This window comes from Ursus maritimus, unplaced genomic scaffold (assembly GCF_017311325.1).
Source record: "Ursus maritimus isolate PB19 unplaced genomic scaffold, ASM1731132v1 scaffold_5, whole genome shotgun sequence".
NCBI classification, from domain to species: domain Eukaryota; kingdom Metazoa; phylum Chordata; class Mammalia; order Carnivora; family Ursidae; genus Ursus; species Ursus maritimus.
The window spans coordinates 1884879-1945953 of NW_024426663.1; the positions used below are offsets into that span (position 1 = coordinate 1884879).

The 61075-nt window shown below is 36.5% G+C and overlaps 1 protein-coding gene across 1 annotated transcript; it reads right to left on the bottom strand.

Annotated features, from left to right (window-relative positions):
* Nucleotides 1-16726: 16726 nt before the first annotated feature.
* WDR36 (WD repeat domain 36) lies at nucleotides 16727-55306 on the bottom strand. Its single transcript, XM_008704942.2, has 23 exons — nucleotides 54962-55306; nucleotides 52984-53011; nucleotides 51284-51384; nucleotides 49728-49845; nucleotides 47910-48042; nucleotides 47067-47121; nucleotides 45346-45478; nucleotides 44887-45062; nucleotides 44441-44561; nucleotides 43679-43744; nucleotides 42178-42264; nucleotides 40969-41114; nucleotides 36915-37029; nucleotides 36256-36421; nucleotides 35917-36025; nucleotides 33758-33837; nucleotides 27665-27772; nucleotides 26008-26105; nucleotides 25494-25639; nucleotides 23001-23120; nucleotides 22737-22818; nucleotides 21144-21331; nucleotides 16727-20000 (listed from the first exon to the last, which is right to left on the bottom strand). Exons 1-23 carry the CDS (start codon nucleotides 55121-55123, stop codon nucleotides 19851-19853), a joined length of 2688 nt encoding a protein of 895 aa, XP_008703164.2. The 5' UTR covers nucleotides 55124-55306; the 3' UTR covers nucleotides 16727-19850.
* Between the last annotated feature and the right edge of the window lie 5769 nt (nucleotides 55307-61075).

Consider the following 61075-nt stretch of genomic DNA (forward strand, 5'->3'; position numbering starts at 1 on the left):
TCAGGCTTTAACATTATAACTCATAAAATCTTTGGCAGTTGTTGTTCACAAATAGAATTAAATGGAAGAGACTGAAAGTCTTTCTCAATTTTAGAGGGAACTGTATTTCTAAAGAAACATCACACAATGCATGACTGATGAACCTGGGAAGGGGCTGGGAAGGTATTCAATCCATAGGAGGAAGGGTGTACATGAATGTTACAAAGCCAAGGGGGTAGCATGTGGTAGAAACCTCTAGTTTTCTACTCAGTGACCTTTTATTTCTTACTAACAGCATCCAATTTTGTTCAAACCAGCATCGTGCCCCAGAGTTGGAATGCCATGACTGATTAATTTCTCCTTTTCACATCAAATTCAGAAGGTTTAGAACCAAGTCTGTGGCTCATCTCAGACAAGGAAGGCTCTGTGGTATGGTTTCATGATGTATCTCCAACCAAGATTTTCATGTTTCTTTTTCACCTTTTTCATAAGTATTACTTTGCTGCACTTATTTATCCCATTAAACAACAATCCCTAAAATAAACCATGTAGAAGCAGCAGCAAGGAGTGTCAAAAGAAACAGAGAGGAAGAAGACTGAAAGATAGGAAAAAGAAGAGGCAGGGGAGAGAAAAAGAGAGAAGGGAAGAAAGAAGGGAAGAAGGGAGGAAGGAAGAAAGGAAGAAAGAAGGTGCAGAAAGGAGAAGGGATGGAGGGAGGGCGAAGAAAGGACATAAAACATACAGTTAGGTGATAGGGAACCTTGAAGATCCAAACCTATGAAGGGGATGATAAATGCCATTACCATCAATGACTCACTATAAGAATTAGCAATGTGGTTTATAGGGAAAGACTGATAAAAGATGGGAAAAACTATAAAGGGATACAAACATAAAACTCATTGCCTGAGGTGTATGAATACAGTTCCAACATTTTGAAATACTCTTTCTCTCAATTCCTGATGTCACATAGGGAATGACCTTGATGCAATGGTTGCCTGTAAGTAGACGATCAGGCAAACTGTTCTAGGGGCAAATGCCTGGGCCACAGTGTAGCTCGCCAATCAGTCTGCGAAGCAGCTATGGTTTGTAACCTGGCACAGAGTAGGTAGGGCCAGAATGGGTGTTAGTAATGGGTGGCTGATTTAAGACGTCTCAAATATTGAGTGTCTCATCTATAGGTAGTGTATTTTAAATACTTAGTGTCTACTTGTTCCCTCCATCGCTTTCTATCTGTGTCCACACAGATATTCTCTACTTCCTTGATTTGTGTCACATACCTCACAGGTTACCAACTTACTTATCTTTTAACAAAGCTAAGTGTTTTCCATCCATCTGTTGTTTATCTCACTCTCTCTGGCAAAATTTAATATCCTTAAAGAGGAAAATTCACATTACACCTGGCATCTTTCACTTTGAAAATGCTCCTTTCTACTGTCTTATATAAATGGGAAATGTCAAGCTTTGAATTTAGCTTAATGCATCTCAGTAAAATATGTAAAATAATTTTAACCCAAGCCAAGCACATAGGCTATGTATTAATATCTATCTATACCTAAAGTTGGCTTCTCAGACATATTTCACTATGCAATCATTCTCCTATTTTCAAAAGGGCATCACTGAATTTCTTTAGGTATTTCATTGTAAATCTATACCAATTTTATACACAATATACTAGTCCAGCTTTCACAACTGACTATTCTATGAAAGGTACAAAAAGATCTCGGACAAAATATCATATTATTGAAGTATTACAATTTAGTAAATTGCAAAGAGTTATTTAGGGCTTTCTTCACTGTTTTGAATCATAATACAATTTCTGATTATATTCCTGCTATCAATTCCTGATACTATAAAAAGAAACAATCAAAGAACCAAGTTATTTCATCTTTAAATAGATACCAGGCTATTACTGCTCCCTCAGAATCTTTTTCCTAAAAATAATTGTGATTCTCTGAGTTACTAGGAATAGGCAGTTGACAGAACAAGTTCCATTACAAAATGGCATAATGGTCTTGTGTCCCAGTTCTACTTATCTTTAGTCAAAATGACTAGATACATTTTTAGACGAACAGCTCCATGGCCTCCAGCCATGGCTAAGAGGTAGACAAACGCTCTGTTCTATGTTTATGGCACGGAAACACAGTGTAGTTTCAAAAAGAACCAGAAACTTTCTGGTCAATTTTTGTTAGAAGATCTAATTATTAATGATTGGCAATAAAGCCATAATTTATATTGGATACTTCTTAGTATTCATATGGACCATAAAAGCAGAACCTAACACCTACATAAAGACATGCTATGGTCCAGGCAGTAAATAACTCCATAAAACAGGTCAATTAATTTAACAATCTGAAGGCACATTTTGCAACTTATTTACCTAAAAGGTAAAAATTTCTGTCCAAAATCAATCACAATACAGATGCTGTCTTAGTCAATTCAGGCTGCAATAACAGAATACCATAGACTGGGTGGCTTAAACAACAGACAGTTATTTCTCATAGTTCTGGAAGTGGGTGGAGTCCAAGATCAAGGTAACAGTAGATCTGGTATCTGGTGAAGGACCTCTTTCTATTTTGTAAATGGCTGTTTTCTTTCATCCTCACATGGCTGACAGCAGAGAAAGGGGAAGCAAGCTCTTATGTCTTTCTAATAAAGGCATTAATCTCATCACAAGGGTTCTACTCTCCAGACCTAATTATCTCCCAAAGACCCCACTTCCTAATACATCACACTGGGGGGGTCCGGATTTTAACATATGAATTCAGGGGAACACAAACACTCAGTCCATAACAGATGCTGTAAAATACGGATTAGTTTTAGTAGTGTTTGTGGTAGTTAAGGTGCCCAGTTAGTGACAACTGCCTTCAGTTGGCTACATTCCAGGCCAGGGTGTTTTCTTCTATTTTTTTTTTTTTTTTTAATTGAAAGAGTACTTGTATTTTAGGATTTGTGGTATCCTGATAAAGAATAGCTGTTAAGGGAGAAAAAGTATCCAGACTTGGAAATAAGGCAATAAGATTACTTCATCCCTTTTGAAAGCCATTAGATCACAGTCTAAGAAGCTACACAGTCAAGAAGGATCATATGATGATATAAGAGAAACAAAGTACTTTGACTTATTGTTTACTTTTGACTAAGGCCCCAATTCTGTAAAGTTGTTTTACTTGGAGAAGATTGATAAGTTGCAACTTTTTTTTTGTCCAGTAGAGATGAAAGTAATTTCTTTTCAGAAGTAAAGATATCCCAAAGTTTGAAGTTTATTGCTCTATAAAACATCAACTACTTTTATATCTAAATTAGGAATTGATTTCAGCAGTCTCTTTTACTTTCTTTCAATTTCTCATATTCTCTTTGAACCAGCTTTACTTTCCTGATAGTCCCATCATTAATGAGTGAATAATATATCTTTCACATGTGCTCATCACGTATTTGTATGAGAGCTATACTTTCAATTTTTAAAATTATATTTTATCATACCCCACTTTCTTATTAAGGAAATAATTAAGCTAGGGAAAAGGTACAAGTTTAGGAAGGAGAGTATACTTAAAGATAATATATTCACTGGAAAATTTGACTGGAAAATCAGATAAGTCACCCATCCTTCCCTGGACAGGAGTTAAAGAGTAGGAGGAGAAAGGCCAGGAATAAAGATTAAATGTTAGGTCACTGCAGCCACAGTTCAGCAGATCTGATTATCCTATCCCCTAGGTGTACATGGAGTGACCTTCCAGTCTGAAGAAAAGCACAAGCTAGATTTTTGCCATAATAAATGTAATGACTGCTATCTATAGTATCTTAAGGGTATATCAACCAATAACATGGAATACTTTTATACTGGGCCCTCACAAGAGGCCTCAATCGATTTCTATCATATCAAAAGAAGTACGTTTTATTCAACCTTAACCTCTATCAAAACTCAGAGGCGGTACACAAACATGTATTAAATGAACAAATGACTGAACACAAGAATTAAGTACAGGATGCGATTTCAGCATATTAGGGTAAGGAAGCTGAAGTTTTTGTACAAGCAAAGTAAAGAGTTTAATCAGAGAGCCTAGCACATCTCTGTACCAGGGCAGCTAATGAAGTAGTTTCTTGAAAGAATGGTGTCTCTATCAGCTTAGGACTAAAAACAACATCTGGCGTTTAACGATTTGATCCTTTCTTTTGCCTCTGAATTTCATCCAAATTATCCCAAACCAATCAGAACAAATATCATTAATGTCCTTCAATAAAGGAGATGCCACATGTTACCTTGGAAAAGAATCCCATGTCCCTCAAACCTTACAGCTGAAAATTTGGGGAAGTCTGTTTGAAATCCTCTTTGCTCTGGAAACAAACCCAGTCCTATTTTCTGTTCAGAAAAGACACGAATCTTTGTTAAGGAACCCTCCTCTTTGCAAAATACATACTCACCTTTCACAATTTTACATGAAGTCTACTCCAGTTAAAGAATCCGAATCTTTTTTTTTTTTTAAAGATTTTGTTTATTCAAGAGAGAGACAGAGAAAGAGAGAGAGCATGAGAGGCGGAGGGGCAGAGGGAGAAGCAGACTCCCCACTGAGCAGAAAGCCTGAGCGGGGCTCCATCCCAGGACCCTGAGATCATGACCTGAGCCAAAGGCAGACACTTAACCAACTGAGCCGCTCAGGAGCCCCAAGAATCTGAATCTTTTTAAAAAGGAAAATTATACAATCCAAAACTGGAAACAACCAAAATGTCTATAAACAGAAATAAACTGTAGATTCATACAAAGGAATAATAAATAGCAATAAAGAATTGTGTGATACACACAAAAATGTGGATGAATCTTAAGACATATGTTGAGTTAAAGAAGCCAAACACAAAGTAAACACTATAATTCTAAAGATATGAAATCCAAGAACAGGCAACACTACTCTATGGTTACAGAATCAAAACAGCAGTGGTTTCTGAGGTCTGTGTGTGAAAGAAAGCGGAACAGACTGCAAAGGGACAAGAAGTAGCATTCTGGGTGACAGAAATGTTCTATATCTTGTTTTAATGATTTCATGAATATGTATAATTGCCAAAACTGAACTGAGCACTTAATATTTGTATACTTCATATATGTAAATTAAATTCCAAGAAGAAAACTTAGAAAAGTAAGGGCTATCAGACATTGCCAACAGCCCTGCTAGCACTTCCCATAAATAAAGGACCCTGACGTTCCAATTGCCTTCTTGAAAGCTGAGAAGATTGTAGCTGAACAATCAGTTTCTGGCTGACTACAATTTTTCTCCTCTGGAAGTACTGAGGTTCACCAGAAGAGTAAGTGAGTTAGGAAGTCAGTTTCCAAATAATTACATATGCCTAAGTGTGCTGGGCTCTGAAGGAAATCAAAACCAGTGATCAATGAGATGTGCCTTCTATTAATTAGCCAGGTTGTTTTTCTGATGTACTTCCCAAACAGGTCTAGAGGGCAATTGGATGTGAACTTTTCACAGCTATTCCTATCAAGGTACCAGATCAGTGAGAAGATTCTCCAGTTGATAGGAAAATTAATAGGTCACCTTTTTTTTTTATTTGTACAAATACAGATCAATCGCCAAGGTGGAGAAAAGGAGCTTTCCAGTCACTAATTAATAACAGCCAGGACACCCCAGAATTTACGGGATGTACAAAAATACTTCTGTTCGATATTAATGACACTGTACCAACTTCCTTAAGTAGAACAGGCTTTGGAGACAGAAAGACTGTCTACCATCAACTAAAGAGTGATCTTGGCCAAACTTCCTCAAATGACTTCACTTCTCAGAGGTAAAGGGAAAATTAAGTAAGACAATTTATCTGGGATAGTCAAGGGATGTCAACAGGTATAAATCCTGAGAGGAGATTCTCTCTCAAGTTTTCTCTCAGAAATCTGCATGCTCAACACATATGCAGAAGAACTTTGATTTCCTTTTGAAGAAAACGCTTTTCTCCGACATGGAACTGAGTCTTCAGTAAGCTATTCTACCATTCTATCAGGCTACTTGCTTCTCTGGTATCATAATCACTACAGAAAATACCAAAATCTTTGTGAGCATTAGGGAAGAGAGCCGATCATCTGGATGATTCTTAATTACTTAGATTTTATTTCCTTTCCCTTTAACTTCAGAACTTTATGACTCTTGATTGAATGGTAGCATTGATATATGGCCCTTCTGAAGCACAGAAGGGGAGAACTGTAGGGCTGGAGTGGAGAGGGGTAGGGTTGCTCACCTGGTGTGTCTTTGGTGCTACAGCAAGGTCAGAGAAATACATTAGGTGACTGTCAGAGGAGAAAATGGGGCATGTTAGCAGACTTGAGACACTGTTAAAATGATAAGATTCCTAGACTAAACCATCTACCAGCTCCTGTCGTGGCTTTTATACATGCAAGAGCTTGAGGTGTCTGAATATGACGATCCTCCGCTCTGATATCAAAGCCGTGCATATTATGTATGCACCACTCTGGATGAATTAAATAGCTAAAGAAATGCTCATGGGCTACTGCATCTACATCCAGACAGAAAATCCCCAGGTCTTAATTTATTTTGGCTAATTAGTATGTTGGGCATTTTATCCAGACAACATATGTCAATTTTGATTAGTTTCACAACTCAAGAGCAATGATTCTCAAAACGGATAAAGATGGAAGAATTTGTGTCTCATGTGACATGTGAGTATCACTAAAAAGCATACACAGCAGAGGAAGCTTTCAATAACCAAATGGACAAGACCCATTCTGTGGATGTCAGTCAGCCTCCTTCTGCGGTCACACTGGCGCTTCTTTAAAGTGCCGCATGTACGAAACGGTCATGGTAGCAGGGACAGAGGCAACACATAAGTTTGAGAAAGCTGATCTGCCTACTGTTACTGCTGAGCACTTCGCTTGTGCACAGCAGAGACTACCGCTGAGCCTCCATATGCCAGCTAGACACCTGGTGACAGACTGATTACGCTGGACCTCTTCTATCCTGGGGGGACAGCATTTTGTCCTCCGTAGCATAGACTCATATTCTGGAGATACATCTATAGAAAATCTATAGAAAAAAAAGGACCCTGAAATTACAGACTTGATTTCAGGGTCCTTTTTTTTCTATAGATTTTTTTGTTTTTACTTTCCTAATTTCTTCTGGGCTTATATTCATTTAAATAAATATTGATGTCAAAGTTTAGTATGAAGGCCCATCTGGAGAAAGGAAGAAAATGAAGTGAAGGAGAAGGCATTGCTTCTGGAGTGAGCCTAACACCCTGGCAGGCCTAATGAAAGCTCCAGGATCCTTGCAGGTTTGCAATGAGGGGTCTGATTTGGTCTGCTGTGGTGAATCACTTTCCTCTCTCTTTCATTCAACTCAATTACCTGGAGCAGATATTCACTGAAGAGGTACTCAAGCCATCTTGCCCATCAATACTGGGGATTCACAGATGAGTAACAGCCCAGCTCTGTCTGTCCCCAAGTGACCTGGCAGGGATGCTTCTCACATGCAAGACTGCAGGAGATAGGACGTGTGCAAGGAACCAACTATGCAGTGTTTTTCAATGTTTGTCACACGTAGGCAAACAGAAAGTGCTGATACATGTGCAGCACACTCACGTATAGTGACAGGTCCACTTAAAGCTGGAGGTGACCTGCCTAGGAGCATTCCAGATCTCAACACATACCTGGAGACCATGTGCTGAATCACCAATGCGTCCTGGCACATATCAACTGAAAAGCTTTGCATTATTTTACATGATAACAAACACATATATTATGAAGTGTAAAAAATGCAATTTCCAAAAAGGCAGGCCAAATTATTTCAAACCTATGACCCGCAGGACAGAGATTCATTCTTAACCACGAGGGTACTTCAGCAGAACACCATCTAAGAATGGGAGTGAAACAAACCCCCTCAGACATACAGCACAGGGAGGTGACCAAGAGACATGCAACCCCACATGGATGATGAAAAAAGGCTGTGGATGTGGCATTTTCCAAGGGCCCTGGTTGAACAGTTCATCTTCAAACCCTCACTTCAAAGCTGAAAGGACTCCAGAGCTTCCATCAGGCCTGCTGTCAGGTGAGGCTTAATCTAGAAGAAATGTTTTCTCCTTTTATACTTGGAGATGGCAGACAGGGCATCGAGAACATTAGCAAAACCTAGGAATAGGAAAGCCATGGACAGAGTTGGGAAATTTCAAATAAGCAGTGTAAGTGCCTAAAGATTAGTATGTGTTCAGGAAAGGAATAGGCTGAATATGGCTGTGTTGAGAATGCAAAGGAATAGGCCCAGTATTGTGTTGTATCCTGGACTTGCATGGCAGAATGGGGCAGTACTCAATCCACTGGCAACAAAGGGGCTGGAATGTGGACCAGACAGAGCCAGGAATTAGATACACTCAGACCCGAGTGGTGAGGGTGTGCAGCCAGAGCAGTGAGGAGGAAGACTTCTCAAACTGCTATCTTTTTCTCCACAGTCTCTTCTTCTTCCTGCTTTCCTGATTCCCCTTCACTTCATCACTTTAGATACACCTTGTAAACGGTCAAAGAGGTTATAGTCAAGGAGATTAGGTATGAAATGGTTTAAGCCACTACCATTCTTTCCTGTATAGTGCAAACCCTCAGCTTGGGAGCAGATTAAAGCCTCAAACTTGAGAAAAGTCTGGAGTACAGACATTTTATAGGACTCTTACTGGCAATTCAGTTTCCCACGGCCAATAACTTTCTGGTCATTGAAAAGGTGCCATACGATACAGGTTTTTAAGGAGGCAGTTTGGTGGTTATTATTTTTGAAGGAGCGAGGAGAAGGAAGAGATAAATTTTTAAGTTGTTGTAATAAGTTTAATGAGAAAAAACATAAGGTACTCTACATTCGATGTTATTTACATTTGATTTCTTCAGGATTCACTTAAAAATGCAGCATTAATTGTTCCCAGAAAGTGATGTGACATGTTTTCTCTCCTTATAATATGGCATTTCCTTTTCTGTCACTTCTTTAATGGAAAGTAAAATTTATAAATATGCCTTTATTTTTAAAAATAAACATTCTTTTTTCTGAAGGTAGATATTTTCATGTAGATGATATCCTGAGATAGCTTTTAATTCAACACAAAACCCCTGAAAATATTCTAAGCCTTCCCTAACACATTTTTTCTAATATTAGGTCACTTAACATTTTTAGATGAGAGAGAGAGAGATGTAACTAGCTGTGCTTGCCATCAGTTGACTGAAACATCCTCTGAATCCTTAACTTTCACAGGGTGTTGCAAATGACAGAGGAGGTGTTGAAAGAGGGACTCATCCGCACTTTGCTCACACATCCTGGACTTGATCTGAGTGACTTTACTTCCTCATGCTGAATGAGTATGGGACTCCAGGAATCAGCAGAGGGCACTCCGAACCAGCCATGGTTGTGGCGATGCTATCGTGGGTATTACGGCATGTGTCCAAACTCATCAAGATATATATACTACATATGTGCAATTATACCTTAATAAAGCTTTAAAAAACTTAAAAAAAGGCAGACACTTAACGACTGAGCCACCCAGGCGACCCTCATTTCATAATTTTTATAAAATTTCATAAAAATGAAAGAGAAAGCAGTGAAAAACCCTATGTCCTTCACAATATTACTGAATAATTCCTGGTGTATAAAAAAATATAAGGCCCCCCATCTGCTAAAATCATGGTTAATTAGGATTTTCTGTTACTTAATCCTGAAATCATTTTTAACTGATAGAGAATTGTTTCTCCTTTCAGGGGAGAGGGTAAGTGTGCTTTTATGTGTATAAAGGTTAATACTGTATTATTGTTGCTACTGTTATTGTTGCCGGGAATTTAATGTATGGAATAAGGGTATGTGTTGGATAGCAAAGCAGAAGACTATGGGAAGACCTACTTTTGACAACAAATACCTTGTCCCTGAATCCCCAACACAGAACCCAGAACCTCGCTCTCTTGGCTTCCTTTGTGACTTGGGAACAAGCGTGAGCTTTAGGCTGTTCCCAACTGGATGTATGCTCGTGACAATATGAACTATAAGTCGTTGCTATGGAGGAGGTACTGTGTGTAATTTGTTCCAGAGGTGGTGGCCAAGACCCCCAGTCTTCAGAGACACCAGGGACCCCCAGCATCCAGGGCCAGTGTTGGACATACAAGTGGTTTGGGATGATCTGGACATTGTTTCCAGCCAAAAGGGCCACAAAAAATTTGGAAAGATTCCTAATGTTCTTTAATAAATTTATCTTCTGCTGAAAATAGCTGAAACTGATTCTAAATACCCAGAGTGATACATTTCATTATATTCACAATTTAAACATTCTTGATTTATCATTTCATTGTCTTAGCCCAAAGTCAGCCATCTATCTAGTACTAACTGAACTCAACAGACCACTGATCCCAACTAACCTGCAGTTGAATAGATCCCAAAACCTGAGAGCTGCCCTGGTCCCACTGGCCCTCTCACAGGATGTGAAAATAATACTGATTCATATTCCATATCTTGGAACATCAGGTTTTAAGGCATTCTCGGAGATGGGCATTGGGTACTGCATACCTTATACTATATATATTAGCACCTCTTGGTGAAGTTATGTGTTTTGTTTACCAATAAATTAGGGCAGTAATTCTCAATATTTTTGGTCTCAGCACTCCTTCACTCTCAAAAATTACTAAGGACTTCACCAAGGTTTGGTTATACAGTTTATATCTACTGGATTTTCCTGTATTTGAAATACTGAGATCAAAAAAAGTCAAATAATTTCTTAGTCTTCTTACGAAATGGTTTTTCATAATACTTCGCTAATCCTCTGAAAAGATTTCTGGAACCCCCAGGGAACACTGGCTCACTCTATGAAAACCATGGAATTAGGTATTTATTCAACACCTGTTGTTTGCCCAACATTGAAATGGACTCTGCAGCAAATTTGGAATTTCATCCGAGGGCACAAGCAAAGTCAGAGCCATGAGAATGTAACTGCCATATTGGCAGAAGAGGAGGAAACCAGCCACTCTGAAGATGAGAAAAAAATAGTGAGAGATACTTTCCTGTATGACCTAAATTTATCCTAAGTGCCTCCAGGCAGTGCTATTTGTCTAGGGGTTTTGTTACATAAGAACTATTTAAAAAAAAGAAAAAGGACTTTTGTTAAAAAAAAAAAAGAATAATTTTTCTTACAAACTAGTATTTTTTTAAAGATGAAATTGGTTTCAATTGATACAAGGTGTGGTATATTTGTTGAGTGATTGTCATTTCCCAGCAGGAAGGAGAATGGTAATTTCCTTCTTTGAGCTCTGGTAAAGGGTAAAGAGATAAGCTAATTGGGAATGTCTCTCTTTAACATTTAATTCATCTGGAATCAAGTGAATTATTTCTGTTCATTGCTGAAGGAGACTGAAACTCTCCACCCCAATATTCCTCATGCTTTCTGGGAAATCCCGTGCCATTTAGGTGAGGATCTCTTCTGCCAAGAGCTGCCCTTCCCACCACTTCCTGGAGGAGCTCCAGGCTCAGCCAAGCACCAGATGAGTCAGTGCCACTTCCATGGGTCTCCTAACTCCAGCTCACGTCAGCCACGTGAGGAGAGAAGAAGACAGGACCTGGAGACCATCTGCTACCCTCTAAAAGCCAATGCCAGGGACTCACATCCATGTAAATTTGATCAGGTCAAGTGGTACCTGGAGGTTTGTGGGAAGGTCAAACTTTGTTCAGGCAGCAAACACAATTGTAGCTTCCAGGGGTCACTTTCCAGAAGAAAGTTAAATTGTGGCCAGCCACATAGTATATATGTACATAATAGTATGTATGCATGTATGGATGGAAGGATAGTAAAATATATGTAAATTTTAGTTGAAAAATTAAATGAAGAGTAAAAACAAAAACTACTAAAAAGTACTGAAATGTATATATAACAAAACCGAGAATCAACAGTTGTTAACATTTCATCTTGTTTTGTCTAATTTTTTTTTTTAAGATTTTATTTATTTATCTAACAGAGAGAGACAGCGAGAGAGGAAACACAAGCAGGAGTGTGGGAGAGGGAGAAGCAGGCTTCCCGCTGAGCGGGGAACGTGATGCGGGGCTCGATCCCAGAACACTGGGGTCATGACCTGAGCCGAAGGCAGACGCTTAACGACTGAGCCACCCAGGCGCCCCTTGTTTTGTCTAATTTTAAATAAAACACACGATATAATGCAGAAAAGTTCAAGGGCCAATGGTCTCCACACATCTCCAAAGGTAATAAATAACTAGCATTCATTTAGCCACCCCTGATTTTCCACTTTTTCATTTCCCCTTGGTTTCTGAATTTTGTCTCTCTCTGCACCATCACCCGCCTGCCACTCACCTTTCTTTCAAGATCCATGGTAGGGGTCCTCTTCTCCATGAAACCTTCCCTGGCTCCAGAAAGGCAGATGGCTGTGCAGCCTTTCCTCCTCTATCGCTCATCTCCTGGAGTTGGGGGTCAGGCACCTTGTCTCATTTGCATTGGTATCTCCAACATCTTGTTAACTCCACACAGAATTACTTAACGAGCCAGTGAGGAGAGGGAACGAGATGGTTTGAGAGGGAGATACACACGTCTATTTCCTCACCCCTCACAGCGGCGCTTGTGCAGTGCCCTTTTCCTTACCCATCTCCTTGTCATTGTAGCAGTGGGCATGAACAACTCATTCCGTCCCCTTCCGCCACATTCCCATCGGGTCAGACTGCGTCCAGTGGGCCAAGAGAGAACACGGGCATTCAGCCCCTCGGGGAACTGCCCTCGGATCCACGAGCGGTGGCTAACAAGCAGCGCAAACCTGATGTCTCGTCTTCGTTTCCCTGAATCTGGCCAACTAGTACCAACCAGTTTCCTCCACGATAGAGGTGATGTCTTCCAAGAAAAAAGGTAGGGTTTTTTCCTCCCTAATCATTTTCTCTTCATATGCATTGTTTTTCGAAGTTATAAATCCCTTAAAACGAGAACGACAGCAAAAAGCATGCAGGCGTTCGGTCACACCGTACCCACCCCCCGCCGCCATGCGAGCGTACGTGACTGTCAGAAGCTACTTGAGCGCTTCTGTTCGCAGGCGCCCTCACGCACGTGCGCACGCGCACGCACACGCACGCGCACGGACGCACGTTCCTTACTTAGAAACAAATTCCTGGCAATCCCCGTTTTGCTGTGTGATGCCTTAGAAACAACTTCTCTTTCATGCTTGCTGTGAAAGAGAGCGAAGGCACAAGGGCGTGCAAAATAATGTAAACAAATGATGAGCTAAAATAAGACCAGAGACCTTGTATGTTTTGTTTTAAGCATTTCAAGAGCATAATACAGCACCTGGGTCAGAGTTTGCGCTAAGTATTTGATGAGACAGAATGAATAAATTAATGAAGGAAGGAGCGCAACACCATGTTGGATGGGGAAGTCCTCACCTTTTGGTATAATATACTTCTTAAAGTGAATCCAGGCTGGACAACCACTCACCTGCCACTCATTCGCCCAATGGGCTTGCACAATATTTACGCCGGAGAGTAGGGTGTGACCAGGAACGAGGAAACATGGGCCAAAGTTCTAAGACAAAATGTCAGACTTGCAAAGTTCAGATGGGGACAAAGAGCCAAAATAAATGAGCTGTAAAGACTGGAACTGAGTCAGAGAGAGTGGGAAAACTTAAATGATAGCAAACAAAACAAAACAAAAGCTAACCAAAAACAACCCTGATTTGAAATACCCATTCCTGGCTGCAACAGCAAATAAATTATATTCCTAAAAATTACTTGTCTAGTATTTATACTTATTTTCCCCCCAGTGGACATTAAATCATTGTTATCTACATATCTTGCGGTCCAAATAAATCACTTTTTTAAAAATGGAGGTGAAAACTAAATATTGCATATTGTATGTACCACTTCACAGGCATTTAGAATTCGGTTGGATAATTGGAATCGGGAAATTCAGCATACAGTACAGACACTGAAAAAATCCCCATAGAATTCTTTACATTAACATTAAATATCATTCATAAATCCTCGTACCACTGGACTTGAGGTGGGGGGAGGGGTACAAAATTACCAAACAAAAAGTGTCCGTCTCTTTCATGTTAGCTTAGGCTTTTCTGAATAGTGAAATTTTATGTTCAAATTTTGTTTCCTCTCAGTGCCTCAACCCACTTCCTTCTCTTTTCCAAGGTGGCATGTGGGTAGAGGGAAAGCCATCTGTGTTGCCAGATCCTTCCCTCCTCCCTCCATCTTCACCCTACTTAGCCTGTGCCCTCTATCTCAGCCAGCCTTGCAACTAGGCCCTTAACTAGGATGGTGCTGCTATACTCTGCTGTGGGGTCACAGCTCACTCTGCCACAGTGGCTCTATAGCCAGCCTGTTAGCACCAGACTCTCAACTCTGTGCCTCATTTCCCCTCAGGAAGCAGATAGAAACTTGCAGACTCTCCACGTCACCCAGTCATGGAAACCTGTGTGAGCTTTCACAGGCCACTCCCTTTGCCTGTCACTATACAGTCACCCCTTGACTATGGTTCAAAGCTAAAGTAGGCTTATATTTCAGAATTCATACAAAGATAATCACTTTCTAATTAGTGTAAGGGGAAAACATATAAATTCAGAGCTGTATTACCTCAAGTTTTGATCACTAAATATTCCTAGCACAGATAAAATTCTAGTACATGGTAGATCCTCAACCAGCATCTGATGAGTCCGGGGGATTAGCAGGATCTTGACTATACAGTTAGCCAATAGTGACAGCAAAATAGAGATCTAGAGAAAATGACTGATTCTTGAGAAATCTGTGGATATAGGAATAGGTAAAGCCAATACAATCCCTGGACTTTGTAGATATTCATGTAGGAGTTGGATTTCTGTCATTTGCAATCAAACAATTAATAAAAAAGCATAACCCTAACATAACTTACACTAATAAATTTCAAAATCTAGATTAAAGTCATGATTTGTAAAGAAAATAAATTTACAATATTGGCTTGAGACAGAAAATCAAATTAGTTCAGTAACCATAGAAAAAAACTAAATAGGCAAAAATCTCAATAAAGACTTTGTGCAAGACTTTTTTTTCCCTTTGATTAAGCAAGTTTTAAAAGAATATCAATATTACTCAGCCATCTGAAAGGATGAATACCCGCCATTTACATCGACACGAATGGAACGGGAGGGGATTATGCTAAGTGAAATAAATCAAGCAGAGAATGAAAATTATCTGGTTTCACTCATATGTAGAACATAAGGGATAGCATGGAGGACATTAGGGGAAAGAAGGGAAAACTGAAGGGGGGGAGTCAGAGGGGAAGATGTACCATGAGAGACTATGGACTCTGGGAAACAGTCTGAGGGTTTGGGGGTGGGGGTGGGGGGATGGGTTAGCTCGGTGATGGGTATTAAGGAGGGCAAGTGTTGTAACGTGCACTGGGTGTTACACGCAAATAATGAATCATGGAACACTACATCAAAAACTAATGATGTACTGTATAGTGACTAACAGAACATAAAAAATATATTGCTTTCTTCAGACTAGAATGTGATACCTTAGTCAGAACATGCTTTTTTCCCTTTCCTCAGCTTCAAATGCAAATTCATCATTGGGCTCACTTCTAATAATTGCATTGTTTCCTGCCTTGGGCTTTGCAACAGAAGCCTGACAAAATAGTGTTTGCTTAGGCAATAATTTAGACTTTACCTTATTTGTGATTACTATAGCGATTACTATAGCTACAAGGTATAATTTTACTGTCTTATTTAAATTTTATGAATTTGAATGTTTTTTACACTAACTTTTTCCAATAAAGTCCACTATGAAACCAAACAAAAGAAAAAGAAAAAGAAAAATCAAAGATAGGGGTACCTGGCTGGCTCAGCAAGTAGATCATGTGACTCGATTTTGGGGTCATGAGTTTGAGCCCCACGATGGGTGTAAAGATTTAAAAAAAAAAAAAAATCAAGGGTAGATAACTCTGTGAAACAAAAAATGCACCAGTTTCATCTTACTTATAAACAGTTCTATCCCAAGAATAAAAATGACTTAATATAGAAATCTTTGAACAAAATTCACTAAATTACACCAATTAAAGCAGATATTGATCCTCCATTATATGCTGAAAAATCACCAGATAAAATTTTATACTTACCATCTAGTTTAATTTTTTTAAGTAGAGAATTAATAAAATAGAATTTAACAAAGGATATCTACCAGAAATTTAGAGCATATATTATCCTTAATGATGGCACATTAAAAGCATTTTCACTAAAGTCTGTAGCAAAGCAATATTTGTTACACATTGCCAGTATTCAACATTCTGTGCCAGACCACAGCTAAAGCAATCCTAAGACAACTAAATAAAACATTAATATTGTAAAGGAAATAAAGTCTCACCAATTGCCAAAGATGGGTTTCTTTTGGATTTTTTAGGTAAGACTATGTTAACAAACTTTTAAGAGTTCTACACCATAACAGATTAGCATATAAAAACCAAATTACCTTTACCATGACAGCAATGACCAATTATAAAATACATTAGAAAAAAGGTGTATTTCACTATAGCAACAAAAATTAAATGCCCAGATAAATGTCAAAAAATGTATGATGATATAGAGAAATCTTCTGAAACCAAGCCCACAAAAGCTCTGGTTTAATGAAGACATATATTGTTCCAAATCCTATGAATTTAGCACAACTAAAAACATAACTTCAAGATATGTTCACCAATAGTCAAGGAATTTTGGGGGAAAACATTAGGAAGGCGTTACCTCCATCAAATCTAACACACCAGAAAACTAGAATCAAAGCAATATATTATTTATTTGTGATATCAAATACCTCAATTAAAGAATTTAGCATATAATAAAAGAGCATTTCAAATCGGTGAGAAAAGAAAGAGTGGACTTCAATAAATGGTTTTTGAACTTTTGAATAAAAGTAGCTCTATACCTTACACTTCACAAAAATCAATTCTCGAAGATCTGGCTGGATGGTAAATGTCTTACAATACAGAATATACTTCATATTTTGAAATGTCATAAAAATTTACCAATTTGAATATATAGAAATATAAAACATTTATTTTAAAAAAAGACACTGTATGTCAAATTAAATACAAGTGACTGAGTAAACATTGGTAACAGACACAAAAGACTAATACTTATACTATTTGAAAAACTTCTAACAAAAATGAAATAGACAAATCATTCAACAGAAAATGAACCATGTTGGGAAACGGCAATTCATACAAATATAAAAATGGTCTAAAATAAACATATGAAAAGATGCCCATCGTTACTAGAGCCAGAGTTTTTAATTAAAACAATAAAATCACATTTTTTCATTAAAAAATCTAGTATCAAATGTCCTTAATGATATGGGGAACATTCATTTCAGAGAAACTGTAAGTTGATAATAGCCATTTTGGAAGCCAGCTGAAGTATCTTTTTAACACTGCCTAACTCTGGTCCAACAATTCAAAACCTAAGTATATACTACAGAGGAATCCTTATACGCACATAGTCACACAGGATGATGTTCTTTCAGCATTGTTTGCAATTAGGGCGGGAAAAGGGAAAGTCCCTTAAGTGTCCATTTTAGGCTAAATAGATTATGTAATTATTTATTTATTTATTTATTTTTACAAAAGTAAAGAGATTAGGTCTGATTAAACTGAAATAAACCAAGTAGAAAAGTTGTGGAATGATATGCATATATTTATATCAAGTTAAAACTATACATTTTATTTCCTGTATTATTCCTATATAGTATGTATATACATTCATGGACAAAGGTCTAGGTAGAAAGTTAACAATTCGTACTTATAGGGAGGGTATTAGGATTGAAGGTAATTGCCAAAAATAGACTTATCTCTGATGTTTTTATAAGTAAAATGTAGTCATATACTAAATTTGTAATTTCAAATGTAAAGAAAAAGCAGTATGCAGAAAATGATACATTTTAAGAAAAAATATACACACAAAATTATTCTTTGTATTTCTTTTTCTTTCTTTCTTCCTTCCTTGATGTAAACATACAGGAGAGGTTCTGGAAGATTATCTGCCAAAATGATGCTAATACTATACAGCTATCTCCATTAGATATCTCCATTAGAAACAGTATATTCAACTCCTATATTCTCATTTGAAAGAGGAAAACTCAGTTCAAGATTTGTAAAAGCAATACAGTATCAGTTTAGAGCTCTTATTATTTTGTTCAGTTATTTTTAACATTCACATGGTACATGATTATATACTGAAATTTTGCCATATCTTTAGAATGTAGTATTTGGGGCAGAGTATTTTTAAAGTTAGACTTAAGTCATTAACATTTCAGTCAATAGTTAAGTTTATACACATTTTTAAAAGAAAAACAGAAGACAAAACCAGATTGGCATATTTCTTTAGTAGTTTACTAATTCTGCCTTACACCATTAATCAAAAATGCTTTGATACTTAAAGTTACCACTGATCAACTCCTTGTGAGGACTGTTCTTTCTGAAGATTATTCTGTAAAACCTTAATTCTAATGAGAATGATATTGGCATTCATATACAACCAGCTACATTTTAGGAATAACACACTTTTGAACATATAAACTAAAAATTGTTTTTAGAGGACTGTGCTCTTAGAATTACTTTTTTTAACGTAGATTAAACTTTATAGATATTACCACATCCATTATCAATACGCTTCCAATTATTAAATAAATCACCTGTAGCAATACAGTTTTTCATACTTCTACAGGGACAGAGTAAAGAGAACACCAAAGCAGTCATATCACGTTGTACCTTAAAGACCTACCATGTAAGTGGCAATTGTCCCCTGCTTTTTTCTGCTCCTATTTAGGAACGTGTTTGCATTTGTGATAGCATAATCCCACATCAAGTCCTCTATCAACCTCTCATATTGAGCGGGCTTTGGTTAACAGATACAAAGACTAGAAGTTCATTCACTCATTTGTTACCTTAGCTACACCCTTGAAAGACTTTTTTTAGTAGTAGAGAAAGGAGACACAAACAGGAGGCAAAGCGCTTCCAGGATGACCTCTCAGCACTTTGCCAGGTAGAGGAATTGCTTATTTAATTCATGTATTGCTGAAGTCTCAAATCATGAAAACAATAAGAAAAACTGCCAGAGCTATCTGGTTTCACAATGGTTAGGAGAGAAAAGTATATAGGCAGTAGTTTCTTCCAAATAAGAAGATCATCAGTAAGGAAGAAACACTTCGAAGGATATCTTCAATGGAATTCGGAATTTCCCTCCCCTATCCTAGGTACCTATTCAACTGTCTCCTATAGCAATTTGGCTTGTGAAAGTGCCTCTCACCTTCCCTATAAAAGAACAAGTTCCTTTAGAAAGGCTCCAATGGAGAACACTAGGGAGGTGTTACAAATTTCATCTGTCACACTGAGATCTCAAAATGACCTTAGCAACTTCCTCTCCTGCATTACAAGAGGGCTGCACTAATGTCTGAGTCAACGATCTAAGAGTCAATGATCCATGTTTTCATCAGAGGCCACCAAGGAAGGAAACACACCCTTTTACTTCAGATCATGAATGCACTTTTATAATTACATCACATCAGTTTTGTCTTCAATCCAGCAATACTTTACATGAAACACCTAATATCTCTTACGTTACAGGTATTCAAAAAATAGGAACTGATGACAACAGTTCAGTCATACACAAGTAACTGATGTTAAGAGACTCAGAAAATAAGTCATTTGAATAGATTCTATAAATCTTTAAAACAAAAGGAAGGTATAATTTTATTTCAAGAAAATATTTCGCATTTAAAATGAAGAGTGACTACTAGTTAGTAGTGCTAGCATTTCTTTTCTTTTCATAGTGAAACTTGGAAAACAAGGTATGAGTTAAACTGAACCCATTTAATATAAAAGTCTTTAGTCACTTAAATTTATTTTTATAACAAAGCACTTTTTATATAATTTAAAATACACATGCTTTGATTGAAGAGTGACTGTAAATGGATCCAGTTTTCTTCCACCTGTGATGACAACTTTGTCATTTCTTCTAGAAGTACTGGCTCTGAAGGAAGCATTTTAAGGTGTAACTGAAAAGAAAAATATAATATTTAAGAAAATTAAAATTTTGTTTATTCTAGATTCAACCTTCTTACCAAGAAACTTCGTAAGATACTATTCTGAATAGTTTTTCCTTAGATGCTGGTTTATTACCAGTTCCCATTTCCTTCTCCTCTATCAAACTTTCTTATGAGTTCCTTTATGGTACTGTCTGTCCCTCAGCAGAAGTGAAGTTGTCATCACTCTCCTCCACCTAAGGAAACCCCTGATACAAACGTGGAAACAAGGTCCTAGTACTATAACACTAACTCCATATTTCTGTGCTTCCTTAGGTTTCTTCTTTCACTGGAACCCACTGGTAATGAATGACTGATGGCTCTCTGCTTTAACTCCTAAGGGTTAAAGTAAATTTATGTTCAGGAACTACAGCTGGTAATTTTCTATTTTTTTCATCCTACATGCTACCATCTAAATAACTACTTTTAAAATAATTTTAAATAATGAGATCAAGTGAAAACTCATTTTATATACTAATGGGATAGAGGAAGTATATCTGTTAACTCTAAAAGTCAGCATCATCTACTTCCTTCAATATAAAATACTACTGAAATAAACATGAGTTCTCCATTATGTTAGTCATAAAAACAACTGTTCTTGCCAAATCACTTAAAACCCCTTCGGCCAGGACAGAAGTATTCTGATTCTAGCAGCAGAAAAAAACAAAAACAAAAAATAACATGAAACTTAACTTTCTCTTCATGAGCACAGAAAAACTGCCAGAATATAATGACTTTAAGAAGTTAATAGTTAAGTATACTGAATCAAATGGATGACACAGAAAAGTCAGGGGATGAGTCAAAATTGTGCTGAGTGAAGAAAAAGACTACAAAGCTGTGTTGTTCAGCTGTCTAATACAATGATCACTAGGTAAAGATGGCTATTTAAATTTAAATTAATTAAATTTCTGTAAAAGAAGAAATCCTTCTACAGGGACAGAAGAAATTCTGAACCACATTAGCCACATTTCTCAGTGCTGAGTAACCAAATGCGTCAAGCGGCTGCCACACTGGACAGTGCAGATAGAGAACACTGCCATCTTTGCAGAAAATTCTATCACACGACACTATCCCAGGGGAAGGCAAGCTGAGCATATCGTCTCACATTAGACTTACCTTTAGAAACAATGCAAGATATGCCTGGGCTAACTCAAAATCACGCTTCCTGTCCAACATCATCCCGATCATCTTTAAGAAGCTCTGCATAACTTCCACAGACCCACCACAGTCAGGACACAGGCTTCGCAGCTCTGTTTCAATTCCTGATGGGCCTAATTCTTTCAGAAGGTTAAGAGCAGCTTCATCTGCATTAAGTTTTAAGAAGAATCCAGTTATTACCTACAATCACTTCACTTAGGAAACTATAGTTTCACTGCATACCCAAGCAACGTTTATTTAAATGACACAGGAAATCCTTCCTGTGGCTTTATTTTTTCCTGTTAAGTAGTAAAATGAACCCCAAATGAAGTAACAATCAGTACAAATGATGAGAGCAATACAATAAAAAGTACTTAAAGCACTAAAATTTTTGCATGGATATTTTTTTTCCCCTGCTGCTCAAGCTGTTAAAGAAAATCTAATTAACACCTAGCAGTGGACACTTCAAGAAAGTCTTACATCTACTGGATGGTCACACATCAATCAGAACAAATCCAAATGTAAGAAGGCTGTAAAGTACGTATCAAATTATTAAGAGTAGTTGCATGGAGAATAGGATGAGGTGGGGCAATTTATTTTTCTTTCCTTTTATCATTATAAAATTTTTAAAAGTACCATATGATTATTAAGAAACATTAACAATACAGAAATATATAAGAGGGGGAAAGATTCCACCTTAGTCTTACCGACCCCAAATTTACTCCTTTTCTCTAGAAATAAGCATTTTTGTTTTATACTTATCCTACGAATACATACTCTTACACTTACAACTATTCATTAACAGTACAGTGGCAATGACTATGCGTTTAGCTTTTAGAAAAGAAGTAACACCAATGACAAAACTCTAATAAAATCTATTCTCTGTCCTTCAGTCTATACTAAATAATAGTGCTTTTCTTCTTTGTCCCTCCAGAAATATAATAAGTTACTCCTTTCTGATCTTTATGATCATCTATAAGGGCCATCAGTACCATTATTTGACTTTTGTCAAGGTGGACTCAAGTGATGCCAGTATGAAAACAAAAGCATTTGGATCCAAAAAACAAGAGGATAAATCAAACAGGAGAGTGACTGTGATTTTATTAATTGCTTATAGCTCTTATTGTTTATCATTATTAGCTATAGACTATAGCTTTCAAAATTTAAATCTATTAACAATAAATACATTTTAAAATTGCCTTAAAGGGATAACTTGGGAATACCTAAAAATCATCTAAGACACAAGTCTCTGCTGGATTATAAACTGTATTTGTAAATAAAAACAAAAGAAACAGACAAGGGAAAAAAACACTAATTTTTTATATAGAAAGTGTGAAATGTTCTCAAAAGGTTATTATAATAGTGATACTCATCCAAGGTTAGTGTCACTCATTTAACGTAACAATAGAAAAGCTACAATTATTTTAGGTTAAAATCAAAATTTCAATCCTTTTAAGTTTTTACTATCTTCTTTCAGCCACTGAAAAATCTGCTAGTATTTCATTCAACTTCTCTTCATATAAAGTACAATATATTGATGATACTTGGTAAAAATTGTATAATTTAACTTACATTTATTATTTACCAGTCCTTCTTCAAGTTTCAAGCAGAAATCTGATTTTTGAGCCAAAATTCCAAGATTTACCACTTTAGACTTAAACAAAAACAAATATACATTATTCCAAGAATGGAAGTGTAACCAAAAAATTAAAGCTTATAATTAAAAGTTGTCATTAATTTCCTCTGTATCTAGAAAACGAGGTCTTGATAAAGAACTACAAACGCAGAACACAAAACATACCCTATATACTTAGAACGCTCCAAGGTGGTTCTTACCTGGTGGGGGTCATTATTTTGCTCAGGTGCAGCATATCTGGGTACAAGGCCAGGAACCGTTGGAATAAAAAACGGTGCTGATTTGGGTACTTTGGGTGGTTCCTTTGGTTTATTCTTTTTCTGATTAAGAGAAAATGAGAAAGGAAAAAGACTAATAAGTCATTACCTTGCCAACAGTTTCTAATATTTAATTCCAAATCAATTTTAAAACAAAGTGCAAAAAGTAAAAAAAGGAACGAAACTTTCTTAAATTTGAATGCCAAAATAAAATGCCAACTGACAAATATTACAGATATCTTTAAACTGGGTTTCTCAAGGCAGACCTCTAGTACCCTTGCTGATAAGGCAGAAGAAAAATGACAGCATTCAGGAGAAGCTCTAAGAGCTCCATTTTCCTCAAACATGATTTACATGAATATTTAGGTAAAGAAATAACAAGTAATTTTGAACTTCTACAATCTTTTTTGTAAAATGGGCTAGAAAACAAAACTTACATAAATGTTCAACAGTTTCTTACATTTTTTTTCTCCAAAAGAAATCTGGAGCCAGAGGTAGAAATAATTTGCCATTAGAAATAATTTGGTGAAATTTTCTTGTGAAAAACAGCCCTGATTCTTCTATTTTGCTGGAATTTCTATTGATTTTTCCTTAGTACTTTTTGTCTTTAAAAAGCAAGGGAACACTATTGCTCACTTATAAAACATTTCAAGTATCAGTAAAATTCCACTGGAATTCCTACTGACAGAATCTGGTTTTGGTGACCACATGCTGCCACACGTCACTACCTCAGGAGCATCTGATGGAAGAGCCTTTCTATGGTAAACTGCCTAATAAAGGAGTCTCACAATTTTACCTTACACTATTCCTCTTCCATTCTTTAGGAGCTATCATACAAGCGAGATCAGTATTTTGAAAGAAAACCAAGGATACTCGTGGCCCTGTGGAGGCACAGCATAAAAGAAAAGTACCACATGAAAGCAGGACAAGACACTGCCAACTACAGCATAAGCACAACCCTTCTCGGCGGAGTTGGAGACTGCAGTAAGAGTCACAGTTACCCTTCCAGTGAGTCAGAAGGGAGAGAGTCACTGAATTGTAGATAAGAACAAAAGACTTTTTCGCAGGTGCTCCACAGGGCTCTGGAAATGGTCTAATCTCGCAAGGAAAACCAAAAGGAAGAAAGTTACCCACAGGACAAATATAGAAATTCTAACTTCTTTCATTCAGTAAGAAATAAAAACATTGGAGACGTTAGCATATTTCTTCTATAAATATCATTCACTCAGGTTTCTAAATAAATTTTTATGCAGAACAAAACTGTTATCTAAGCAAGAAACAGAGCAGTCAACCTTAGCTCAATTAATTGGGCATTATTCTGATTGCTCCCTTCACACTGATCTACTTGGACTTTTTAATGCGTTGCTTTTAAAGCTACCCCATAAAGTACTGCTTTATAGCTGACACACTGGACAACATGATGGAGAGATTTCACAACCATGTTCCTACACAACATACATTAAAGCTAATGTACAATCTCTCAAAAAGTGAGCCAAGTAAAAAGAAGCATATTTAACTTCTGAGAAGAAAATTAACACGTGAAAACTCTTTCCTTACCCAAGACACACGTATCTTTTCTGGTGCTAAGTAATCAGTTACAAAGAACATCTTGTGAGAGTTATCTCTGTCCATTCTGACACATTTTATGCCCGGCCTAGCACATGACTGAGCACACATATAAGCTCTGGTGAATGTGAACGTGTATATATCTAACCAGTCAAGTTTCACACAACAACTTTTCTTACTATCAGAGGGTAATCTTGGAAGTTTTCTACTCTAGTCTATTCCTTCCAATTACTTTTGCTACTCACAAATGGGGGTCATAAAATATGCTTTGAAAAATACTAATTTATTCCATAATTATCCATTTTTCATGTAAATTGTAAATTTCTCAAGGACAAAGGAGCTAGGTTTTTTTTCACTGCTATTGTCCTTGGGACAATACTCGGTACTTAGTTCCTATTAATTTATGTGTCTGGACTCAACATAGCAAGCTATAAAAATCTTTTTAGAGTTGACAGAGTAAGGTATGGAACGGTAAAGGGTATGAAGCTTAATTAAAAGACCAGGGAAAAGTCTTCTAGTCCCCATTTGGGCCTAGCAATAGAAATACCACACATCATGGCACCAATTTTTTTTCTCGTTTTGTAAGTTAAAAATGTTTATTAGGGTTAGATTTAAAACATCCAATTTTTAATGGTTCTGTAGTTGCAGGCTGTACTTTTGCTCAGTGCTCTCCAAATCAATTTCTATAGAGAAAGAATCTGTGATAATCACACTGGATCAAACTGCCTTCAACTAAATGGTATCTTCTACTCCCTTAGGCATTTAACTGTTTCTTCTGAAACCCACCAAGTAGAGGAAGCTATCTCTACTAAAGAAAATGCTTCTGGAATGTGTCTTTAGGGACCAATAATAAGTGTACTACAGCATTACCTTAATAACATCAAGATTAAGAAGGTTTTTCCACCGTGATTCAGGAAGGAGCGATAGAGTCACCAATTGCTCATTCAACTGTTCTGGGGAATCATACTCTATCATTTCATCACTTGGTTCTATGGTTTCTTCCGATAATTCCACATCTTGAAACAAAAAATTTTCAGGTAAAACAAATTAATGCAGAATGAAATTACTTTATTCCAAATCCATTAGTATTTCATAACATTTTCAATGAGTACAGCCTTATAAACTCTATTGACTTTATTTCCTCCTCTTCTCATATTGTCTACAACCCCCACCACCAGACCCAAAACATCTGTCCACTGGTATACTATTTAATTTCTTCTCAATACCATATCAATTACATTTTTGCATTAATTCATGAAGTCATTCAAAGTATTTCCTATCAGTTAGAAAAATACTTTGAATGCATTAAACTTTGCCTTCAGTAGTAATATCCCTCATGTTAGGTTTAAGATATTACACTTCAAAACTACTATTTTGTGATTACCTTGGGTTTGACAAGTACCAGGAAGCATCACTACTGAAGGAACATAATCTGTGGGAAGTGGCCGTAATGAAACAACTGAATACAGGGAAATATTGGACCTGAGAAATAAACATATGAACAATATTTTAAAATTTATAAAAATAGATTTTTTTCGAGAAACTTCAATTACTGGTAATAACCACTACTATCTTGCACTCGGCTTCAGATTCTGAGTTATAAAAGTTAAAAAAAAAAAATCTCAAAGACAGTATTAATTTGAAAATGCCTTGATTCATGTCATAGCTGTCATCACAAGAAAGTTGTGCATAAACACTATTAATGGAGTCTTTATTTTTAATGTAATACAAAAAAGCATTTGAGAGATCAGTAGTGGATAATACTTTTATAAGATAACACAACCTCCATATATTTATATCATTTAGGGAAATCATAACTGAAGGAAAGATGGACTCAGAGAGTTAAGTCAGAGAGAGAATATGCTGATTAGTCCTTTGGGTTGCTGAAGTTATGGACCTTCCCTTCTCTAGAATAGTCCTCTAAAGTGGTTGTGTTTCTGCCACTTGACCCTGTACCATGGCCTTGGATAACTCATCAAGCTGTAGATACCTCTCCCAAAGTGGGCTAATCAGATTCTCTTTCACATATATTATAAATCTGGAATATAAAATAATAATTGGGAATATCTGGTTCTGAGTAATATTAATAGTGGCACTGTATACTCCTGCTGAGGTCCCACAGGTACTCTACTATTCTTCTCTTGTCTTGATTGTTCAAGCTTCTTAAATTCCAGGAGATACTCTATTTTGCATATTAAGGTGGCCAGAGTCTATTTCTATTATATATTTAATTTATTTTCCTATCCTGAAAATCAAATTATGAAATTTTAAAGGAATCAATTTTTTTCTCTTCCTTAATAATAATAAAGGAATTAAACATGTGAACTCAGAAAACAGATAAAATTTTTCTAGACCAAGATGATGGACCATTTATTTGAAACTATTACATGTTCGTCATCACCACCATTAATATCGTTACAGGGTTATGAAGAGTTATGTAACTAGACTGAATCTTAGAAAGCAAAATTTTGCCCATACTTATGGCTTAGTTGAAAAGTTGGCCAAAGTCATAAAGCGGTCCTGGAGCTGTGGCAGGAAGACCAGGGCCTAGTGGGGACTCCTCCTCCCTAACATTTCAAAATTCACTTAACCTTTCTGCAAATCAAAGCCAAATATGATAGGGCTGCTGGGGTGGCTCAGTTGGTTAAGCAGCCAGCTCTTGACTTTGCTCAGGTCATGATCTTGTGGTCCTGGGATTAAGCTCTGCATCCAGATCTACACTCATCGGAGAGTCGGCTTGAGAATTCTCTATCTACCCCTCCCCTGGCTTGCATTCTCTCTCTAAAATAAATAAATAAATCTGAAAAAAAACAGAGCCAAATATGATAAATAAAAATCAGTCATGTGGTTTAGAATTTCACACTTGAGCAAAGATCTAAATTATCGAGCAGATGTTCAATGGTGAAATAATTCTATGTGAAATTTCTATTTTATAAATTAAAAAAAAAAAAAAGCTAAATGGCAATGTTAGCAACTATGACTTTCTGACAATATCATCGTCCTCCTCCTTACCCACAACAGAAATGTATGAAATAACTTACCAAAGATAAATTCCAAGGTGGTCCACATGCGAAGTGGCCAGAAAGTCTCCAGTAGGGGACATAGCAACATTAAGAGGCGCGGAGTCCAACAAAAAGCTGTCTATAAGGCTATAAAATGAATTACAATGTTAAAGTATTTAAACTCTACCAAAAAAGGACATAACTCACAAAATACATTTTTGCTAAAAGAACAAGGGATGAGAGATGAAGAAAATACTCATTTTTGATTCTCACAAATCAATACCAGAAATCCATCACTAACGAAGAGCTTTGTCAAATTAATATGTAAAAATAATCTCTCTTACTGAGAAAACCGAGAACACTTAAGTACGCCAATTAAATGAAGAAAGAGTTTCAACGATAGGGAAAATACTAGAGGAAATGCTCTATTTTTCTGGAATGCCATTTTGGTAGACTGACTTGGGGACAAATTCTGAAGACGTAACACATTTAAAATAAACCTGATTACCAGTACTCTCCTGTATTTTTGTTATTCCAGTGAAATTTTAAATAAGGCTTAGTAAGTGACAAAATGGCTGTAAATAAGAGTAAGAAAATAATGGAAAAAAATTTTGAGCACTTCTACCTATTTGTGAAACATGAAAATTTAGTCTGTAGAGCATAACCACAAAACAGCTAATGGAAACCCAGTCTCACAATTTTAAAATGCTGGAGGAGCTGAAAAGTTGGAAAGGAAAGGGGAGGGATCACACCCAGGCAGGAGACACAAAAGAGGATTCTCAGAGAACAAAGTGATTGAAATAAGCCTTACAAATGAACAGGATCTCAGGGGATGTTGTTGGAAGAGAAAGTACTTTCTGGCTGAGGAAAAGTGGAGGGTAAAGTGAGGGTAAATGCAATTGGGTACAAGTGAGAAGTGGTTTGGTACATAAACAGGTGCATAAGCATAAGGCTGCATACAGCACCTTGAATACCAAACATCTGAGTTTGTTTTTATCTTTTAATCAGTGGAAAAGTCACTAAAGGCTTTTGAGCAGATAGTGGTGTAATCTTTACTTTCGTAAGAAAACTTGCTATCAAAATATAGAATATATGTGAACAGGAAGCACACTGAGATGAGGGCAGTAGTCATCTAACCCAGCAACAAAGATCTCAACTAGAGTGGTGGCAGCAGGAAGTGAAAAAAGGTAGATTTAAAGGGCAAAAAGAAAGGTCTAACCCACTGGCATCTTGCAGAGGAGGCTCTGACTACTGGCTGAGTGTGAATATTTTGTATACTTTAAGAAAATAATACCAGTTTTAATCACAGCAAACCACGTTATTCACTGAAGCCAATACATTATCCATGGGAAAGCACAGGAAAATGATTGAAGTTTAAAATCCACAAGAAGGGGCACCTGGCTGGCCCAGCTGGTTAAGCATCCGACTCTTAATTTTGGCTCAGGTCATAGGGTCATGAGATGGAGTTGCTTAAGATGCTCTCTCTCTCTCCCTCTCCCGCTGACCCTCCCCCTGCTCTCTTTCTCTCAAGCTCTAAAATTTAAAAAAAAAAATCCACATCAAATAAAACAAATTATTTCAAGTAAAAAAAAAAATAATAGCAGTTAACACTCTCTAGTGCTCCATGCTAGGAAGTACCCTGAGCACTTGAGGCTTCTTAATTTAATCCTCACAACCCTCTGAGGCAGACCTGTCCTTACTACACAGAGCAGAAAAATGAGGTACAGAAGATTTAAAAACCTGCTCAAGGTAGAAAGCAACTGAGTGAAGGATCGTCACCCAAGGAGTCTGAACTCTTAATCACTATAAATTAAGCAAAACCACTACTGAAACTAAAGATACAATAAATAGCTCAATAGCATATACAGACCCAGACACTGATGATTCATGGAACACACTCTAAGCAGCTCAAGTGTAAAGGAAGACTGTCCAGTGGCAACATTAAGTGACTTGCTCATGATAAAATCTCTTTCTCAATTTGTACAGAGTGATTAAAAATGTAACCTTTAAATAATGAATGCAACATAAGAAAACAAGACTAAAATTAGGAGCACTGAAGACACAGCAGAGTGTGCTCAGGACAATGACTGCTGTTTAATTCTTAGTTATAGGGAAACAAAGATGACTAATAACCTGTCTGACTTCTGCTCAAACCTACTTTGGAAGCTCACAAGAATGGTTTCTCTTAGGGATCAAGGAGATTTGGGCGGAAAGGAAACATTTGCCAAACATTTATTATATACCAGAGACAGTTAAATTATGTTATTCACTTAATTCCAACAACCCAGAGCAGAAACATTATCTCAGTGCATATAGATGAAGATTAAACTTAAACACAACAATTTCAGATTTTACCATTTCTTGTGTCTTCATCAACATTTGTTCATTGAAAGTTACGTGAGGGTTGAAACTTCCTAACACATTTAGAATCTGTTAAAAAGAGAATCTAATGCTTGACCAAATTTATTATTTTGTCACATTCACCGTGCAACTTGATTTCCACAGCTGTTGTGTGTGGGCGGATTGGCTGTCCATGGTGTAAAAGCATCAGACAGAAAAAGGTGGTTTCCACATACAGTGTATTTACACTGCCACATTAGCTCATAAAGTGTAAGTGTACGTACGGGCTTAATCCCAGACCTAACTACCACATAGTCTTCTGCTAATCCCACAAAATGAACAGTCCTAGGTAAATTATATATTTTTTGAGAGAACATTAATAAAATTCTCATTCTAAGGGATCAGATTTTTAAGCACAGAGAAGTGCATATACAGGTAACATTAATTTCTTTTTCTTTTTAAAGATTTAGAGAGAGAAAGAGAGAGAGCAAGAGAGCACGCACCCACAAGTGCAGGGGGGAGAGGCAAAAGGTGAGGAAGTCTTAAGCAGACTCTGCACTGAGCACAGAGCCCACTTCAGAGCTCAATCCCATGACCCTGAGATTACGACCTGAGCCAAAATCAAGAGTCAGACGCTTAACTGACTGCACCACCCAGGTACCCCTAAGTACTTTCTGACTATATTCTAAACAAATGCAGACAGTGTCTAGATGTTCAATTTTGAAAGTGACAGAATTACCTTACACAGGTATCTTTAATGAACAGAACAAAAGAGATGGTTCTGCCTCAGTGAGAAAATCCAAAACAATGTTCTAGTCCAACCATTTTCATGTGATGCTCCACAGAAAGCAGGTGTCAGACGGTGAGAAAGAACAAAATGCAAAATTCTATTCAACTATTTACTTTTCTATTTTTCTCACCCCCAAAGGGGTTCAAGCTGAACTTCTAATAGATTAAAAACAACCAGAAAAAAGAGGTGGTAGTGGTAGGGGTGCCAGATAATTTCAGAGTAAAAAATTTCAACTCTGCTTCTCAGAGAATCCTACAGACACAGGAATATTTTCAGCACTTCAAAACACTTTACAGGAAACCACTGAGAAGCTATGCGATTTGTTTTAGACAGGCGGTACAACAGATGGATACACCTGTATGTTGCCACACTCAAAGGTTTGCTTGGAGATAGTTTCACTTTTCAGACTATATAGTAAGTAAATTCACTCCTTAAATACTTAACATGTTATGTAAATGATGAAACTACTTACTGAAGAAAGAACTATGAATATCCAAAGATTGCCCTAGTAATTATGTTTTTAAAAAGAGGAGGAATCAAAAAACCCAACAGTTACCTATGGTCATATGATGAAATACTGATCCTCACCTCCTTACTATCTTCTACATCAACAAAATCAATTCATCCTTAGAACATGACACAACCAAGCAAAGTCGATTATTCCAACTACTGGGAAATCTGCTTTTCTCCTCTGCTTATTACAGCAAAATGTCATTTACCACTATGCCACCTTGGGTAAATCTCTTCTCTCTGAGCCTCCATTTTCTCATTTGTAAAATGGGACTAATAACAGTAGTAGTAGTACCTACAGCTATTAGGATATGAGGGAAGATGAAAATAAAAGCGTATCAAGTGCCTAGCACTCACGGTAAATGTCAGCTTAGTTGCAATTAGGCAGCAGCAGTTGTGCTGATACTGCTTTTCAAGCTTTCTCATTTGCTCTGCCTCATAGCTGAACAAATAAGCACTTATGTTTTTCTTTATTAAAACATATTTTGGTTCGGGGTGCCTGGGCGGCACAGTGGTTAAGCGTCTGCCTGCGGCTCAGGGCGTGATCCCGGCGTTCTGGGATCGAGCCCCACATCAGGCTCCTCTGCTGGGAGCCTGCTTCTTCCTCTCCCACTCCCCCTGCTTGTGTTCCCTCTCTCGCTGGCTGTCTCTGTCAAATAAATAAATAAAATCTTTAAAAAAAAAAAAAAAGAAAAAATATATTTTGGTTCAATCAATTGGTGCAGAAATTATTTTCTTTTATTGTAACAATGACTGATTTCTTGCTCATGTGTGTCTCCCAGCATTCCCCTGTATTCACTTAATATTGTCTCAGTGCTCTTCTAAAAATAAGATATCAGAGTAGAAATCATGGAAAATCACTCTGATTTAAATCTGTCAGATTTAAATCTGTTCAATTTTTTACTGAAGTAAGAAATTCAGAGAAAACGCTAAGGTTGAGTCAAAGACTGGTGGCTTTGAATGCTACTTTCAGATCCTAATTCTTCCATTCCAAAGATAAGCTTACCATTTTTAAAAAATATTTTGCCAATTTAGTACTACTGAACATTAACCCATCTCTCCTATCTAATGTGAACTGAAATAAAAAGGTAAGTGAAAAAGGCAAAAATTATGCCAACTTGTTACTTGTACAACTTTCCTACTGTAAAGAAATTTAATCATAATATTCATTTTTAGAAAATAATTAGATTTTACTATATTTTAAGTGAAAAAAAGACACATCTGTGGACAAAGGTCCCTAGTTATTAGGGCTGGACCCATTAGACACTGTTGCTGTGCATATTCCAAATCTTGTATGTATGTTGGAAAGATAGCTATGCCTCATTCCTGTATGAAACTTAAAGGGAAATGAGTACATCAGGGTTTTTCCTTTCTAAAGGTCAAATTGCTTTCAGGTATGAACTTATCAATTCCTGAGAAAAGAGGAAGTACAATTGGACAGCGCTTAATTTAGGAATATTTCAGAGGCTTAAAAAGTGCCATGTTCCTTCTCATTTTCCCCATCTTTCTTTACAGTATGTTCCTGTTAAAATGGACACTTCACTGTTCCCATCACTACTTTCATACTCATCTAAGAAATTCCGTTAAGTGATATGATTTTAAACTGTGTCTATTCCTACATAATTTTTAACAACAAAGCTAGCTCCCTTGCTCTCTCTGTAGGTCTCCACTGTTCAAATTATTTAACAGAAGTAGATAATTTTTCTCTTTAAGTGCTGTTTTGTAACAAGTTTCACTATGAAACAGATTTCTGAACACTGCTGGTGTTTTACCTAAATCTTAAGAAACACACTTTCATTACTTTATGGTGTCTAAAACATCTTCAAGAATTATGTTAGAGACAGAGGGGCGCCTGGGTAGCGCAGTCGTTAAAGCGTCTGCCTTCGGCTCAGGGCGTGATCCTGGCGTACCGGGATCGAGTCCCACATCAGGCTCCTCCGCTATGAGCCTGCTTCTTCCTCTCCCACTCCCCCTGCTGTGTTCCCTCTCTCGCTGGCTGTCTCTCTGTCACATAAATAAATAAAATCTTTAAAAAAAAAAAAAAAAAAAAAGAATTATGTTAGAGACAGAAAATACACAATATACACAAATGAAAGTTAGGCTTTTCAGCCTTTTAACTAAATTCATATGAACAACAAAAAGACACTCAACAGAAGTTTGCAGTTCTAAAGTCTGAACTCTATTTTGGAGTACTGAAAAGGTCAAATGAGCTTTCTTTCAGTCTATGCAACTCACTTCTATATCTCAATTTTGCAGGAACAGAATACCTAACAGAGACTGCATTTTCCTTACTACTATCTTTTATAGCACTACTCCCTGCTATTTAAAAAATCAAAAACACTCCAAGGAAAAAATATAGTAAGGTCAGAAAAATCCCCAAATGTATTCATATTCACAGGGCACACAAGCATTAACCGTAGGTAAAAGTTACAAGTAAAGACAATGATTGAGAAATCTTTTGACAGAGGTTAGGGATCTAAAAATAAACTCACCACCCAGATGGAAGGTCCCAAGTTCTAACGGAACAATCCATTGAAGCACTTATTAACCAACGACCATCAGGACTAAAAGCCTTCAAATTAAAAAGGAAAAAAAAAAAAAAAGCATATATAATGAGCATGTGCTTATTTACCTATGTATGCTTGTGTCTGTACGTTTAACAGCTTATAGAACGTAAGAAATGAAAATAAGATGCAGGCTTCATGAAAAATAAGTCTGAGTAAAATTTAGACTACCTTATTTTATAAAAAAGAAGGTATCATTTCTTACATACCACTGTTTGGATATAGATAAGAATTAAGTTTTTATATGAATTATAAAAAGCTTTAAAAGTTAACAGTATCATCCAATTTTCCACAGGAAAAGATTACTCTATAATCTTCTATACTTGAGAGAGAGTTAACAAACTGTTTGACTACAAAACATTTTTAGCATAAAACTGCTATTCTGAGAACATTCAATTAGAAATATTTTGTTAATTTCATTTATAAAGTTCGGTGAAAGAAACAAAAGTCATGTTTCACTGAAGAGTCTATACATTAGACTGACTTTCTAAGAATCCACAATGATTTTGAAGAATGTAAATTCTCTTAAAATATTAAAGTTATTAAAAAATAACTTTTACTTGCAGCTTCAGTTAAAACTTTTATAATGATGTTTTATTTCCAAAATATAACTTAAAACTACAATAATCAGAATTTCAAAATAAATTTAAATAATAAACTACTTATGCCACCTTAAAGAAGCTGTATTTGTTCTCTTGATATAAATGGATAAATAGCTCTCATTTTCCTGTAGCACATAAGAATTATGAGGCTTAGATAAGATCATATGTGAAAGAAGACCCAAAACAAAAAACTTTAATTTTTATAATGGTAGATTATTTAGCCAGGAGTCTAAACACACCACAGGGATTATGACCATCCATATTAACAGATGATAATGGGATAAACAGATTCCAATCTGTTCACCGGGTTGCAGTGAAACACTGGAAACTCAAATCTTAAAGTACAGTGAATTCGATTTACAGAATACTGCACATTAACAAAGGATGGGGAGAAATGACTCTGATAGGTACAGTCATGTTATAAATGCTCATAGATTTAATTGAACAGGATTAACTTCACTAAGTAGGAGATATTCCAGACACACAAGGTCAAAATAAGGTTGGAAAAGGAAAGAAATACAAAGAGAAGCTGACATTGACTGCTTTCAAAAATGCATCAAAAAAATTTCATCAAAATTACTCCACTCCTGCCCTCATTTCTACAGATGCTGTCACAGCAAATCCTGTTAGTGGGTAGTTCTGCCAATCTCCTATCTGCAGAATACAATTTCCTGACTTTTTCCCCCTATTTTTAAGGAAATGGGTAACCATTGCAAATTCTGTTTTTTGGGTGCAAGAACAGATAAATAAATGTAGCTGCTGGAATTGCCAGTGAATAACCCAGATTTTAATTTTTTCCTGTTTTCAAGTAAATCAAGGTTCTGTAATTGATGAAAAATAACAATATGTAGTTAATATAGTCCTCAATATACACTTTTCAAATTATCATATCCCACTATATTGTATCATATCACATATCCCACTATAAGAACATAATATCATATTACGTATCATATCACATATCCCACCATGAGAATGTAATAGTAAGTTAAAATACATTTTTATTGACTAAACTCTTTTAGAGTTAAGAAATACAAACTAGAAATAACGCTAAACTAGAATAAACCAGATACCAGATACTCCAGGTTCCTACTATTAGTTATGCATGTAGAGAATCAGAAATGAGTTCTCTCAGTCTAGTTTAATATTAAGTTAAAAATGATATACTTATGTTTCAATAGGTCATTCATTCTCCAAAGTATACTTTAGCCTTATTTAGAGTTTATGAAAAAAAGATGAAGTCTGGGATTTATACTTTAATCTGATGGCATTAACTCCCTGAGAAATATTAAACTTCTTTAACTTCTATATTTTCTTTAAAAATCTATTCTTTGAGAATTAGTTGTCAAACTATTTGTTTTGAATATCTCATATGATAAATTTAATGCTACTAAAAGATAACAGTTCCAATTATTTGAAAATTTTTAACCTAAATAGAAACAGAAATTAGTCAAGTTTTATTTAAACATCAAAAGTTCATTTTACCAGGTCATTTATTTGGCCTTGGTGTCCAGAAAACTCTCTGACAATCTTCCTAGTTTCAATGTCCAGAACACTAATGGAGAAGTCATCCAAGGCAAGTCCCAGAATGCCACTAGTAAGATAAATATACCAGTTTTAATAAACAAACCAACAAAACTTTAACTAAAATCTTATAGTCATTTTAATTTTGCTAATAATCAAATATATCTGTGAGGAAATTAAACAAAACTCTGTTCTTTTACATTAAGTGTCAGATTTTCTCACTTGGCAAATTATTCATATTAATACTTAAACAAAAATCATCAAGAAAAAAATCCATAATCATTAAAGGAAAAACTTTACCTGTCTCTATGTAGCAGCATCATATTTGGAGATGAATCAAGGCTCATAGAATGTATTAAAATTTTGCTTTTAAAGTTCCAGAACTTGAGTAACCCTTCACTACCAGTTGTAATCATCAACTGGTTTAACCCATCCACCGCAACACCTCTAACGCATCCTTTATGAGCTTTAAAGCATATGTTAAAAGAAAAAAGAAATAAGAATTAGCACTGCCTATTTGAACACTACACAGAGTGATTTCTTCATTTAAATATCTAAGTTCCCACTATTTAGTTCCCTTAAAATCTTAAAATAAAGCTGGATTTCAGACAATAGGGAGATTATTATATTGCTCTAATTAAAAGAAACCCATCAGGTTGATGCCACAAAGGTTAAGATTTTCTGTTTAATGCAAAGGGGAAGAAAACAAAAATTTTATTTTGTATAATATCCACTTTTCCCTAATCTATCAATAATTTCATTGCCTTTAAGTATTTCAACATGGTGTTTATAGTAGGTGTAATGGCAGTAACTGCCAAACAGGGTTGGCAATAACCCACCTACAACCTTAGCAAAAGGCCTAGCACTCAAGAATTTAATAAATGCCAGAGACAGTTATTAGCCTTGCATCTTTCTATATTATTATTTTTTAAGTAAGAAAAAGGAAAAAAATTCAATACCTTGATCCTCACCAAAGCTTCCTCGATGTATACCAGACTGCATGTTATATACATCTACAGTTCCTGATGAGAGACCAATTACAGCAAAGTTTCCACAAGAAGTTATATCTACTGCCTTAGGGGAAAAAAAAATTTAAACACAAATGATACAGAAAGTAATTAAGATTTTTATTATACTTTATGGTTTCCAAATATCTTTTTATCTACTAATTATCTCATTAAAAAAAGAAGCATGCTAAATGAGTTGCCTCATTAATTTTCTTAAACACAGTGTAATTATACTTGGGCGTATAAGAAATATCTGCTTGATTCTATTTCCATTCTCTAAGAAGTATAAAGAAATATTATCCAAGAAAATAAAACATAACTAAAGTTAACTCAATTGAAATGTACAAAGTTAGAAGAATTATATTTCATTTGGCTTCAATTTTTAATTTATTCACAACAGTGCTAAAGTCAAAGTATTCCACTGCCTAGTTTCTTTACCTTACTTATATAACTGCTTCTACAGGTGATATAAAACTGGAAACATAACATTAATTAGCATGTCCAAAGAAAAAGCCCAAAATATCTTGATTATACATACTAGGAAGGGGATACATAAGATATTGCACAGAAAACATTTAGTTTGTAAGCAGTTTCTGTAAAATAAACTCATATTTTAATATTAAAGTGTCAGTATTGTATTAAGAAGATGTCCTTTTTCCTATGTTAAAAAAATGAGACTGGCTATGTACTGAGTAATGGCCAGAGAAATCCCTGATTGCCACTGTGTGCCAATCAGATGTCATTCCCCCAAGAGATAATTGAAAAGCCTGGTGAATTTATGCCTAAAGAAACAGATGACTTCTAACACCTCTAAGAAAATATTTAGGGCGCCTGGGTGGTTCAGTTGGTTAAGCGACTGCCTTCGGCTCAGGTCATGATCCTGGAGTCCTGGATCAAGTCCTGGATTGAGTCCTGCAGCAGGCTCCCTGCTCAATGGGGAGTCTGCTTCTTCCTCTGCCCTCCCCCGCCCGTGCTCTCTCTCTCTATCAAATAAATAAAAACATCTTTAAAAAAAGAAAATATTTAATAGAGGCTATTCAACTATGCAAAGCAGCACACAACTGATACACCAAATCAAGATAATATTAACACCGCATTCTCAGAAGTATGTTCCATTACATATGTATTTTCCTAAAAGCATATTCCTTAGAAGATAAAATATTTTAGGTAGAAATTATGGACTAATCTTAAAAAGCATCCTATCTTCCTATATGTGTTCCTAGAACACATATATAACCTTACTTATTTTGAATAACTTATAAATATTTATGCGACGTTATGTAGTTATGCTTTCAGGAATTAATGGAACTATTTGGCTATACCCTTCAAGTAATAAAGGTCCCTAGAATTTGCATTTATTTTAATATGATTAATTATTGTTAATGGGCCCGCTTCTGGCTCCTTTTCTAATTTACTCATTATTATCAAAGATAGCTATTATCAAAAATGAGTAAGCTGAGAGAATTACAACTACAAAATATTGCTGACGGAAATGAAAGCTCTAAATAAATGGAAAAACATCATATGTTCATTTATCAGAATATTAAGATGGTAATAGTCCTCAAATTGATCTACAGAATCAGTAAAACCTGTATCAAAATCCTAGCTGCTTTCATTGCAGAAATTGACAAGCAAATCCTAAAATTCGCATGGAAATGCAAGAGACCAGAATAGCCAAAACGATCTTGAAAAAAGAAGAACTTGGAGGATTCGATCTTTGATTTCAAAATTTTATACAAAGGTACTATAGTAAAGACAATGTGCTACTGGCATAACAACAGACATACAAAACAATAGAAGAGAATTGAGAAATCTAGAAATAAATCCTTACAGTCTTGTCAAATTTATTTCTGGGAAGCATACCAAGACTATGCAACAGGATAAAGAATAGTCTTTTGAACATGATGCTCAGACAACTATACTTCCAAATGCAAAAGAATGAACTTGGACCCCTACATTACACCATACACAAAAATTAACTCAGAAAGGATCACAGACTTAAATTAAGAGCTAAAATTATGAAACTCTTAGGAAAAATCACAGGGGTAAATGTTCATGGCCTTCAGGCACGGATTTCTCACATACCACAGGCAATTAAAAAAAAAAGATAGGTTGGACTTAATCAAAATTAAAAACTCTTACACTGAAAATGATACCAATAAGAAAACGAAATGGCAGCCCACAGAATGGGGGAAAAACATTGCAAATCACGTATCTGATAAGGCACTTGCATCCAGAATATATAAAGAACCATCATAACTCAATGTAAAAAAAAATAACCCCTTTAATGGGTAGAGACTTGAACAGACATTTCTCCAAAGACATATAAACAGCCAATAAGCACATGAAAAGATGTTCAACATTGTTAAGTCACGAGGGAAACTCAAATTAAAATCACAACAATATGCTACTTCACACCAACCAGCATGGCAATAATCAAAAGAGCAATCACAAGTGTTAGCTAGGAAGGACAGAAATTAGAAGCCTTATACATTGCTAGTGGGAATGCCAATTGGAAAACAGGTTAGCAGTTCCTCACAAATGTTGAACACAGAGTTGCATTATGACCTAACAATTCCAGCCCTAGGTATAAATGCAGAGAAACAAAAACATATGTTCACATAAAAACTTGTGCAGTAATGTTAGCATTATTTATAACAGCCACGAAGTAGAAACAACATAAATGCCATCAAGGGACCAATAACTAAATAAAATGTGGTTTATACACAAAATGGATTATTATTCAGCAATAAAAGGAGCAAAGTATTGATACATGCTACAACATGAATAAATTTTGAAAACATTGTGCTAAGTGAAGAAGAAGTCAATCAGAAAGATCATATATTATATGATTCCATTTACATTAAATGCCCAGAATAGGAAAATCCATAGAAATAAAAAGCACACTGTAGTCACCTAGGTTAAGGAGATGGGTGAGTGGAAGTGAGAGAATAGGTTTTTTTATTGAGGTGATAATGTTCTAAAATTAGACTGACTGGATTTTAGTGATGATTGCACAATCCTATGAATATACTAAAAATCACTGAATTGTACACTTAAATGAGAGCATTCTATAGTATGTGAATTTTATCAATAAAACTGTTTTTAAAACAGTAGGAGCAACAACTCTGCAAACGAACTTTGACACTGCTACTTTATATCTCAAATTTGAACCCAATAGAAGTAGACTTACATATTAACAAAAGCAAGCAAAAACAAAATTTCTTAACAGAAATAAATTTTTAAGTAAATACTGGCATTTAAAAGCTGTATTTAAGAAAGGCTTAGAATTCAATCAGAATTTCTCTACAAGGCACTTCTCAAGAGACAAACATAAGAAAAGAAATAAAGGCTTTAAATAACTTCTACATCTGTAACTCATTAAAGAGTTAGCTTAATCTTACCCCTGTAACAAATCAAGAAAGAAAGAAAAAAAAGAAACCTTAAGATTCACATTCATTGCGTATAGTACTATATACTCGACGTAATTAAGGTAAGAAAGTTCATCGATAGGGGCGCCTGGGTGGCATAGCGGTTAAGCGTCTGCCTTTGGCTCAGGGCGTGATCCCAGCGTTATGGGATCAAGCCCCACATCAGGCTCCTCCGCTATGAGCCTGCTCTTCCTCTCACACTCCCTCTGCTTGTGTTCCCTCTCTCGCTGGCTGTCTCTATCTCTGTCGAATAAATAAATAAAATCTTTAAAAAAAAAAAAAAAAAAGAAAGTTCATCGATAAATGCTGAATTCATCTTCAAAGGGTATTCTGAGCAATCCTATATTAATTATAAAACTAAAACAATATATTACATCTGATTAAGCAAAGCTTAACTTAAGCCTAAAATTATTTTCTACAGTTGCACAACTTTACACTATTAGGGAATAATTTCAAAATGTTAAGTTATTTTCTTTCAACCAATATTATCATTAATAAACCTGAGTATAACAAGATTACCATAGGACAGTTTTACAGGAGAAAATGCTCTTACCAACAAACTCAAGCTCACTTACTGTTGCAGTTATGTCATCCTTCTTCAGTTCTTTTGGCTTAAGAAAGTAGGCACCTATTGTAGATCTCTGATAATTCCAGGTCGAACAAGATAATTTACCTTGATGGCAAGCAATGATACTATCCCAGTCACTTTCACGAGCTTCCTCTAAAACATAATAAAAATCATACATCAAATTATTTTTCATTCCCTCATTCATTCATTCACCTATTATTTATTAAGCACATAATATTCATGTTTTCATTAAGCACTAGAGACATGACGGTTTACAGGAATTCTGGAGAGCACTGAGCTTCCACTCTAACAAGAGATTCTGATTAAAAGAAACTATAATAAAGAATACAGTGTCTTATAAAAGCACTCAGGGTTTACTAAGAGATTTGAGGACAGAAATAACTGGCTCCTTGAAAGAAGCAGTAAAACAAATAGCAATTAATGGAGTAGTGGAGAACAGGGGCACAAACAGGTCCAAGCAAACAGGTCCAAGAGTAACCTGAACAAAATGAAGCAGAGCAAGTATTTTCCTGAGAAGGATGGCAACTGGGGCCACACATCACAAAGGATCTTGAAAGCCATGTTAAGGAGAGGAGATTGCATCCTATAAGTAATAAGGGGCCTCGGAAAGATTTTTAAGCAGGTGAGTGACATGATTCAGATGTTTTAGGAAGATTACTCGGCTCTAAGATAAAAAATAGGAGGGTAGTCAAAATTAAAGTTATTTAAAAAAAAAAGGAAAAAAATCCATCATCTGGTGGACATAATAACCTTGAAATGGAAATGGTGCCTTATTTCCATGATAGCTTTCACTCAACAATCCCATCGCCTATCTATATTTTTCTTAAAATCACTTCTTTGAATCAAACACCGCTCAAATGATGTAGCATACTAAGAACTCAGGGCATTCTGGTTGTGATTAAATCGGAGCTGTAAGTTCTCCATTCTCACCTTTTTAACGTTAGTGACTCTCATTATACCAGACATAACAGAATAAGAAGGGTTACAAAATGAAGTACCAAATACTGTTTATTAATAGGTCTTAGAAAGAACAAAACCTGAAATTAAAAGGTAAATCACATTAGATTTGCATGCACTTGGAGTTACTTCCAAATGCTTATTAATATTTGCAAAAACATTTTTTAAAATGTAGAAAATTTAAAAACAGATAGTAGGAAAAATAAAACTTCTCAAAATACAGTATTAAGTTACTTACCAGCTGCAAACTTTGTGATGGGTGGAAGTCTTACTGACATGGCACTCTGAAGTCCTTTACGTTTGACTCTTTTTTTATTTATTAATCCTGGGGTTGAGGGAGAAGGGAATACAGCTATGAATCTTTCTTAATGAAAAATGTACATAACAGAAAAGCTATTCCTTGTCATGTAACTATAAAGTTCAAAATATTATTTAAATCAGGAGCCAAATAAAGATATTACCACTATTATTTAATCATTTATGAAATTTAATCTATATAATTATATAAGAAAACAACTGAAAAATGAAGGTAAAAATAATCATTTTTTACAGATGACATGATGGTCATATAGTCATGTAATCAAGAAAAGCAATCAAATGATTATTCAAATAATCATTTCATTGGACCAAATACAGAAACAATAAAAAAAGAACCCAGTAAGTTCCTATGATGCAGTAATATCTAATATCATTATCATCATTTTGTAATTACAATATATTATGTATTCTTACATACTAATTATTAAATATTAAATATTGCACAGTGGAAATATAATGAACAAAGATCACATCCATACTACTAGCAAAAAAATAAATATTAGCAAATTATATTAAAATACATAAAATGCCACTGAATAATCATAAATATGTAGGACCAATAGGAGGAAAACTAAAAAAAAAGCTTCACTAAGGAATATAAAACACAACTTGAATAAGGATATAGCATATCCCTTGATGTGAAGATTCTTAAAGATATTAAATCTCTCCAATGAATTTCAAGTATCACTTTGGATGCTGATTAAAAAATGATCCAAAAAGGGGCATCCGCTGGCTCAGTTGGTTAAGTACCTTCCTTTGGCTGGGGTCATGATCCCAGAGACCTGGGATCAAGCCCCACATCGGGCTCCCTGCTCAGTGGGGAGCCTGCTTCTCCCTCTCCCTTGTGTTCTCTCTCGCTATCTCTCTCTCAAAAAATAAGTAAAATTAAAAAAAAAAAAAAAACCCTAAAACTCATCTGGAAGTATATATATGCATGAATAGCCAGGATAGTAGCTAAAAAGAGTAATTATAAATAAAACTAAAAACATTTTTTTGTTTAATATACAAAATCTTTCAAATGCTGGGAATGATGGGAAGGGATAGAGAATAAAGCAAGCCCTTTTTCCAGAAAGATGGGACACAGCTTACTTTGATGCTTTCTCTAAGGTCCCTTTCATGTTGAAAATCCTACACTCTACACATGGCTCAAGTGAAATCATCAGTGTCTCCTGGGTGGCAGCAGTATGTTTTTACCAGCCAAGATGTCAAATTCTTTTTAATAACCTTACAGCAACACCTCAATCACTTCCATAGCAACACTGATCTTAAGAATCTTTCTACACTCTTCCGTACAAGGGTTTTTTAATTTCATCCAAGCAAAGAGGAAATTTATCAACAAAACTTCCTCTGGTTGTCTCACACTATCTTGAAATGTTTCTTTTGTGACCAGCAGCTTTATTTTCACCTTGCAAGTAACCTACCATGTCCCAAACTCTTGTTAAATTTTTCATGTATTGTGGAAAATGATTGAAGAGTTCCATCTTGACCTGTTGATATAGACAGAAAATACTTAGTCAAACTTCATCACAACAGTGGATTATCTAAATGACTCTTAGAAAATTAGATTCTTAAAACCTGAAGTTACAATTTGGGACACTTTAAAAGCTGGAGGGGCACCTGGGTGGCTCAGTCAGTTAAGCGGCTGCCTTCTGCTCCGGTCGTGATCAAGCCCCACATTGGGCTCCTTGCTCAGTGGGAGCCTGCTTCTCCCTCTGCCTGCCACTTCCCCTGCTTGTGCTTGCTCTCTCCCCCCACCCTGTGTCAAATAAATAAAATCTTTAAAAAAAAAAAAAGAAAGAAAATAAAAAATAAATAAAAGGAGAGCTGGATTGCAATTACTTCATTACCATACTTACCTATGCAAAGAATGTCATTTAGTAAGAACAAAGGATAAAATGAGGTACTAATAATTTTCAGATTATTAGACTAGGCAAGGCCACAGTTTCAGAATCCGACCATCTGTCTCTAAGAATTAGTAAATAAAATAATAGTCTAACTGAAGATAATATCATCTACAATGCTTCCTTAAGTATTCAAAAAGAATCCCCTCATTTCCCCAGATTTCCAAATCACTCTAGGGGTATCTGAATTGGAAAATTTGTAAATACCAAACCTAATAAATATTAAGCACTCTGCTCTCAATACTTGCTTGAATAAACTAAAAGCACAAAGCAGAAACTCACTTGCACTAAGAATTTGCTGTCCGTTTTGTCCATAGTATCTGATTTTGGTAAGAGGAGCGCTATGTCCCATTCTGAATCTCAAAAGCCGACCTTCACCCGTGGGACCATCAAATATCCATATCTGCCAAGAAAAAAAAGATAAGGTTCTTTTGCAATGTGTTAAGTGATCTGCAAGCAGTCAGATCATCTTCGACATATATTAGCTGACACCAGGTAGTGCTTGCCAGGCTGCTGACCCTGGAGAGGGGGCAGGGGGAAAGATAAACTATACTGTAACTTTCTCACTTCACTGCAATCATGTAACCTGCTGTGCTCTTTACTTCATCTATACCATTATCTTATTCCATTTTCCTTTCATCTTCTAGGTTCCAGGCTCATACATTAAAACAGGCTTATAATAACCCCAAGGACAGAAACCAGGAAAATGGTAACGATAATCGTAATACCCTCAGAGCATTGTCAGCACCATTTGTGACAAGAAGTGGCTCTCTATGAAGAAATGTCAGCCCAGCAATTGCTGTAGAATGTGCATTTCTCATTTGATTGATTAATTTTTTGTCTTCTAGGTCCCAGAGTCCAATATGGCCACACGGGCTTCCAGCTGCCATTATTGGATGACCATCTGTTATCAAAAATAAAATATATTAAGAAAAACACGCACCATAAAACAACCAAACTTAACAATTTTTCTCTCTACCCTTTTTATCCATAAACATAAAGTTAGAAAAGACCATGCACCAATAACCTATTCATAATCCTTTGGCTATTTGCAGTGTAGTATTTCACTCACTTCTATTAAATACATTAAATTGCAAGAAAATATCCATTAGGAAAATTTTGATGAGCTTCAAAGTAATGCATTTTAAATGTTCTTTACAGTTATCAATAAGTAAGTTAAAAGTTACCTGTGCGAAATGAAATCGAAGTAATAGGTCCCCAGTCTTGACGAAATTTCATTAATGTTTCATCGAATTTAATGTTGTGAATAATAACCTGACCTGACATAAGACCAATAGCAACAACATCCACAGCTGGTGCCTGAAAATTAAATTATTCAGCTTTTTATTTTCTTAATCAAAATAGCTTTAATAATTCTGATGTTATGCATCATTACTTATGTGTTATCAAAAAAAGGGATATCTTCCTGAGGATGGCAAAAAAACAGTAAGTATCACCATTCTAGCATACTTTAATTGCTATTTCACGTGTAAGTATTTAGGAATAATGCTTTCAAGTAACCTCCCAGTTTCAAATATGGTAGCCACCAACAACCTCCTCACCCCGAAAACATAGCTGACACAGTAAGTAAACAGCCATAAAAGAAAAGGAATCTGATATATGAAGTCACTACAGATCACTGACTGGACGGAAACAGAAAAGAGAGACAACTCTCAGAAAACATAACATAGGGACACCTGGGTGGCTCAAATGGTTAAGCGTCTGCCTTCAGTTCAGGTCATGATCTTGGGGTCTTGGAACTGAGTCCCAGTCAGGCTCCCTGCTCGTGGGGAGTCTGCTTCTCCCTCTGCCTCTGCCCTTCCTGACCCTCACTTGTGCTCTCCCTCTCTCTCAAATAAATAAATAAAATCTTTAAAAAAGAGAGCATAACATAGAAAGGCTTGCCATATGCATGGCAACATAAAAGGCCAACTACAAAGCAAGTGAAGAATTACTTATCCAAGGAAAACGAAAAGTCTACAAAACACGTTAAAAGGCAAAAAAGTTTTACAATTAGTCTGTTCCAGCTCTAATAATCTATGAATATAATCTTCATTTTATACAATGGCCTTACATACAGGCTGAATAAGCTTCTCTATTTTAGCACAGAAGATCAATGTCCCATACCATTACAGAATGGAATCAGGCTAAATATTTTAGTAATTTATCATCAAGTGACTATTATGCATAAGACCCTAGGGAAACTAAAATGAGTATGATTCCTTGTCCTCAAGGGACCTAATCATCAGATACCTTTGGGGTCTTATGGGTAGGCAAAAGCATAGCAAAGTTGATGGCAGTGAGAGAGAATGAAAGAATGAATATAAATTGCGCAGGTATAAGCAATAGGTAGAAGGACAAGGGTACACTGGAAGTATATGTGTCCAATATACGCAGAAGATTCTCTGCAGACATTCATTCATTCATTCATACCTGTTGTGCAGATTGTGCAGACTCATAAAAACAAAAGCAGATATTTACAGAAGAGTCTAGTTAATGAAATAGTAGAATTTGGGTCCCAATTATTCCAAGCTACAGCTCTCAACATCCTGACAAATTTCTCTGTATGACCTACAATCTCCCTTACTGCACAACTAACTCATCCCTATCATCTCCACTCTGTATAAGACACATGCTTGCAAAATGATTGGTAAACATAACCCCATACTAACTATACATTTAGAGCCTAATTCCAGACAAAAAGATTTCTAAAAATGTTTATAGTCAAAGGCATTATTATTTGTTTTCAATTACATTTCCAAAACACTATTTATTAGGGTAATATTTATAAAAATAAATTGGTTCTATATATTATTGTCTTCAGGACTAAAAATATGGTTGACCCCTGAAACTGAAAGATCACACTATTTACTTCATCTTTCCTTTGACTAAACAGAAAAATACTAACCTGCTGAAGAGCTGTTACTCCAATTTTCCATCCCTGAAATGTATATAGTAGTTTACTACAAGAAGAAAAATAGAAAGGTTTTATTTAGGAAAACAAAATCAACTACATATTAAAAAGGGAAATAGTAACAGAAGACATTTAATTTGTTACTCTGCCCCACACTACCCTAAGTACATATATTAATTTATTTAATACTAAAAACAATCCCATGAGGTAGATATCATCACCATTTTTCAGATACAGAAACTAAGAAACTTAATTATGCGAAACAATTAAGCTAAGGTTATATGGCTAATAATTCAGAGCCCAGACAGACCAATTCTAGATCCTATGCCTGATGCTGCTGGTAATTACTATACTATGTCAACTCTTTAAGAAATAGAAAAAAGAATACATGACTAAAAACCATTTCATATTACAGACTGTAACAAAAAACCATCATAGAATGTAGGTAGATCTCTAGAAAAATATTACAGAAGGGAATATAACTATGACACCAACGTTTCTAGAACCACTGCATGACAACAGTGGCGCTGCTCTAAATTTCAGAGTCAAGCCACAAATGATAAGTAATAAGTCCTTGAAGAAACAGAGATTCTGAAATCATTATAACATAGTCAACAAAATATCAGATCACATAGTAAATTCAGTAAGTGGGCGCAGATTAATTTACTCAATGATTATCCAAGGGATACTTAATGTACAATAGTGTAAACATCACATAAAGAGCCTCAACAGACAACCTTAGGGGCAGAGAAAATACCTCTCGGTCATCATCACTGAACCAAGCACAGAATGGATAGTCAATGATATTTATATTTATACTCCAAATGAAGTGCTTACTTGGATTTTACATTCCACAACTGTAGGCTTCCTTGTTCACTGCCGAGAAGTATTTTATTCAAGTAGGTACTTGGGTGCAAAATTGCAGAAATTTTAAATACTGATTTATCAAAAGTCAATTGCAGGTATTCCTCTATAAAAGTCAAAGTTATAAATAACATGTAATTATTTTTTCATATACCCATATATTTACCCCTTTTTAAAGTAAGGCTACCATACCAAAAATTAATGTCCTAATATAAACCAAAGAATTACATACTAACCTATACACATTCCTTGAAAAATTAAATAAATGTGATGAGGGGCAACTTGTAAATATAATTTAGACTGCCAAAAATTTTCTAAAAGTTCTGATATCAATACTATTAAAAATTTCACTCATTGCTGAGCTGGTTTATAGGAATAAAAAATAAGGATTAAAAAAAAGTGACTCTAGGGATCAGCCTTACTATTTTTATAATTTGACCAAGAGGCAGAGTGAATATTCCAAGTGAAGTGCTTATACTGAGCTCTCAAATATCTAGAGAGATTGATAGACCACTCAAAGATGTAAAACATAAGAGGCAAACCTTGGTGAAACTAAGAATAGTGCTTCTCACACATTTCCATGGAACCTCTAATAGAGGAGAGAAAAAGAACGTACAGCCTTGTGGAGTAGAGAATAACAAATCCAGCCGTTTTTTTGAAATCTTACCTATATTTAAAATTCTTATGTGTAAATTTTGTTTTCTACTTCACAGTTCATGCATGATGAAAACAACTTTTCACTAAATTTTCCCCAAAATTTGAGTATCAAAGATGGTAAATCTCACTTAACTTTCAGTCTCACATACTATGTGGCATACTGTTACACATTCCCAGAGGTATGTGTACCCATTTTAAAAAGCATAGAAGGTGAAAATCATATAAACCTTAAATCCTACTTTAAAAGATCCTTGCCTCTATTTGCATCTAGCAATTTTAATTATAAGCAACATAAACAGCTCCCTGAAGACACTGGTTCAATGTGCTGCTGTAACAATAATAAAAAGCTGGCACCAGCAACAACAGAAAGCCTGCTGGACTATAAGAATCAGATCCTCTAACTTTATTAAAGCCTTTTAACACCCATCTGCACAAAGACTACTTCAGAAATTCTGCTCCCTTTACTTGGGCAAAGACAGAACAAAGAAGGTCTAATTTGATATAGATCAGCTCCCAGGAGGGCAATTTTTACTAAAAATAAACATATCTCATAGAACAATGTAAACAGATTAAAAAAGACATAGAAGTTCGAATTCATGGTAGATCCACAGTCTTTTACTGAGGAAAGCTAGGGATATTCTGGGGATAAATTCCCAACCCTTGAGGATAACACCGTCCTGAAGACATAGTTCAGCGCCACTGTATAGAGTATCACAGTTAAAGGACGTCGACCGTTATTCTTAGAAACAGGATGGACACTTTCCTTCAGATTATAAGATCTTAGTTTACTATTATGATCTCCTCTACTGAAAGTTTAAAATACAAACCAAAAACATATACCAAAATTCACTCCACAGAGAAAATAATTAACATGTCACTAAACTTAGAGAACTGCAATGGAAAATATTATTAGCTGAGAGAATCATATTAAACAGGTTATAAATAGTTCAGCTGGCTGACTAAAATTGCTTATCCATATTTTACTTAAAACCTTTTTCCTCATACATGTTGAAGAGTCTAAAAATTTTTTCTGATGTGAAACCTCTGATATGGAAGTTGTGTTTATATAGGTTTTTAATTTTAGCTACACATATACTACCCCCAAGATAATGCAATAAATTGGTTGATTCTTACCTTCTGAATATATGTGCCAAATAATAAGAATGCTGTCAGTATCAACAGAAATAATGTGATCCCCAAAGGGCTGCAAAAGATGGATTTCTGCCTTATGACCCTTGAAAGTGTGTACTACCTACAATGTCAAAGTGCAAAAGAATTTCATATTAGCCCTCATTCACCATGTAATATTATTCATATTAACCAAAAACATGCTAGTCATAAAGATGCTCATGTTGAGAAATGAGGTCCAACTTTTGATTATCCAGGTTAGATTAACAAATAGCAAGGAACCAGGCATTTTCACCTGCTCCCTCAACCAGGCCAATAATAAGGAAGCATGGATTAGAAACACAGAAATGAGACCTCTGGGACTCAGCCTCACAACTGAACTCAGGGAGGCTGCATACACACAGCCACGTCCTTCACCCAATCCAACCAGCAGAACTCCATGCAGCCTAAAACAGTGCTTATGTTCTAGAAGGCTGACCTCCACAAACTCCCTCAACAGCTGGCTTCCAGATGACAGGGGAGATAGAGCACTTCTTCCTCATAGCTTTCTGTTTTGACAGAGACCCTTATCTTTACAGTAGCTACATCCCTCAAGACTATATATAGCCCCTTCCCCATGGTTTCAGTTCTCACCAGGCTCCAAAACCACTATTGTCTTTTGACCCTAGATTCCTACAGTTAAGTCTCTGATGCCTTGCCATCCTTACTTTCTCCCTCTCTATATGTATCTTCCAGGGAAAACTACAAACAAGTATTTTGCCAAAAAAAAAAAAAAAAAGACATTTCTCCTGACTCTAAAAATCCTATCAGGTCCCATTAAAGAACTCCACAGTTAAACTGCCTTCCTATGCCACAGACAGTGATGATAGAGGACTCTGGGAACAAATGTCAGTCCAAGTCAGGCCTTCACAAGTACAGTGATTCAATTACCTGGCTATCTAGGCAGGTAAATCCCCTGCCACTTTCCCTTTCATTCTGGACCACCAGAGCCAGGTCATCTCCCAAATCGAATGTTCCACAACAAATTTAGAAACCAATTGATAGATTAAGGTAAGAAAAGACCCTTCCTTAGCAGTGTAGAAAAGAGAGAATCTAGTTTTCTCTATATAGAAAACAAGCACTTGGTTGGTTCCAAGAAAAGGAGTCATGGTCTGAGTTGTTCATAGTGAAAAAGTCAATCCACATAAAGCAGTGGTATAAATATGAATCTCCCGGGAAAGCATTTTCAAAGGCATTTTCTAAATCCTACCCCAACTCAATATACAAAGTAGAGTGCTCAGGAGATGGGGCCCAACTGAGCAAGAAAATTTTGAAGAGCTGGCCAAATAATTCTGATGTTCATCCATGACAAAGAAAACTGGACTAAAGTACCAGTTTTAACTAATTTTGAGAATTTGATGAAATCAATTTTTCCTCCTCCAGAAAACTACATAAATGTTTACAATAAAAAAAAGTACATATCCAGAGCATCCCAGATGAAGAATGGCAACAAAAAAGTTCCCTTCACTGTCATGACAATCAACTATTGACTGCAAAAAACAAAACAGTTCAGTGACACAAACCTCTTTATTACGGGCAAATGCAGAGAAAACATTCCCATAAGCAGCAAAGACTAGCCTCCCATCAGCTGCCATACAGCAGATATCCTGTGGAAGAGAGTTACCTAGGTAAAAGGAAATATAAAATAAGTACGAAATTTTAAGATCTTGGCACAGATAGAAACCTCAATATACATGTAACATTTTCCATGGCTAAAATTTAAAAATATGTAGATATGTGTGTGTGTATACAAAAGCTGAGAATCAATATAAATTTGACTTCAATGTTATTTTATACATTTAATACTATCAGACTCAAACTATGAAACCACCTTGACCTTCCCTAAGAGAACTAATGTCTAGAATTTACAGACATAAAAACATAATCCTAAAATGAAAAGTTTTTGAGGTTACGTGGAAAAATTCCTCACTTCATATAAAAAACTGGCAGACAGTCATCCACCCTTCATGTAAATGCCTTCAGGAATATCAAGTTCACTAGCAACTCTAGCAAAATTTTTAAAGTTAATAAAAACCTAGAACCCTATTTAACTCCATCCTTTGGAAAAACCTCAGAAAAACTCCATATGATTCTCTACATTCTGACCCTTACAATGAACAATATGGTATTTATTCAGTCTCCAAGGCAAATATGCCCGTCATCTTTAGCCATTTCTCATATGATAGGATTTCTTCACTCCTCTCTATGGTCACACTGGCATTTTCTTTTTATTCCCTGTTTTGGGGGCAGGAGAGTTAGAAGATATAGGATTGTTTTAAGTATTTTTCATGCTACATATTCCACTTTAAGATTTCACTTCCCAAATACTATTTTTATAAGTTTATCATTCACTCTGTATTCAACTTACATTATAGTGCCCTTCTTTTGCCTTCTATAATCTTTAAAAAAATTTTTTATCAGACTAATAAACTTAAAGTCCTCTGTTTCTGTTACAATGATCATATTTGATGGTAAAACCAGAATCTTTCAGCCCTGGCAAGCCCTTTCCCTGTTAAACACTTTCCAAAAAAATAAGTATTTCTTTCATTGGAAAAAAATATCAAAATGGGAGAAAAGGGAAAACTCTTCCTTACAGTAGAAGGAATGATGGACTTAGAAAATCACTAAATGGTAATCATCACTCTAATAGCTGGTTCAGGCAAGAATCATCACTAAATGATAAAAACAGTGGGTAAAACTTTGAAAAGCAATAGGATATTGACATAGTCTCAATGGATCTTATAAGATACTGATTAATTATAATGGGTAAAACTTTAAAATGGAGCCTCCTGACAATGTCACCTTAATAAAATGATCAAAGTTATCACTGGCAGGAACAGAATTAACCAACAGCATGTGCCTGCTAATATGATTCACCGAGAATTCTCCCATTATTTGTTATTCTTGCTATAAGGCATAACCTGAATCTAATCATGAGGAAACATTAGAGAAACTCCAATTGAAGGACATTCTATAAAAGAACTCCCTATACTTTTGAAAAGTTATCAATGCTGTGAAACACAAATTTAAAAAGACTCAAGAGACAGGACAACTACAAGTAACATATGATCCTATCCTGGACTCTTTTTTTTACTATGTAAGTTTATCAGAACTACACACTGGATTTCTTATATACGCTGTAAGTCTTAAATTAATTTTAAAATTTTTATGATTTTTAAAAGACACTAAACATGCACAGATTCAGGATAAAGTTTACACTTACTTACTGCAACCAGACTAAGTTTCTGAACCTGTTTTAATAAAGAAAAATGATTAGATTAGTAATTGCTTTTGTTAATGGAAATTTAACACCTGAAAATTAAAATATAATCTCATACATAAGTTTGCTATGCTATCTTTCCTTAAAAAGACACTTACTGATCCTAATTTTTCATTATTAGGAAAGCTTATATTTTCAACTATTTCGTCAGGAGTAGTGATGGAAGGGGTAGACAAACTTTTTCTATAATGAGTCATACAGTAAATATTTTAGGGCTTTGTAGGCTATATGGTCTTTGCTGAACTGCTAATAAAACATGAAAACAACCACACACAACAAATGTATATGCTCTATTCTAATAAATTTGATTTATGGATACAAAAATTTGATTTTCATATGCCATGACATATTATCATTCTTTTGATTTTTTTTCCCCCAACCATTTAAAAATGTCAAAACCACCCATCTCTGAAGCACAGGGTTCAGAGGGGATATAAGTAGAAATTCAAATCCCAGAGATGCTAAAATCCTAAGACTGAAAGGGCCCTGGAGATCAAATTAAATATCCTATTTCTTAAATGCAAGTAGACACAGGTCTCCATCCCATGCCAAAATTTAATTATATTGCATCCTACTACTGTGCAAAATTTATTTGGGAGGTTGTTATATTAGAATAAACAAACATACCTGTAAAATAAATAAATAAAAATGTTACAAGTATACAAAAACAAATGGTGGGCAGGATTGGCTTGCAGACTGTAGTTTGCTGACCCCAATCTATGATTATTGACCCAGCAGTAGGACCTTGACAAAGTTACCCCATCCCCACGCCCCTTGCCTCAAATTCCTCAACTATAAAAAAAGAATTAAAGTAGGTACCTGCTATATGGGATTATTATGAGTATCCAATGTGTAAAATTTGTGTAAAACAGTTAGAATGGAGCCAGTCACAGTTAATGCTCAGTAAACGTTCGCTGCCATCACCACCACCATCTCCACCTTGAGCATGGCCCTCCTTTCCTCTTCCACTCACTCAACCAGCTACCAACAACTACCTCTTCTTGCTAATAACCCATTTGCTTTCCACAATCCTTCAAAGAATTTAGCTTTACAGCTCGGTTTCCAGAAAAAGTACTTAATACTGGCTATTCTCCTCCTCCTCCTCAAGAAAAGGTCCCGCTTTCACAGAGCGTACATTCATTAGGAGATAAAGGAAAAAAGTAAACAGCAACGAAAGACTATTACAATGATTGATGAGAAATTAAAGGAGAAAAACCATCAACTAACAGGCAGGAAGGCCTGGGGCAAATAACTTAATTTCTGAAATTGTTTCCTAGTTTACATAAGGGCGCTCCGGAAAACCGTCCATACCCCGTAGAGAACGAAATTGCTGCAAGGCTTAGACTAAGAGGCACGGGGTCAGACCCTCAGTGTTGGTAGAAATAGATGCTCAGGGGAGTTTTAAGGAAATTAGTTTGCTACCCAATGTGGACAGTCCCCCAAATCATAGTTAATTTCACCTCTCCAGTTCTTCCATTGTATTTGAGTTTAAATTTCTAATTCAGCGTGGGTCAGAAATTGCACAATACAATGTCTTACGAGTCTCTCTCGTTAAGAATTCAGGGGGCTAGGATTTGTCTAAATCACATTTACACCTTCAAGGGAACTTCAATAGATATTTAGCGCACAAAGAAATACGCCGCCACAGAACTGAAGTTTGTTCTCCGGTCCTTTCCCTTAGCGAGACTGCGTCCGAGGTCGCCTCAAGCGCACTGCAAGGGCTAAGTTAAGCAGCACGTGGATTTGAAGCGGTGGAGAAATAGCACCAACAGGGGTTAAGGAAGACACGGGCAGAAAGGGAAGCCCTGGCTCGGTGCGGGAGGAGAGCGGGAGGAGAGCGGGACTTCCCCCGCAAAGTGCTGGCGCTCGGGATGGGGGGGGGGTGATTCCCGGGAAGCGGGCGAAGAAAGACGTCACTCACGTCGTAGGTGTGGAAGCTCTTGCCCACGCAGGTCGTCACGTAGAACCGGCGCTTCAGCGCGCTGAATCGCACCACGTGCGCAATGTCAGTGCTAAAAAGCCCCAAGGCCCGGAACCCTGCGAACAGCGCACTGCTGGTGCGACCCCCGGCGCCCCGCTCCATCGCTACTGCGGTCCGGGCTCCTCTGTGCTCCAGCCCCGAAGGAAACCGCGAACCAGGCCCTTGACTGCTTCTCGAGGCACAGCCCTCTGCCGGCGCCGCATACTTACAAGGGCTTCCGGTGCCCGCTGCCAATGGCGTTAGCGGAGTCTGCTCTAGTGCTACTGAAAAAGAACTCCCTCCGGAGCTCGCAAGGGAGGCGCGACTTCGGTTCCGAGGGACACGGTCTCCAGTGCTCGCGATACTCCCCAGCTCTGGTGGGGCTGGAAGAGACTGGAATCACTTTTCCGCGGGACTTTGGGGGAGGGGAGCGACAGCGGAAGCGCTGCGCCCAGAACGGGGAAGGGAGGCCAGGTGTAGTCTTAACACAGGTGGAGACAAGTTAAACGTGTAATTATAAAAAGGTATAAAACCATGAGACTATGGAGTAAATTTGAACATTGGATAACATGATATTTTAAAAATTATTGTTAATTTTATAGGTGTTAGTAGTATTGTGATTATGCTTTTAAAGATTCTTTATCTTTTATGTGTCTATACAAGTGAAGTGTAGTGATATAACGGGATTTGCTTTCAAATGGGGGATGGCAGCGCCTGGGTGGCTCAGTCGCTTAAGCCCGCTACTTTTTTTTTTTTTTTAAGGTTTTTGTTTATTTATTTGACAGAGAGAGACAGCGAGAGAGGGAACACAAGCAGGGGGAGTGGGAGAGGAAGAAGCAGGCTCCCAGCCTGATGTGGGGCTCGATTGCAGGACCCCGGTATCACGCCCTGAGCTGAAGACAGACGCTTAACAACTGAGCCACCCAGGCGCCCCTAAGCCCCCTACTCTTCGTTTTGGCTCAGGTTGTGACCCAGGGCACTGGGATCCATCCGCCGCCTTAGGCTGCGTTTAGCGGGAGTCTCTTTAACTCTCTCCCTCCCCTTGCTCCGTGCTCTCTCTCTCAAATAAATAAATACATCTCTTAATAAAAAAATAAATAAATGAGGATGAGGCGCAGCATTTAGAAGAAACAGGATTGGTAATGGTTTAATCTGGGGAATGGATATTTGAGAGTTCATAATATTATCCGTTTGCTTCTGTATAAAATTGAAATTTTCCATAACAAAAAGATATTTTGTTTGCTTTTTACTAAGTTTGTTTACAGCAAAAAATTGGAATATTAATTTTTTTTACCTCCGAGTGATGCAAAAGTGTACGAATGGTTTTAATTACTAAATAGACATTTTTAAGACTTTTATAAATTGTGTGTAATGCAGATGTTGCTGTTATAATCAGAGACGAAGACTTCTGCATATACTGACAGTTTGGTAAGAAAATCGAAAAAGTTTCTTCAACCAGGACTTTACAGTTCACAAAGCCTTTGACACCCATTATTTTAATATAATCCTCAAATCTAGGCTGTGAGGTGTTCAGGGCAAAAAATATTACTGTTTTACAAATGAGGAAACTGTTTCATTGGGGGTTAAGCAGTTTGTACGAAGTCCTGAGATTATTTGGGGCCCAAATGGAGACTAGCATAAAGGTTAGAAAAGGATGAGAAGGGGAGATCACTGAAGGGCAGTGGAGGATAGGAGAAATATGCATCCAGCAATCACATTTTCAAGACCAAACCTTGGGCCACAGGGTGGGTGTGGATTCACATTAGATAAGGAACCAGAAATTCCCGTAGATTATTTAACTTGTAGAGGGTCACTTAATTAATGGTAGTATAGCAATTTGAATTTAGGCCTGTGTGACAATCAGATTTATATTCTTTAACCTACATCTGGATAGTGAGGCAAAAGTTTAAAAAATTAGAACCATCATGGAAAATGCAGTATAGTAGCAGTAGATGTGCATGCTAGCTATTGTGCTGTGATCTTTTAAAGAGCAGGTGTTATGGGCTGATTGTGAGTTTTCCAGTTGAACAGTTGGCCCAGGTTCAATTCTTTCCACCAGTTGCCTCCCTGAGTTGCTCACTATTCAGCCACCAGCAAAGTGTGTGTGTGTGTGTGTGATGGGAGAAAAAGAATTAGCTCTTATTCTTTTTGCCCCCAAGGATACTAGTCACAAGTTAGAGTAAAAGAAAATATGGATACAGTAGATCATTGACAAATGATCATTTTCCATTTAATTCAACACACTAGGGCTTCACAATATTCAGGTAAATTAAATATACAGCTATGCCATGTTGTCATTTCTAACTTTTTAAAAAGGGTTAAATATGGCTGTTTCTGAGTAGTTTATATGATAAAGGCCATTTCTTTTTTGTTGGTACCTTCAGGTATTGTGATCACCAGCCTCCAAGATGGCCCTCAGTGATTCTTACCTCCCGGTATTCAACGCCCTTGTGTAGTTCCCTCTCACACTAAATAGGGTGGATTTGTGTAACCAGGCTAGGTCATAAAAGACTTTGAAGATTTTGACTTGCTCCCTTTTTGGTCATTAGTTCTTCAGGAAGTCAACAGCCATGTTGAGACGACACTCAAGGAGTCCTATAGAGCGTTTCACACGGCAAGGAATTGAGAGCCTCCTGCCACACACCAGAACTACCTTGCAAGGCATGTGAGTAAAAACACCTTGAAACCACATCCTTCAGCTCCAGTCAAGCCTGCAGCCTTCAGATGACCGCAGCCTTGCTGACATCTTGACAGCAACCTCATGCTACAGGAGAGGTATATCCAAATTTGAAAAGTAAGAAATTGATTTTCCTAAGAAAACTCTCTTTTTTACTTGTCTTGCCTATATATTCTTTCTCTTGTCTTGCCTATATATCCTCCTCACTCTCCTTTTTTTTTTTTTTTTTTTAAAGATTTTATTTATTTATTCGACAGAGATAGAGACAGCCAGCGAGAGAGGGAACACAAGCAGGGGGAGTGGGAGAGAAAGAAGCAGGCTCATAGCAGAAGAGCCTGATGTGGGGCTCGATCCCATAACGCCGGGATCACGCCCTGAGCCGAAGGCAGACGCGCAACCGCTGTGCCACCCAGGCGCCCCCCTCCTCACTCTCCTAATATCCTTTATATCTGTATTGGTTAGAAATGTTTGGGTCAGAAGCACAGAGAAATAAACTTTAAAACAAAATGATTCTGCCTACTCAAGGAGGTGTGGGGGTGCTGAGAATGTTTCTAGAACAAAAGGAGCACTGGGTATTATAGGCAACTAATGAATCGTCAAAAACTAATGATGTACTATATGTTGGTTAACTGAACATAAAAAGAAAGAACTAAAGGAAAAATTAGAGAACCATGCTTCAGAAAGGACAGAACTGGACCCACTCCTACTAACCTCTTCTTTTACTCTCCTTGCCCCTGACACTTTGAGTCTGCTCCTTTTGGATCAGGGAAAGGAAAATACAAAATAAACATCATATTTAGAAGATACTCTTGGTAGTTCTCTTGAGTATCAAGTGTCCTCTGTCTCGTGCATCTTGACCAACTCTTGATCTCTCTCAATATCCTAGTCATTGCAGTCTATTATGACTAGTTTCCTTCCCTAGAGCTCTCCCAATGAGAACTTTTTATTTTTTTTTTATGCACTCTGACTCATCTTCAAAGACACATATGAGAATCTTCCCAAGTACTATCTTGCATCTCATTTAGGTGGCCCTGGGGTGAGCCTACAAAATTCTGCAGCTCAGGAGACTCACTTGCTTATACAGACCTCTAATCTCTATAATGTTTTGGAGAGGGCACATCATTTAGCTTAAGAATTGCAGGTGTTGGGCAACTCAGGTACCCCTTCTTGGTAAGGATTGGTGGGGAAACCACAGCTCTCTCTACATCTACAAATTCTCTTTAAAGAATCTTCTAATTACAACTGTCTTTCTCGGGTTGTGACTAGATCAGTCTGGCCATCTCTTAAGCAAGTCCTAAATGAATGGCTTGCAAGGTTTCTTTAGACATGGGGAGAGAATTGTTACTTATTCTAAGCTTTGAGACTTTAGAAGACTTTTGAGACTTTCATTCTGTAGCAGATTGAGTTCCCAAAAATGATTTCCACAATATCACCCATCCTCATGCTCTTAATAAAATGTGATCTTGACCCTACTACCATCCAGTCTTGAGATCTTTATCTCCTCCCCTTCGAACCTGGGTAAATCTTTTTTTTTTTTATGTTTTTTTATTATATTATGTTAGTTACCATACATTACATCCCCGGTTTCCGATGTAAAGTTCGATGATTCATTAGTTGCGTATAACACCCAGTGCACCATGACATACGTGCCTCCTTACTGCCCATCACCAGTCTATCCCATTCCCCCACCACCCTCCCCTCTAAAGCCCTCAGTTTGTTTCTCAGTGTCCATAGTCTCTCATGGTTCATTCCCCCTTCTGATTACCCCCCCTTTCTTTATCCCTTTCTTCCCCTACCGATCTTCCTAGTTCTTATGTTCCATAGATGAGAGAAATCATATAATTGTCTTTCTCTGCTTGACTTATTTCACTTAGCATTATCTCCTCCAGTGCCGTCCATGTTGCAGCAAATGTTCAGAAATCGTTCTTCCTGATAGCTGAGTAATATTCCATTGTATATATGGACCACAACTTCTTAATCCAGTCATCTGTTGAAGGGCATCTCGGTTCCTTCCACGAATTAGCTATTGTGGACAATGCTGCTATGAACATTGGGGTGCATAGGGCCCTTCTCTTCACTATGTCTGTATCTTTGGGGTAAATACCCCCAGTAGTGCAATGGCTGGGTCATAGGGTAGCTCAATTTTTAACTTTTTAAGGGACCTCCACACTGTTTTCCAAAGTGGCTGTACCAACGTGCATTCCCACCAACAATGTAGGAGGGATCCCCTTTCTCCACATCCTCTCCAGCAATTGTTGTTTCTTGCCTTGTCAATTTTTGCCATTCTAACAGGTGTAAGGTGGTATCTTAGTGTGGTTTTGATTTGAATTTCCCTGATGGCTAATGATGTTGAACATTTTTTCATGTGTCTGTTAGCCATTTGTATGTCATCATTGGAAAAGTGTCTGGTCATATCTTCTGCCCATTTTATGATTTGTTTATTTGTTTCTCATGTATTGAGTTTGAGAAGTTCTTTGTAGATTTTGGATACCAGTCTTTTATCTGTAGTATCATTTGCAAATATATTCTCCCATTCCATGGGCTGCCTCTTAGTTTTTTTGACTGTTTCCTTGGCTGTGCAGAAGTTTTTTATCTTGATGAAGTCCCACAAGTTCATTTTATCTTTTGTTTCTCTTGCCTTTGGAAATGTGTCATGAAAAAGGTTGCTTTGGCCAATGTCATAGAGGTTGCTGCCTATGCTCTCCTCTAGGATTTTGATGGATTCCTGTCTCACATCGAGGTCTTTCATCCATTTGGAGTTTATCTTTGTGTATGGTGTGGGAGAGTGGTCAAGTTTCATTCTTTTGCATGTAGCTGTCCAATTTTCCCAGCACCATTTATTGAAGAGACTGTCTTTTTTCCACTGGATGTTTTTTCCTGCTTTATCAAAGATTAGTTGCCCAAAGAGCCGAGGGTCCATTTCCCGGTTCTCTATTCTGTTCCATTGGTCTATGGTCTATTTTTGTGCTGGAACCATGCTGTCTTTGTGATCCCAGCTTTGTGATACAACTTGAAATCCGGCATTGTGATGCCCCCAGCTTTGTTTTTCCTTTTCAACAGTTCCTTGGCAATTCGGGGCCTTTTCTGGTTCCATACAAATTTAAGGACTATTTGTTCCAGTTCTTTGAAAAATGTCATCGGTATTTTGATCAGGATAGCATTGAAAGTGTAGATTGCTCTGGGTAGCATGGACATTTTAACTGTGTGAATTCTTCTGATTCATTAGCATGGAATATTTTTCCATCTTTTTGTGTCTTCTTCAATGTCTTTCAAGAGTGATTTGTAGTTTCTAGAATATAGAACCTTTACGTCTCTGGTTAAGTTAATTCCAAGGTAACGTATGGTTTTTGGTGCTATTGTAAATGGGATGGATTCCCTAATTTCTCTTTCTTCAGTCT

Excerpts from the sequence above, each read along its gene's own strand:
- WDR36 (XM_008704942.2), bottom strand. The coding sequence starts at position 55,123 with ATGGAGCGGGGCGCCGGGGGTCGCACCAGCAGTGCGCTGTTCGCAGGG. Across the intron at positions 44,562-44,886 it reads GTGCTGACAATGCTCTGAGG|ATATGGATATTTGATGGTCC; the intron begins GTATTACGATTA and ends TTTTCTTGGCAG. Across the intron at positions 36,422-36,914 it reads AAGCTTTGGTGAGGATCAAG|CTCATAAAGGATGCGTTAGA; the intron begins GTATTGAATTTT and ends TATGCTTTAAAG.